We start from the raw sequence: 58546 nt of genomic DNA, 5'->3' as shown, positions 1-58546 counted from the left end.
GTGGAAGCCACCAAGCTGTGCACTGGTGCATGCATGGATAAACACAGTGTAGCATATTCATACAATGGAATATTATTCAGCCCTAAAGAAAGGGCGCTTTGATACATGCTACAGCTTGAGTGAACCTTGAGCACTTTGTGCTCTGTGAAGTAAGCCAGGCACAAAAAAGGCAAATAGCCTGTGCTTCCACTCACAGAGGAATCTCTAATAGCTAAATTCATAGAACCAGAAGTTAGAATGGTTTTATTTTCATAAAAAATAAAAAGGAGCCAGGCATGGTGGCACACATTTGTAATCCCAGCATTTGGGAAGCAGAGACAGGAGGATCGCAGTTTGCGGACAGGCTCAGCTACTTAGTGAGGCCCTCTGAAACTTAGTGAGACCCTATTTCAAAATAAAGAATAAAATATAGGGCTGGAGGTGTAGCTCAGAGGTAAAATGCCCCTGGGCTCAAGCTCCAATATCACACACACACAAAAATAATAATCCAGGAGCCAGGTGTGGTGGCGCACACTTGTAAACCCAGTATTGGAAGCTGAGACAGGAGGACTGCAGGTTCGAGGACAGGCTCAACAGTAGTGAGTCTCATCAATCTAGCAAGACTTTATTTCAAAAATAAAAATAAAGCTGGAGTGTAGCTTAGAAGTAGAATGTTTCTGGGTTCAACCCCATGTACCACAGACAGAACAAAACAAAACAAACTGGGAAGAGGTTTTTTAAAGACTACTCGTGGGTTAGGGGTCAATCCAGAAGCAATCGGTTGCGGTCAAATCAATTCAGAGCACTGAGCCCCCGCTGCTAGAGGGAAGAGACTGAAGTGAAACAAGTAAGATGTTGGAAAATTCTGGGGTCCTGTGGCTGAAAATATCTGTGACAAATTCACAAATGGAGCTGAAGCATCATTGAAATTTTTGCTGAAGAAATAATTCTGTTATTTCTTACAAAGGAAGAATGAAATATTTATTCTTTCTGAGTTATCCAAGTCGGAAAAATAAAACTAAGAAGCCTCAGAAGTTCAGTCTGAGATGACAGGGAGTGTGGGAAAGATGCATTTTAATTTATTTTTCTTTTTGCTGAAGTTCTAGGCTAGATAAAGTGTTCCTGCATGATAAACATTTTCCAACGATGTATGGTCTTCTGAGTTTAACCATGTAAGATCATATGGAACTCAGAGTTATGAGATTTACTGATTTTAAAATAAAAACTTCTGAGCTGGGCGTGGCCGTGCACATTTGTATTCCTAGTACTTGGGAGGCTGAGGCAGGAGGATCCGGGTTCGTGGACAGCCTCAGCTACTTAGTGAGGCCCTTCACAACTCAGTGAGACCCTGTTTTAAAATAAAGAATTAAAAAATAGGGCTAGGGGTAAAATGCCCCTGGGTTCCATCCCCAGTACTACAAAAACAAAAACAAAAACAAAAACAAAAAAAAACAAAAATCTGAGCCAGGCATGGTGGCTCACATTTTTAATTCCAGTACTTGAGAGACTGAGACAGGAGGATGGCAGGTTTGCGGACAGCCTCAGCAAGTAGTGAGATTCTCATTAACTAGTGACACCCTGTTTCAAAATAAAATAGGGATGAGCGTTTAGCTCAGAGGTAGTATGCCCTTGAGCTCAATTCTCAGTAACACACACACACACACTAAACAAACAAACAAACAAATAAATAAATAAATAAATAAAATGAAGACTTCTTGTTTTTGTAACATCACCTCACACTTTTGTTGTTGTTGTTGTTTGGGGTTTTTTTTTGCAGTAGTGGGGATGGAACCCAGGAGTTCCATTCTACCTTTGGGAGGCACTGCCCGCCCTTATTTTTTTATTTTTTTTTATTTTATTTTTTTTTTGCAGGTTTGGGGATGAAACCCAGGGGCATTTGACCTCCGACCTCCAAGCGATACCCCCTGCCCTATTTTCTATTCTTTATTTTATTTATTTATTTTTAATGGTACTAAGGATGGAACCCAGGGGCTTTCTACCTCTGGGCTACACTCCTAGACCTATTTTATATTTTATTTGGAAACAGGGTCTCACTAAGTTGCCGAGAGCCTCACTAAGTAGCTGAGGCTGGCTTCAAACCTGTGCGATCCTCCTGTCTCAGTCTCCCAAGCGCAGGGATTACAAGCGTGCGCCACCACGCCTGGCCTATTCTTTATTTTGAAACAGGGCCTCACTAAGTTGCAGAGAGCCTCACTAAGTAGCTGAGGCTGTTCGCGTACCGCGATCCTCCAGTCTCAGCCTCCTGAATGCTGGGATTACAAGCATGTGCCACCATGCCCGGCTTTCACACTTTGATCTGATGTCATTTTTTGTTTGTTGAAACCTGAATTTCAGGGGGCTGGTAAGTCATTCTAAGAAGTCTCCTTGTGTGCTAATGAGTTGGAACATCTGGGAGACAGTGCCAGTCACAAGACAGGCCTCTGACCGCTGACGAAAATCAAGAAAGGTCCCTTGACGGCGCGTGAAGGAGGAGGGAGGGCAGGGTGGTCACATAGTGTCGCTTCCCCACCCTTGGTCTGAGAACACACCCAACTTGGGCTGAACAAGGTAGAGTGCACCTGGGTTCAATCCTCAGTATTGCAAAAAAATTTTTTTTTATGGTGCTGGGTGTTGCGGGGGATAGGTTGGGGGGAAAGGTGCGTGGTGTGTGTGTGGAAAAGTAATCCCCCCCCCACTATCACACAGACAGACAAACAGAAAAACCGTGGATTCTTGTCCTAAGCTAAGAATAAGTATTCATCGCTTGGACAGCTGCTGAAGATTTAAAGAAGTTTATTAAAAAGATAGAAATATAGAGATAGTTACAGCCCTGTGCCGGAGCGGGGCACAGGGGGGCAATTCAAATGAAAATGCCAAAGAACTCCAGTTTACTGAGTTTTTATCCTGTCTAAGTCCAGCAGGTCCCTCTGATTTTTGGAGATCATGTTACCCCTTATCTCCAACCCCGGCTCTGCTTCTGTTATCTCTCCAGCCGAATTTATGGCCTAAAGGGGGAGACATCTCTGTCTCCAAACACAGGCCCAGATTTATGGCCTGAGAGGGAGGCATCTCTGCCTCCAGACACAAGCTCTTACCTTTCGTCTTCTCCCCCAAAATGTGTTAAATTGTTCTTAGGAATGCAAGGACATGTTAGCTAACCCTGGCTTTCTTAGTAAAGAAGACATATTTCAAGATTGGACATCTTTCCCAGTATTGACCCATTAATAGATTTTAAACCCTCTTCCCAATACCAGTACACTGGGGATTGAACCCAAGGGCCTACTCCTTCCATGCTATACTCCAGTCCTATTTTATTTTATTTCTTTGAAACAGGGTCTCACTAAGTATCTGAGGCTGGCTGTGAACCTGTGATCCTCCTGTCTCAGCCTCTCAAGTACTGGGATTACAAGCGTGCGCCACCACGCCTGGCTCCCCTGTTTTCTCCAGCTTCCACATGAGTGAAAACTTAGAGCCTCTGACTTTCTGAGTCTAGCTTATGTCACTTAACATGGTGTTCTTCAGTTCCATCCATTTTTTGGTAAGTGACATAGTTCCATTATCCTTTATGGTTCAACATTTTTATTGCAAACCAGTAGCTTCTCATCTGAGCCACACCTTTAGGATGGTTAAGTGTTCCCCTATGACTCTCAGCAGCGCAGAAAGATTTAAGACCAGCCAGTGGCAACAACTAACTGATGAGAAACAAAAAAGGGGAGAGGGGATTCATCTTGGGATGAAAAGAGGCCAGAGAGCCACAGAGAAAACTGGAAAATCTTAGTCAAGGCTGTGGAAGACATCGCAGCTCACACCTGATGACGGATGGGAGGGCTTCTCCTGTAACCAGCCCCGGGGACTGACAGCCCTGCCGCCTAGCAAGAAGGCCTGGCGTTCTCCTGGGGTGTGGCAGCAGCCGAGGCCCAGGGCAAGGCAGGGCATGCCGCCTGCTTGTGCAACTCCTTCTTCTAGTCAAGCATCCATCTTCCAGATCTTATCTGACTGTTCAGGTACAGCTTGTGTTTTTCAGAGGAGTCTCCTTTAACATTCAGGGGCAGACCTCTGAGCTACACTCCCTACCCTATTTTTTTTTTTTTTTTTTTTTTTTTTTTGGTGGTACTAGGGGTGGAACCCAGAGGATTTCTGCCTCCGGGCTACACTCCCAGACCTGTTTTATATATTTTTATTTGGAAACAGGGTCTCTTAAGCCAGTGCGGCTGGCTTCAAACCTGCACGATTCTCCTATCTCCGACTCCCAAGTGTAGGGATTACAGGCGTGCGCCACCACACAGGCTCCCTACCCTATTTTTTATTTTTATTTTGAAACAGAATCTCACTAGATTAAGGAGCGTCTCACTACTCACTGAAGCTGGCCTCAAACCTATGATCCTTTTGTCTCAGCCTCCCAAGTACTGGGATTACAAATGTGTACCCCTATGCCCAGGTTGGAAGAATTTTTTTTTTTTTTCAGTACTAGGGATGGAACCCAGGAGCATTTTACCTCTGATCTACATGCCCAGACCTGTTTTTTATTCTTTCTTTTGAAACAGAGTCTCACTGAGTTGCAAAGGGCCTAAGTAGCTGAGGCTGTCTGTGAACTGTGATCCTCCTGTCCCAGACTCCCGAATGCTGGGATTACAAGTGTGAGCCACCAGGCCCAGCTCAGCTTGGGAGAATTTAAATGACTTTAATAACACCTTTGAAAAACAGGGCAGTGGGCATAACACAAAAATAATGTATTCTCTAGAACAGAAACACAGTAGTTTGGTCCTCTCCTTGGTCCAATGACTAGAATTTTCTATTTGGGGCTGGAGATTTAGCTCAGTGGTGGAGTGTTTGCTTACTGAGCAGACATCAGGACCTGGGTCCAATCCACAGAACCAAAATAATAATAAAAATAACAATAATAATTTTAAAAGGCTTCTTTTTCTTCTGTGAAATGAAAAAATTTCTTACTGGTGAGGGACAGGAGATACACCTATCTCCTTGGACCACTTCCAAAAGTAAAGGAATTGTGTGGTTCTGGGGATTGAACTCAGGGCTTTCTACCTCTGAGCTACATCCCCAGCCATTATTATTACTATTATTATTTTTTTTTTTCTTTGAAACAAGGTCTAAGTTGCTAAGAGTCTCACTAAGTTGTTGAGGCCAGACTGGAACTTGTGATCTTCCTGTATTAGCCTCCCACATCTGGGGTTACAGGTATGCACCACCACACCTGGTTGAAATAGTATTCTTTTTAGAATTCTCTCATCCCGTGGGGTGTTGCAGTATGCACGTATGATCCAGTACTTAGGAGGCCGAGACAGAAGGAGCACAAGTTCAAGGCCAGCCTCAGCAATTTAGGGAGGCCTTCTCTTAGGGAGAATCTGCTTCAAAATAAATAAAAAATAGGGCTGAGGGTTAAAAAGTAGAATGCCCCTGGGTTCAATCTTCAGTAGTACCATAGTACCAAAAAATGAAAATTTAGCCGGGTGTGGTGGCGCATGCTTATAATCCCAGCACTTGGGAGGCTGAGACATGAGGATGGCAGTTTGTGGACAGCCTCAGCTACTTAGTGAGGCCCTCCACGCCTTAGTGAGACCTTGTTTAAAAAAAATAAAATAAAATAGGGCAGGGGATTGTAGCTCAGAGATCGAATGCCCCTGAGTTCCATCACCAGACCTGCAAAAAAATAAAATAAATGATTTTTATTCATCAGTTCTGTGAACCTTTTCCCAAATCCCCAACCAGTCATCTGGAAATGGCTTTGTGCTGATTTACAGGGAATGTCATTTTTCCTCTTTGCTGCCTCAGAACAATGCTGGCTGAGTTGGCTGTCAGAATGTGTGTCTAGATGGTTCTAGATGACTTTCCAAGATTGCTTTCAGTTCTATGAGTTTGGGAAACAAACTCATAGAACTGAAACAAAAGTCCACTGCCCTGTCTAACCATCTCTTCCCCCTTCACACAACACAGCCCTGCCACAGTGTGTGGGTTCTGAGTGGTTGTGCAAACCGGAGAAGGGTGACTGGATGCAAGTTAAACAGAAGCAAATTCCTTGGTAACCTCTTACAGGCAGTGAAAACGCCGGCCTGGAATCCCAACAGCAGGCAACACTCAGCACCTGGTGCGGCGCTCAGCCTCTGCGGGAAGGGCAAGGGCCCGCAGCTGCCCGCTCAGAGGCTGTACCTCAGCACCCCAGGGGCTTCAGGGTGTCTTGTGATCTTTACACCTGTCTGCACCCCACTATTAAAATAACTAACTTTTGCCAGGTGTGGTGGTGCACACTTGTAATCCCAGTACCTGGGAGGCTGAGACAGGAGGATTACAGGTTCAAAGCTAGCCTCAGCTACTTAGTGGGGCCCTCGGCAACTTAGTGAGACCCTGTTTCAAAATAAAAAGGGCTATGGGTAGCCGGGCGTGGTGGCACACACTTGTAATCCCAGCATTTGGGAGGCTGAGACCTGGAGGATCGCGGTTCGCGGACAGCCTCGGCTACTTAGTGAGGCCCTCTGCAACTCAGTGAGACCCGGTTTCAAAATAAAGAATAAAAAGTAGGGCAAGGGGTGTATCTCGGAGGTCGAATGTCCCTGGGTTCCAACCCCAAACCCGCAAAAAAAAAAAAAAAAAAAAAGGCTATGGGTGTAACTTGGAGGTAGAGTCAACTCTGGGTTCAATTTCTAAGTACTACCAAAAATGGAAGAAGAAAAAGGAGAAGGAGGAGAAGGAGAAGGAAGAAGAAAAGGAAGAAAGGACATGAAGAAGAAGAAGAAGAAGAAGAAGAAGAAGAAGAAGAAGAAGAAGAAGAAGAAGAAGAAGAAGAAGGAGGAGGAGGAGGAGGAGAAATGTTTAACAAACATTTTTTGTATGTGTGGTACTGGAGATGGAACCATGGGGCTTTTCTACCTCCGAGCTATACTGTGACCTATTTTATATTTTTAATTTGAAACAGGGTCTCACTAAGCTAGCTGAGGCTGGCTTCGAACCCGTGCAATCCTCCTGTCTCAGCCTCCCAAGCGCGGGGATTACAAGCGTGCGCCACCGCGCCCGGCTAGCAAACTTCTAATGTGTTCCTTGCTAAGGATGCAGCTGTGAGGCAGGCAGATGCAGCCTCGGCTTTTCAGAGGACTTAATCCTAGTGAAGGGAGCGGGGTCAATTAGTAAGTGGTACTGTTGTGGACACTGCTAAATTATGGGAGAAATAGTGAAGGGCTGAGCCAAGAGGTGACCAGGAATCTGGTCTTGTGGGTCCCTTAGACACTGGTGTTGAGCCTGGTGTGGTGGCGCATGCTTCTCATGCCAGTACTTGGGAGGCCGACACAGGATTGCAGGTTCGTGGCCAGCCTCAGCTACTTAGTGAAGTCCTCTGCAAATTAGTGAGACCCTGTTTCAAAATATAGAGTATAAAATAGGGGGCCGGGCATGGTGACGCACGCTTGTAATCCCAGCATTCGGGAGGCTGAGACTGGAGGATCGCAGTTTGGGGACAGCCTCAGGTACTTAGTGAGGCCCTCTGCAACTCAGTGAGAATTGGTTTCAAAATAAAAAAAAGAATAAAAAATAGGGCAGGAGGTGTAGCTCGGAGGTTGAATGCCCCTGGGTTCCATCCCCAGACCTGCAAAATAAACAAATAGATAAATAAGTAAATAAATAAATAAATAGGGCTGGGGATGTAGTTCAGAGGTAAAATGCCCCTGAGTTCAATCCCCAGCACCAAAAATAAATAAATAAATAAATAAATAAATTGGTGGTGTTGCTGAGAGTGTTAGTATACTCCCATAATCCCAGCCACTGGAGAGGCTGAAGTTCCTGGCCAGCCAAGCATGGTGGTACAGCCCTATAACCCCAGTATACTTGGGAGGCTGAGACAGGAGGATCTCAGGCTTGAGACCAGCCTTAGCAACTGAATGAGGCCCTTAGCAGCTTAGTGAGACCCTGCTTCAAAATAAAATAAAAAGGGCTGCGGATGTAGCTCAATGGTAGAGTGCTTGTTATTTTAAAATCATTGGGATGCTGGGCGTGGTGGTACACACCTGTAATCTCAGTACTTAGGAAGCTGAGACAGGAGGATCTCAGGTTTAAGGACAGCCTCAGAAACTTGATGAGACTCTCAACAACCACGTGAGACTCTCTCAAAATAAAAAGATAGAAAGGGTGGGGGGTGTGGCTTGAGGGTAGAATGCCCCTGGGTTCCATCCCCAGTACCACCAAATAAAAAATAAAATGAAGCCAAGCATGGTGGCGCATGCTTTTAGTCCCAGCATTCAGGAGGCTGAGATGGGAGGATCACAGTTCGCAGACGGCCTCATGTACTTAGTGAGGCCCTTTGGAACTCAATGAGGCCCTATTTCAAAATAAGGAATAATAAATAGCACTTGGGGTGTAGCTTCTGGGTTCCATCCTCAGCACCGCAGAGGAAAAAAAAATGAAATAAATAAATAAATGGGAAGTCATTAGCGGACATTAAGTTGGGAAGTATCATAGCCTATTTACTTATTTTTTATATTTTGGTGCTGTTGGTGATTGGACCCAGGGGTGCTCTACCTCTGAGCTACACCTCCAACCCATTTTATTATTTTTTATTTGCAAACAGGGTCTCATTAAGTTGCTGAGAGCCTCTCAAAGTTTCTGAGGCTGTTTACCAACCTATGATCCTAGTGTCTCAGCCTCCCAAATACTGGGGCCACAGGTGTGCGCTATCATGCCCAGGTCCAATGGTCTTCTTTATGCGTGTTTTATGTATCATATCTATCTATCTATCTATCTATCTATCTATCTATCTATCATCATCATCTGTCTCTCTGGCAGTACTGGGGACTGAACTCAGGAACATTCTATCTCTGAGCTACACTCCAAGACCTTTTTTTTTTTTTTTTTTTTTTTGTGTGTGTGTGTGTGTGTATGTCTGGGGATGGAACCCAAGGGCATTCGAACTCCAAGCTACACCCCCTGCCCTATTTTTTAATTCTTTATTTTGAAACCAAGTCTCACTGAGTTGCAGAGGGCCTCACTAAGTAGCTAAGGCTGTCCGCAAACCACGACCCTCTGGTCTCAGCCTCCCAAATGCTGGGATTACAAGCATGCGCCACCATGCCCAGCTCCAATACCTATTTTTTATTCTTTATTTCAAAACAGAGCCTCACTAAGTTGCAGAGGACCTCACTAAGTAGCTGAGGCTGTCCTTGAATCTGTGATCCTCCTGTCTCAGCCTCCCAAGTACTGGAATCATGAGCGTGCCCCACCATGCCTGGCCACATGTTTAATACGTTGGTTGTGGCTGAGGGTGTAGCCCAGTGGTAGAGCATTTGCCCATCGTGTGCAAGGTCCTGGCATCCACTCACCAGTTGACTGTGGTTGTTATTTGGAGGAGGGTTTCTAAGGGGGGCAGAATAAATGCAAAGACACGATGCCTGGAAGCCTGAGCGATGAGAACTTGGATTGGGCGAGTAGCACAGAGGGGATAGAATAGACTATGAGAATCAGGACAGATAAGACCTCTGGAAACCTTGCACACTGGGGGTGGGAGATGATTAATTAGTAATGGCAAGAAGGTACCATCTCTAGAGGTAAAGGCTTCAGCCTTGAGACAGCCTGCCATGAGGCAAGGCCGTGCTGGGGCCAGTGAGGCCGGGATCAGAGCCTGCTGAGTTAGGCTGGTGCCGGGGCCAATGGCTGGCATCAGAACCTGCCGTGAGACAAGGCCGGTGCTGGGGCCTCCGAGGCCAGTATCAGAGCCTGCCTTGAGGCTAGGCCGGTGCTGGGTCCAGCGAGGCCAGGATCGGGGCCTCCAATGAGGCAAGGCCGCTGCTTGAGCCAGCGAGGTCTGGATCAGTCCACCGGGTAGCCAGGCCACTACTGGGGCCGTCAAGAGTGGGATCGGTACTTGCAACGCGGCATGCACAGAGAAATATCGCAGAAAATAAAAATCAGATGCTTCCCCTAAGCAGCAAAAACTAGGAGGAAAGGGGCAACAGGAAGTGGTGGAGCTATAGAATGGGCCCTATAGTGAAGCAACTAAGGTGACCAATCAGAGGGTATGGAGCCTCTTTAAAACGTAGGAGGTACATAAACAAATGCATCAAAGTTAATCACCAAATAAGCATGGGATTGAGGGAGGGAATGGGATGGGGGCTGGATGAGGGCTAATTGGATGATGTGTCTTGTATATTCTCTCAAGTCTTGTACTCCAATGTGATATATGATTACAATGTACCAATTAAAAAATAATGAATAATAAATAAATAAATAAAATCACTAAAAATGGATCATTGACTGTTAAATGCAAAACTATAAAATTATAGAAAATGACAAAAAAAAAATTTAATTTGCCGGGCTAGGTGGCGCAGGCTTGTAATCCCAGCATTCTGGAGGCTTAGACCCGGAGGATTGCGGTTTGCAGACAGCCTCAGCTACGTAGTGAGGCTCTTTGCAACTCAGTGAGACCCAGTTTCAAAATAATAGGTCAGGGGGTATAGCTTGGAGGTTGAATGCCCCTGGGTTCCATCCCCCAACCCGTAAAAATAAAAATAATAATTTTACTTATTTATTTATTTATTTATTGTGGTACTGGGGGTTGAAGGAATGCAGGAAGAGGAATCTAAGATATTGACAATATTAGTATATGGAATCTATTAGAAATAAGAAAGTAGGATATTAGAATTAAAGTAGGACCCTTGTAGAAGTAAGAGAGTAACAAAAACATGTAAGAGTGCTGTGAGGAGACATTCCCCTCTCCTTATAAAATTAAAATGTGAAGATATAGAATTAACTTAGAATAAAACTGCAAGTTTCTGCTTCGGTAACCCCACTCGCCAATATAAAGTACAACTTGTAAGTTCCTGCTTATGATAACTGCCTGAGTTCTGGCTTCTGTGAAACTGCTTGCTTATGCCCCAGCTACCTTAATGTCAAAAGTTGTTTTAATTTAAAAACCTAGGTTACTCTTAGAAATTATTTTAAGGATAGACTTGTCTTTCAAAATTCTTGATGCTAAGAGTTGTTTCTTTAAAGTTTGAGATATTTTAAAATAGTATAAAGTAGTTTAGGGAGTGAAGCTATTTTTCTTGGAAGTGAGTCCCAAGCCCGCCACAGCTTTATCTAAAGAAAACACCTGGTACTCATGGGCCAGCTGAAGGTTACCATAGTAACCAAGCATGAAAGAGAAAGTCACTCCTTGGCGGGCGGTGACGTAGAAAGGCTGTCCTTTAAAACTATTTGCTGTGATTCAAGTGTGTGTGTGCTTTCTTTTGAAATCATTGGTTGTACTTGTTTACCTTTTTATTTGATTGGTTGTATCCTACTTTTTGGCGGGCTGTGACGTGTGTAACCACCCCTCCAGGGGCTATAAATATAGAGCCTGAAGTGTGCTCGGGGTCGACTCTGACCACTCGCTCTCTGTTGGTGAGGCTGGACGTTGGCTCGGCCAGGGCACTCCCTGGTAGCCACCCGGACAGTTCCTCAAACCACAGGCGGGCTTGTAAAAGAGCTTCGACCACTGGCTAGCCAGTACAAAGAGCTGCAGCACAATAAAACTCTGCCCGTGTGTTACATCCTTGGTGTGTTCTTTGTTATTTGGGCAAGGGGGCGCATCTCGGACCCTAACAGGGGTGGAACCCAGAGGCTTTCTACTTCCAGGCTATTCTCCCAGACCTATTTTATACTTTATTTGGAGACAGGGTCTCACAAAGTTGCTGAGATCCTCATTAAGTAGCTGAGGCTGGCTTCGAACCTGCGCAGTCCTCCTGTCTTAGCCTCCCAAGTGTGGGGATTACAAGCGTGCACCACCACTCCCGGCTTATTCTTTATTTTGAAACAAGGGTGTCACTAAGTTGCCGAGGACCTCACTAAGAATCACTAAGAAGTGGAGGCTGGCCACAAACCTGCGATCCTCCTGTCTCAGCCTCCCATTATTTTTATTTTATTTTATTTTAAGTACTGGGGATGGAACACAGGGGCATTCTACCTTTAAGCTACACCTCAGCCCTATTTTTTGTTCTTTATTTTGAAACAGGGTCTCAGTGAGTTGCAAAGAACCTCATTAAGCAAGTGGAGGCTGTCTGCAAACTGTGATCCTCTCCTCTCAGCCTCCCGAATGCTGGGATTACAAGTATGCGCCAACACACCCAGTTCTGTTATTTTATTTTGAAATAGGACTTCACTAGGTTTTTGAGAGTCTCACTGCTTGCTGAGTCTGTCCTCAAACCTGTGATCTTTATGTCTCAGCCAGGTATGTGCCACCATACCCTGTTTGCAGACAGATCTTGAGGAAGAAATAAAGAAAAATACACTTTACAGTAAAAGAGTGATTCCTCTGGGCTGGGAGGAAAAGACAGAGGTCAGTGAGTTCTGAGGCAGATGGTGCCTGTCACCAGCTTCCTGGAACTGCGGGACCCCGGGGGAACGTTTGGTTATGGCAAGTCGTAGCAGATGAGAGGCTGACCACCCCGATCCTGCCCCCAATTCCCGAGTGCCTTGAGGGACAAAGTAGCAGAGAGCAAGTAAACTGGAGCAACATGTAAAGCTATACATGGAGACAATGCAGGCATATTTTCTGGGACAGAGGCCCAAATGGATGATGTGTGGTCCCTTCTCCCAGCCTACGCCCTGGGGCTATGTAAATCTTTTTTTTTTTTGTACTGGGGATTGAACCCAAGGGCATTCTATCCCTCTCTCTTAACCCTATTTCCTTCCTTTCTTCCCTCCTTCCTTCCTTCCTTCCCTCCTCTATTGGAATTGAACCAGGGAGCCTTCTACCTCTGAGCTACTCCCCAAGCTGTTTTGTTTTGAAACAGGGTCTCACTAAGTTGTTGCAAGTCTTGCTAAATTGTTGAGGCTAGTCTTGAACCTGTGATCCTCCGGTCTAGTCTTCCAAGTACTGGCATTATAGGCATTTTTTTGTTGTTGTCATTACTGGGGATTGAACCAAGGGGCATTCCACCTTTGAGCTATACACCCATCCATTTTTATTTTTGTTTTGAACAGATCTTGCTAGGTTCATGAGAGCCGTGCTACATTACTGAGGCTATCCTTGAACCTGTTATCATGTCTCAGCCTCTCAAGTACTGAAATTACAGACATGTGCCACCACACCTGACTTGTGTAAATCAGGTTAGGAGTTCCAGAAAAGATGAAAGCTACTTCCTTTACTGAACTAGGAGATTGTCTAAAGCTGAGTTTTAATATAAAAGAATGGATATGTGACAGTACTTATATATCTAATTTATGTGCCGGGACATTATTGACATTATGTGTGTGTGTGTGTGTGTGTGTGTGTGTGTGTGTGTGTGTGTTTCAGTACTAGGGATGGACCCCAGGGGCATTCTACCTCCAAGCTACACCCCAAGCCCTATTTTTTATTCTTTATTTTGAAACAGGGTCTCACTGAGTTGCAAAGGGCCTCACTAAGTAGCTGAGGTTGTCCACGAATCGTGATCCTCCTATCTCAGTCTCCTGAATGCTGGGATCACAAGTGTGCGTCACCACATCTGGTTTATATTATTTAATTAAAAAAATTATTTTTTCTGTACGAAGGATCGAACCCAGGGACACTCTATCTCTGAACTACACCCCCAGCCCTATTTTTTATATTTTATTTTGAAACAGGGTCTCACTAAGTTGCAGAGAGCCTCACTAAGTAGCTGAGACCTACAACCTGGCCGTGAACGTGGAATTCTCCTGTGTTAGCCTCCTAAGTACTGGGATTACAAGCGTGGGCCACCACACCTGGCTTTAGTTTAAAAGTATTCTAAACAAGTTTGGTGTGGTGGTGCACGACTATAATCCCAGTACTTGGGAGGTTGAGATAGGAGGATCACAAGTTCAAGACCTGTCTCAGCAACTTAGTGAGACCCTGTTTCCAAATTAAAAAAAAAAAAAAAATAGAGCCGGGCGTGGTGTCGCACGCTTGTAATCCCCGTTGAGACAGGAGGCTGAGACAGGAGGATCGCACAGGTTTAAAGACAGCCTCAGCTACTTAGTGAGGCTTTCAACAACTTAGTGAGACCCTGTTTCCAAATAAAATATAAAAATGGTCTGGGAGTATTAGCCCGGAGGTAGAAAGCCTCTGGGTTCCACCCCTAATACCAAAAAAAAAAAAAAAAAATAGGGCTGAGGTGTAGCTTAGATGTAGAATGGCCTTGGATACAATCTACACACACACACACACACACACACACACACACACACACACACCCACCCCCTAAATTAATGTGCTGAGGAAGATCAGTGACATTGTTCATTTCAGTTTTTCTAGAAACTTTGTCTTTTGACCCCTCAGACCCAAAGCAGTGTCTCTTCTCTCAACCCACACACCCTATCCCACCCACATACTCACCACAGAAAGCAGGAAGTGCCCAAATCCAAAAAGATGAATTGCAAACCTTCAGAGTGGGCTAGTTGACACTGTTGTTGAGATTACACAATGCCACACAGTAGGATCAGTGCCTATTCCTGGTGCCTTAATGTTACTCAAAGATTTAGAAAAATATTTTCATAGTAAGAGAAACTAGCTGGGTGTGGTGGCCCAGGCCTATAACCCCAAGATTTGGAAGGCGGAGACAGGAGGATTCCGGATTCCGGACAGCCTCAACTACTTAGTGAGGCCCTTTGCAACTCAGTGAGACTCTGTTTCAAAATAAAGAATAAAAAACAGGACTGGGGGTGTAGAATGCTTCTGGGTTCCATCTCCACTACTGCAAATAAAAATAAATAAATAGAGCCAGGCGTGGTGGTGCAGGCTTGTAATTCCCGCACTTGGGAGGCTGAGACAGGAGGATCACACAGGCTCGAAGCCAGCCTCAGCTACTTAGTGAGGCTCTCAGTAACTTAGTGAGACCCTGTTTCCAAAAATAGGTCTGGGAGTATAGCCCGGAGGTAGAAAGCCTCTGGGTTCCACCCCCAGTACCACAAAATAAATAAATAAATAAATAAATAAATAAATACCCCAAAATGAAAAGGGCTGAGAATGTAGCTTAGAGGCAGAATGCCACTGGGTGTAACTCTCAGTACCACACGCACACAATGATGATAATCATAAGATACAAATAAGAAACTAGGTTAAATTATGAACTAGAATGCAAAATTTACATTAAAAATGATGAAATCCCAGACTTCAAAGGGACATCTTTCTTGCAGGGAAGGGGGCCTCTCTGCTGCAGAACTCCACGTGAGTGCGTTTCTGTGGAAAAGTTCAAGCGGCCCTGGCCTGGTGCCTGGCGTGGCTCGGGGCCACCTCCCAGGGCTGGGGCTGCGGCTCCCCAGGGATCGCATTCCCCGGGTGTCTCCTCGCGTTTCGGAACTCACAGCCCCTCGGCGCTGGCGCAACCCGAGAATATAGCTCGATTCCACCTCGTCCTTTCCCCAGAAATGGAGCATCAGCAACTTTAAAGGACCTGCCTGGGCCGGGTGGGGTGAGGGTGAACGTAGGCTCCCAGCCTCCTTGACTGACCAAACACAACTGGGGGTCCAAACACGCGCACGAAGAATCTCCGGCGCTCACCCCCGCCCACTCTTCACCATGCTCGTCGGTTATTGGGTGCTCTCTATTGGCGTTTATGGCGCTCGTGACGGTGCTTGGAAAAGTTTGGTAATTTAATGACTGCTGGTTCTGGAACAAAAGCATCCGAGCCCGGCCCAGGGGCTGCTGGAGGGGAGGTGGGTGGATGGGGGGGCCACAGATTTGTTCGGTATCTCGGTCCCAGGAATCCGCCCGATGGGGGGGAAGGGCTCAGAGGTGCGAACGCAGCGGGGCGCGGGCAGCCCTTCCCGCACGCGCGACCCGCGGGAGGGAGCTGGCCCCGGCGGCGGCTGGTGCAATCTCCCCGGCGCCTTGCAGTGACCAAGGAGGGGGGTGGGAGAGCTAGACGCTAGGAGGAGCAATGGCTCGTAGCCTGGGCTCCGGAGCGCGACCAATGGGGACGCGAGGTTCGGGGTGAGAACCAATCAGCGCGGGCCTGCACGGCGGGCCAATGGGCGCCGGCGGGGCGCTGGAGGAAGGCAGCGGGTTGGCTGGGCGGCGGACTCGCGCCGCGGCTGCTGAGGGACGCGGTGTCCACGCGGTCGGTGCTCTCGCTCTCGCTGCGGGCGCTGCCGCTGCATCATGGACGCCCCCAAGCAAGTGGTCAACTTCGGGCCCGGGCCCGCTAAACTGCCGCGCTCGGTAGGTCCCGCCAAGCCGGTGGGTGCGAGGGTTGGTTTGCATCCCTGCCCTGGGCGCCCGATCCGGCTTTCCGCGCGGAGCCCGCAGCCGCTTTGCACCCTCTTGCACGCCGGGCGCGCGAGCTCCTGCCAGCCGGGGGCGGGAGGAATGCCGCGGGCCGGGAAGCCGCGCACCTGCACGCCCCGGGGCTCGGCCTTCCCCCTGCCCGGCTGGAGCGGGTGGGAAAGGGGGCGGCGGAGAAGAACCGGCTTTGATCTCGGCTCTGCTGCGATCCTCTGAGCGGAGGAGACGCGTGCACGTAACGTGAGTGAATGATAAACGGGAGTGATAGGTGTTAGCGTTGCGTACCGCAGTGGATCTCGCTAATCGAAGGGGATTGCAAACTAAAAGCCCGCTGGTGTCCCCACCCCCACGGTGCTTGATTCAACCTTCGCTTGGGAACCTGCCGGTCAGAAAATAAAATTGAAAGCCCCCGGTGTCGCTTCTCCCTCCCAGCCCTCTGTGGAATGGATCCCACCCTAAATCCTTTCCCCTCGGTGCCTTTTCTAACCACCTGTCCTCTCAAGGCATCCGAGTGTTCTAACTCTAGTGGGCTTCTAACTCTAGTAGTGTTCTAACTCTAGTCGGCGTAGTCCAGTTCTAGCCACTTTGTCCTGGGACCAACGGAAAGACGAGATGCTCGTCCCGGCCGCAGCCCCGCGAGCGAGCGGAGGCTGGAGGACCTCGCTCCCCGCCCTCCCAGCCCCAGCCCCACCAGGTGGGGAGGGCGACTTTCTGGTGAGCCCTGAGCCATTGACGAGCTGTCCGGCGCTGTTATCTGATCGTTGTAGCAGCGTGGGGGCACAGCCAAGTATTTTATCATCCTTTGTTGAGCAGAGTAGAGATCTCTCCGGGACAGAGCCGCCTCTGTGTGGAGGCAGAACAGAGAATCTTACAGTGCGAGAGGGGAAAGGTCATCTTGCTAATTTAGGGGCAGCGCTCGCAGTAGCAGAGAACAGAGCTACTTTTTTTTTTTTACCCCCTCGGTTATTACAGTTCATTTTAGAACTGCTAGAACTGTGGAAACTGTTCCTGTATTCTCCCTCCCTCCTAGCCTGTTTTTGGAGTCTCCCAAGTTCACAGTAATTTTTTTAGGAAATTGATTATAAGGGCCGTTGGCATCTATAATATGCTTATTTGTTCTCCTGTTGTCCTGTAACTGAAAGGCAGCTTTTTTTAGGGGGGGGGGGATTGAACCTAGGGGCATTCTACCTCTGAGCTACACCTCCAGTCCTATTTTTTATTCCTTATTTTGAAACAGAATCTCTGTTGCGGAGGGCCTTATTAAAAGTAGCTGAGGCTGGCCTGGAGCCTGCGATCCTCCTGGCTCAGCCTCCCAGCTGGACTATGAGTTTTTTTTTTTTTTTTTTTTTTTTAGGTATTTGGATGGAGCCCAGGAGCATTCTATTTCCGAGCTACACCCCAGCCCTATTTTTTTTTTTTATTCTTTATTTTTTAAACAGGGTCTCACTGAGTTGCAAAGGGCCTCACTAAGCAGCTGTCTGCAAACTGAAATCCTGTCTCAGCCTCGGAAAGCTGGGATTACAAGCATGCGCCATCACACCCACCCTCTAGGTGTCTTGATTTAGTTGAATTGGAGAGAAATTTCCAACTCTTTGACTTTTTGCCTACAATAACAAATACATTTTATAGTTTAGTTGCACGTACTTTGTATATGTGTTTTAGAAAATAGTAAAATACATGCATATAATTATAATGAAAATAAAGGTCAAGTCGGACGTGGCGGCGCACGCTTGTAATCCCAGCATTTGGGGGGCTGAGACCAGAGGATCCCGGTTCAAGGCCAGCCTCGGCTACTTAGTGAGGCCCTCTGCAACTCAGTGAGACCTGGTTTCAAAATAAAGGGCAGGAGGTGCCGCCTGGAGGTTGAATGCCCCTGGGTTCCATCCCCAGACCCGCAAAAAATAAATAAATAAATAAATAAATAAAAATAAAATAAAGGTCAAATAGTATTTAGCATAATTACTTGTGACATACACTGTTTTTGTATTCTATTTTGTTCTAGTTTATTCTATTTCATTACATTAATGAGTTATGACCCACAAAAGGGATTGTGTTCTGCAATTTGGAGAAGATCCCACTGGATTAAAGGGATGTGCTTTCTGGCTAGAAGTCTTAAAACTATCTGTAATGATAAGAGAAATAAGAGGGTTTTTTTTTTTTTTTTTGGTACTAGAGGTTTAACCTAGTGGCCTTCTTTTTCTGAGCCTTACCCCCAGTCCTTTTTATTGTATTATTTAAAAAAATATTTCGAAATAGGTTTTGCCAAGTTTCTGAGGCTGGCTTTGAATCTTTGATGCTTCTGTCTCAGCCTTTCAAGTATTATGACATTGTACCTGGCAGGAAATGCAGTATAAACACTTAGGTTGAGCTGAGCACGTGGCTCATGCTCGTTTGGATTCTGCAGAAGGTCTGCTGCACTTACTTTCTGTTCTGTCCTTAGATCTTTTCTTTTCCTCTTTATGTTTTACTCTGAAAATCCTCCACTCACAAAAGTAGAGAGAATAATATAAAGACTCCAGCTACCCATCCCTGAGACTCCACAACTATCCACGTTTGCCAGTCTTGTTTTAGCGTCCTATAATGACACCTCCTTCCCCCAGGTAAACCCGGGGCCTTTTCTGAGTACGGCCAGCCCTTGGGATGAACCTTAATTCATAACAGGTCCTTTCTTCTTCCTGCCTACCTTGCCTGCCCTAAAATAGAACCTTACACCAAAAAAGATTGGAAAATTGACTTAGCTGTATAACTTTGGTCTAATAGAAAAAAATTTTTTGGCGGTTGTTTTCGGAACTAAAATCACTATGCCTTCTGTACTTTAGCTTTAAGAGAATGGTGGATGAGATTTGTGGAGAGGACATTTTCTAGGGAATGTCTAGGGAATTCTTTTTCTTTTATGCCTTTGGAGCTGGGATTGGTTGTGCACGCCCGTAATCCTAGTACTAGGGAGGCTAAAACAGGAGGATTGGAGGTTCATGGCCAGCTTCAGCAATTTATTGAGGTTCTCAGCAACTTAGTGAGACCCTGTTTCAAAATAAAAAATAAAAAGGGCTGGAGAGTAGCTTGGAGGTAGAATGCCCCTGGGTTAAATCCCTAGTATCCAAAATAGAAAAAAAGTTTCGATACCTTTGGGAAAAGCTTATTAGTGCCAATCAGGTTGTATAATTTCATTCTGGACTTGTGTGTAAGTTGCACCAGTGAGGCTCCTGTGGGAAGGGAGACTGTCAGGGGTTTGGCTGTGGTGGGGACAGAAACCTGGGACCCTGGCAGCCTGCATGTGGACTCTCCCTTCCCCTCCCCAGCTGTGTGTGTGCACAGAGGGAACACAGCATAGTATATGGAAATCACCTTACTTTCTTTTATTTTTTCTAGGTATTGTTAGAGGTACAGAAAGAATTATTAGACTACAGAGGAGTTGGCATTAGTGTTCTTGGTAAGATTTACTTTTGGGTTTTGTGAATGTCCATGTTTCAAGGGGAACTTAAATGCAGAGAACATAGAATTTCTACAGGGTCTTCCTTAGGCTTCTGTAGATACATTTTATACCTTAGTAACTTGGGTCTCATGTTAGAAACAATTTCAAACAGAGCACAAATGCTAGCGAGAGGTATAGACATCTCAGCTTACCATTTTATAATTGGTTTTTGCTAATCACAGGAACCGTATTGGAAAGATACTATATATTTGCCTAAGAGTGCCACTAAACTTATAATATTGCTTCACATTCAATATGCAGTTTTTATTATTTATCTGTTTATTCATTTTTGTGGCACTGGGGGTTGAACCCAAAGTCATTCTACCTCTGAGCTACACCCCCGGTGCTATTTTATTTTTATTTGGAAACAGGATCTTGCTAGGTTGATGAGAGTCTCACTACTTGCTTAGGCTGTTATCCAACCTGTGATCCTCCTCTCTCAAGCCTATGCCACCACACCTGGCTTGACAGTTTTTATTATACTTAAAAACACAGACCTATTAAAGTTTAGAAGTGTACAAACCTTTTCTGAAGATCTTATGCATTAATAATATCATTGTTTCTCTCCCCTGTATTTTTGGGGAAGGGGACTACTGAGTTCTAAAATTTATTTTTTTTTCCCCATAAACAACCTATATTGGCTTCAGTGATAAGCAGAAAAGATAATGTGATGGCTTTCTTCTCTCGGGGAGAATCCACAGACCTTACTTGGTTTATACCCTCCAAAAGCAAAACTTGCTTTCTTTTATTTAATTTTTTTTTTTTTAAGTTCCAAATGCTGTGTGGTATGCAGAGACCATAGGGTTAAACGAATTGCTTGTTTGTGTTAACTTTTCATTCCTGTAGGTTTAGGACATGTACTTAGGTTTCTGTGAAGTGAGATCTTAGTCAGGAGTTTTGTGCTATCTCCCCAAAGACAGACACTGCACATGTATTCCTGTGTGTTTTGGTTTTTGTTGTTGTTTTGTTTTGTTTTTTGGTGATACTGAGGATTGAACCAGGATTTTTTTTTTTTTAACCTCTGAGCTACACCCCTAGCTTTATTTTATATTATTATTATTATTATTATTATTATTATTATTATTATTTGGTGGTACTGAGGTTCCTGGAAACCCTTCTACCTCCGGGCTACACTCCCAGACCTATTTTTATATTTTTTAAAATTTGGAAACAGGGTCTCTTAAGCCAGCAAGGCTGACTTTGAACCTGCTTGATCCTCCTGTCTCCGCCTCCCAAGTGCGGGGATTACAAGCGTGCGCCACCACGCCCGGCTAACTTTGTTTTATTTTGAAACAGGGTCTTGCTAGGTTGCTCAGAGTCTCACTAAGTGGCTGAGACTGGCTTTGACCCTACGATTCTCCTTTTTCAGCCTCCCAAATACTGAGATTACAGGTATGTGCCACCATGCTTGGCTGGATTCTTGTTTTTTTGGTGTGTATATGTGTGGTACTGGGGATTGAACCCAGGGACATTTGACCCATTGAGCTATACCCCCTTTCTATTTTATTTATTTATTTATTTATTATTTTTGTGGTACTGAGGGTGGAACCCAGGAGTTTTTCTACCTCCGAGCTATACTCCCAGACCTATTTTATACTTTACTTGGAAACAGGGTCTCACTAAGTTGGTGAGAACCTCACTCAGTGGCTGAGGCTGGGTGTAAACTTGTTCAATCCTTCTGTCTCAGCCTCCTGTACGCTGGGTTTACAAGCGTGCGAAATCACGCCTGGCTTTTACTTTTTATTTTGAAACAGGTTCTCTCTAAATTGTTGAGGGCCTCACTAAATTGCTGAGACCGGTCTTGAACCTCCTGTCTCAGCCTTCCAAGTTCCAACCACACCTGGCTCTGAATTCCTGTTTTTGAGAAAGAAATGACATGCAGAGTCTAATGAGAGCCGAATGATGAGTTAATATGTGGCTTGTTCATTGAATGTGATACTTGAAAAATCATTCTGCAGGGACTATGAAGCTAAAATGTTCATAATTTGAAAGTCAGTGGATGTCCCCTACCACTGAGCAAACATGGTCCCAAAATTTGAATGCAGAGAAACTTTGCTGTCCCTTTCTTACCTCTGCGTTCATTTTGTAGACGTTTCTGTTCATTTGCTTTTAAACTGAGACTGTTTTTGTCATGTGTCTTTATTTCTACAGAAATGAGTCACAGGTCATCAGATTTTGCCAAGATTATTAACAACACAGAGAACCTTGTGCGGGAATTGTTGTAAGTTTTAAAAAGACCAAAATATGTTAATTTAATTTGGCACTCCATAAACCTGGCTGTCTGCTGTGTTTTTTCTATTCTGTTGGTTGTCAGAATATTTTATAATTAACACTAATCTTTTTAAGCTCCTCCCAAATTTCACCATTAGCGCATGACGCTTTTGATCTGTCTCCTAACCTGCATTTGTGTGTTTTTATTTTCATTTGATATGGTATTTTCAAAGATGTGAAATCATCAGATCTTGGAAAGGATTTTCAGTACTATCTATGCCAGTGAAATTTGCTTGAAAAGGAACTTAAGTGATAAAGAAGTGGTCACTTGTGCCAGGATAATTAAACTGTAGTCTAGTTCAGTGATTCTTTTTTTTTGGTGGTACTGGGGATGGAACCCTTCTACCTCCGGGCTATACTCCCAGACCTATTTTATATTTTTATTTGGAAACAGGGCCTCCTAAGCCAGTGAGGCTGACTTCGAACCTGCGCCATCCTCCTGTCTCTGTCTCCCAAGTGCAGGGATTACAAGCATGGGCCACCACCCCCAGCTAGTTCAGTGATTTTTAAGGTATGGGTCTCCTACTGCCTGTTAGTTACCTGCCTGGTTGGGGTGGATATTTAAAAAATTCAAGGATCACCGGGGTGTGATGGCAGGCGAGGTGGCCCGCTTGTAATCCTAAACCCAGCTCTAGGTAGGCTGAGACGGGAGGATTGCAGGTTCAAGGTAAGACTTTTATCAGCCTGGTGAGAACTTGTTTCAAAATTTAAAAAAAAAAAAAAAAATAGGGCTGGGAATGTAGCTCAGAGGTAGAATGCACCTGGTTCAACCTACAGTGCCACAGAGGGGGAAAAAAAATTAAAGTTCACCCAGGTTTACTGACTCATAATGTCTACAGAAACTATTTCTAATAGGATTTTGGGAAAATTTAAGAGTTCTTAGCTTAGTTCTTAGACGTGATGGTTCATGCCTTTAATCCCAGGGAGGCTGAGGCAGGAGGCTTGTAAGTTTGAGACCAGCCACAGCACTTTAGTGAGACCCTGTTTCAAAATAAAAAAGGGCTGTATGTAGCTCAGGTAGAATTCCTCTGGGTTCAAACTCTAGTACCAAATATAGTCACATGCATATAAGTATATATGGTAATTCTGAAAACAACTTTTTTTGCTGCTTATGAAAATAAATGCACATTCATGGCAGAAACTAGCTGCACCTTGCACATTAAAGGGGGGTCATTTATAACCTCACTAGTCAGAGATAATCATTAACATTTTAGGTTGATTCTTGCATCACGGCATTAACAAAATTTGCTTTTTCGTTTTTTAATAATAACTGGGGCTGGGTATAGTGGCTCATGATTTTAATCCCAGCATTCAGGAGGCTGAGACTGGAGGATCTTAGTTTGCGGACAGCCTCAGCTACTTAGTGAGACCCTGTTTCAAAATAAAGAATAAAAAATAGGGCAGGGTGTGTAGCTCGGAGGTCGAATATCTCTGGGTTCCATCCCAAGACCCACAAAAAAACAAAAACAAAAACTGTAGATTGAATTCATGGTTATTCTACATCCAAGCGATACCTCCAGCCCTTTCTTAATTTTTATTTTTAAACAAAGTCTCACTAAGACTGAAGGTCTTGCTACTGAGGGCTGGCCTTGAACTTGTGATCCTCCTGTCTCAGGCATGCACCACCATGCCTGCCCGGACTCATTCTCCATCTTTGATTGACCCTGTGTATTTACCTTCCCCTGTGCTTTTGCCCAGATCCGTTCCTGACAACTACAAGGTACTTTTTGTGCAAGGAGGTGGGACTGGCCAGTTCAGTGCTGTCCCCTTAAACCTTATTGGGCTGAAGGCTGGAAGATGTGCTGACTATGTGGTGACTGGAGCTTGGTCAGCTAAGGCTGCAGAGGAAGCCAAGAAATTTGGGACGGTGAATATCGTCCACCCTAAACTTGGGAGTTACACAAGTAAGTTCTGGGGGCTGAGCTGGACAGTGACACGCTGCCTGGGGGTCACCCCTGCCTGTGCAGATCTGCAGTTTTTAACCCTCCTTCCCTATTAGTAGTTAGGTTGATACCTTTTAGACTGGGTGGAGGTAGGAAGGAGTGGTGGTGCAACCTGTACTTGGTACTCTTTGTACTTGGGAAGCTGAGACAAGAGGATGATAGGTTCAAGGCCAGCCAAATAAAAGAATAGAATAGGGCTGAGGGTGTAAGGTAGGATGCCCCTGGGCTCAAAGCCTAGTACCACTTCTAAACAGTGGTGTGTGGGGTGAGGAAATAGCCCTAGGCTTATTTAGCTGAAAAACCTAGGATGGGTATGGTTTTGGGTGTGGCTTGACGGGGTCCCAGCAATGCCTCCAGGTCCTGGTGTCTGCTCCGTTCCCCCTTGGTAGCCCCACGGTCAGGAAGAGCTATCCCCCTTTTTGGGAAGATGGTTGCAGCTGCTGCTGACCTTATATTGCCCCGAGCTTCCGTGCTTTTCCAAAGCATTCCCAGTAACAGCCTCAACCATCAGAGCCCCAAGGGCCGAGAGCCTGAGAACTGAAGTCCCTGAAAAAAGCTCCTGGACTCAGTGGACACAGGATAGGTAGATGCTGGGTGACAAGAGAGAGAATGTCCACTCCCTACCCCCATGGCACTTTGGAGGTTATTTGTGCTCAATATACCGAGAAGGTGCGAACCGTTATCCTTTTGGGGTGTCGGTGGAAACTGGTGATAATGGAAACCGTTCAGGTGCTTTCATTGGTGAATGCTTTAGAGTGTCTTTCCCTGCAGGGGGACTGTACGCTCTGTGTATCTCCTGGTCAACACCCATCTACTTAGGAAGAAAGAAAAAGGAGGGTTAAAGGGTGGAGTCTCACACTTGTCCTCTCCGATAGAGATTCCTGATCCAGCCACCTGGAACCTCAACCCAGACGCCTCCTATGTGTATTTTTGTGCAAATGAGACGGTGCACGGAGTGGAGTTCGATTTTATTCCTGACGTCAAGGGAGCAGTCCTGGTTTGTGACATGTCCTCAAACTTCCTCTCCAAGCCAGTGGATGTTTCCAAGGTAGATTGTGAGAGGCTGGGTGGCTGGGGGGAGCCCCATGCCTCGGTTTCTTCAGGAGTTTTTTTTTTTTTTTTTTTTTTTTTTGCGGGTCTGGGGATGGAACCCAGGGGCATTTGACCTCCAAGCTACACCCCTGCCCATTTTTTATTCTTTATTTTGAAACCGGGTCTCACTGAGTTGCAGAGGGCCTCACTAAGTAGCTGAGGCTGTCCGCGAACCGCGATCCTCCGGTCTCAGCCTCCCGAATGCTGGGATTACAAGTGTGCTCCACCATGCCCGGCTTTCAGGAGTATTTTGGTATATATGAGAACAGGAAGGGCCTTGGGAGTCTTGGGCCGGTGCAGATCCTTTGAGCTGGCCACCTGGTTTATTGCTACCAGCTGTCTGAGTGTTAAGTCCTGACCTTCCCAGACCTGGGGCAGTGATTGCTGTATACGACAGCCCTCGTGTTCGTGAAGAGCTAACCTGCCTTTGAGAGTGGGTGTTGGGGACTTTTGGAAAACTGCTCCTCTCCTTTCTGTCCATCGGCTTGACTATGTAGAGACCTCCCAGAAGCGGAGGCATGCTGTGTTTGTCCTTTGTGACTGGCTTTCTTCACTTAGGAGGAGGTCTTTAGGGTCCACGCATGTCAGAACTGATTAAAGGTAGAACAGTATTTCTTTATATGGATATATCAGAATTGGCTTAGAGTCTGCTGCTTTTTTATACTTTTATTGGGGTGGTGTAGATACATCATTGTCAGATACATCATATTAAGACTCAGAGTGATACAGACACAAGCGCACATGGCCTTTGGTGCATTTCCCTCCATGCCATCTGCTTTATATTATACCAGGCACTAGCAGTCCCAGCATCTCAGCTGTAAATCAGCCCCTCCACACTGGGCTTATAGGTTCCATAGGGTGAGAAGGGAGAGCATTCTAGAGTATTTTCTTTCTTTCTTTTTAAAAATATTTATTTATTTATTTATTTTTTGCGGGTCTGGGGATGGAACCCAGGGGCATTCAACCTTAAAATTTGTTTGTTTGTTTGTTCTTAGCTTATTTTTTTTTTAAGGGGTTCTTTTTTTTTTTTTTTTTTTTTTTGGAACCAGGGATCGAACCCAGAGCGCCACACCTGAAAAGCAGGCGCTTTGCCACTGAGCTACATCCCGGCCCCAAATTTGTTTATTTTTCACTGATATTGTGGATTGAGCCTAAAGGTGCTCTCCCACTTAGCTATGTCCCTAGCCCTTTTTATTCTGAGATAGAGTCTAGCTAAGTTACTGAGGCTGGCTTTGAAATGGAATCCTCCTGCCTTAGCCCCCTGAGTCACTGGGATTACAAACATGTGCCATCATACCTGATTTCTGTATCTTAAATGACAAATTTTTTGAAGTACCTTTATTTTTATTATTTATTTGTTTTTATTATTTATTTGTTTGTTTATTTATGTTTATGGTACTGGGGATTGAACCCAGGGGCATTCAACCTTTGAGTTACACCCCAAACCCTATTTTTTTTTTTTACATTTATTTATTTATTTTCAGTCCTGGGCAGGGTACCCAGGGGCATTCTCCCTCCAAGCTATACCCCCAGCCCTATCTTTATTCTTTATTTTGAGACAGAGTCTCACTGGGTTGCAAAGGGCCTCACTAAGTAGCTGAGGCTGTCTGTGACCCTCGGATCCTCCTGTCTCAGCCTCCCAAATGCTGGGATTATAAGCATGTACGCCCATGCCCAGCTTTTTATTTTTATTTTTTTTTATTTTTTTTATTTTTTGGTGGTACTGGGGTTCCTGGAAGCCCTTCTACCTCCGGGATACACTCCCACGGGCCACACTCCCAGACCTATTTTTTTTACTCCTTATGTGTGGAAACAGGGTCTCTTAAGCCAGCAAGGCTGGTTCCAAACCAGCGCGATCCTCCTGTCTCTGCCTCCCAAGCGCGGGGATTACAAGTGTGCGCCACCACGCCCGGCTTTACTTTGATTTTGAAACAGGATCTTGTTAGATTGCCGAGAGTCTCACTACTTGCTGGGGCTGCCCTTGAATCTGCCATCCTCCCGTCTCAGCCCCCAAGTGCTGGGAGTACAGATGTGTTCCACCACGCCTGACTCCTGAAGTACCTTTCAGCGTGTCTTGTTTCTTCTGCCTCAGCAGCTTGTCCCGTTGTTTCTTTTTGTCACAGCAGTTCCCTTTCACCATCTTTTGCTTATCTCTCTATAAATATAAAAAATTTGTATAAATTCTTTTTTTCTGTGGTTCTGGGCATTTGGCTTGGAGCATTCGACCTCTGAGCTTTACCTCTGAGCTCCTGTTTTTGTTTTGAAACAGGCTCTTTCTAGGTTGCTGAGAGTCATGCTAGGTTGCTAAGGCTTCCTTCAACCACTGATTCTCCTGTCTCAGGCTCCTACATACTGGGAATACAGATATGTGCCACCATGCCCAACTCTACAAATATATGTATATTTATTTTATTTTATTTTATTTTATTTTATTTTATGGATCTGTGGATGGAACCCAGGGGCATTCTACCTCCGAGCTACACCCACGGCCCTATTTTTTATTCTTTATTTTGAAACAGGATCTCACTGAGTTGTGGAGAGCCTCACTTAAGTAGCTGAGGCTGCCTGTGAACAGTGATCCTCCCGTCTCAGCCTCCCAAATGCTGGGATTACAAGCGTATGCCACTACGCCCGGCTTCTACAAGTATTTTTTTGCCATTAAACAGTTATGTGTCACTGGATGTGGTGGCACATGCTTATAATTTTAGTACTTGGGAGGCTAAAACAGGAGGATTGCAGGTTTGAAGCAAGGCTGTGTTTCCAAATAAAAAATAAAATAGGCTGGGGGTGTAGTCCAGAGGTAGAAGGCCCCTGGCTTTCGTCCTCAGTACCAAACACACATACGCACACAAATAAATAAAATTATGTGTCTTCTCTTATTTGCCAAGGATGTTTAGAGGCATATTAGATTGCTTATGTTAGGTTGTCAGTGCTAGAGATGGAACTCACAGTCTTGTGTGTGCTAAGCATACACTCTGAGCTACATCCCCATCACAGATGAGTTTAAAGATTGGTTTGGGTGTGGAGTGGAAGTATGCTGACAGTATGAGGATGCAGTGGCCTTCGCGGGGCTGGGCCTGGGTAGCCCCTTCCAGGTGCGGCCAGGCCTCAGGCCTTGGCACTCCCAGTACGGATTTGCTGTCTGGGTGAAGATTCTTGTTGAGTCCGGCATGCTCCCTAAAATGGAATAGTCGTCACCTCTTAAAAAATCGTGCTTTGGAAAGAGGTTGGGAAGTTGGTAAGTGTTGATGGACAACAACCACAAACGCATCTAAAATAGCGCTTCTTTCTCTTCTAAGTTTGGCCTGATCTTTGCTGGTGCCCAGAAGAACATTGGCTCTGCTGGGGTCACGGTGGTGATTGTCCGAGACGACCTGCTGGGGTTTGCCCTCAGAGAGTGCCCCTCCGTCCTGGAGTACAAAGTGCAGGCCGGAAATAGCTCATTGTACAACACACCTCCATGTTTCAGGTAACTGGGGGTGGGAAACTGGGGACGCTGGAGGGATTCTTACTGCTTCCCATCAAAGTACAGATAACTTTTTTTTTTTTTTTTTTTTTTGGTGGTACTGGGGTTCCTGGAAGCCCTTCTACCTCCGGGCTACACTCCCAGACCTATTTTTTTATACTTTTATTTGGAAACAGGGTCTCTTAAGCCAGCGCGGCTGGCTTCGAACCCGTGCGATCCTCCTGTCTCTGCCTCCCAAGCGCGGGGATTACAAGTGTGTGTCACCACGCCCGGCCAGTTAACTTTTTTAAATCGAGCATACTTCTTTAAGCCGTGACTTAATATCCTCAAATAACACCCTACAGGATTCCCTGCCCAGCCAGTGTCTCCCTCTTGCCCTTTGTTCACACTTCAGTTTTTCTCCTTGTCCTTTTTATTTTTGTGGTGCTGGGGATTTAACTCAGGGGCATTTTTACCTCCCAGCTACACCGCAGCCCTTTTTATTTTTTGTATGGGAACAGCATCTGGCTACATTGCTGAGGCTGTCCTCAAACCTGTGATCCTCCTGTTTCAGCTCCCCTACTTCTGGGATTACAGGCATGTACCACCGCGCCTGCTACTTATCCTTTTTATTTTTTGCAGTGGGAAGGGGGAAGGGCATTTGTTTTTGTTTGATTTTGGGAAGTTCACCATTAACCCACAAACTCTGTAGATGAAGTCCTGTGCCTGTGGCCTGCATCTCAAACAACCCAGTACAGCTTCCAGAGTTCCCGACAACTCCCCACCCCCGCAGCTTGGATTTCATTCCCTGCGGGGCTGCATGAAGCTGGCTGCTTGTCAGCAACACAGTAGCAGAGAGCACTTTTTTTTCTTCTTTTTTTAAAATTTTTTCTAAGCCTACAGCACTCAGTATTCCCAGGCGGTCTCCCATCCAAGTACTAACCAGGCCCGACCCTGCTTAGCTTCCGAGATCAGGCACGTTCAGGGTGGTATGGCCGTAGACTTCTTCTTCTTCTTCTTTTTTTTTTTTAATGGTGGGTCTGGGGGTGGAACCCAGGGACATTTGACCTCTGAGTTACACCCCCTGCCCTATTTTTTATTCTTTATTTTGAAACCGGGTCTCACTGAGTTGCAAAGGGCCTCACTAATTAGTAGCTGAGGCTGTCTTTGAACCGCGATCCTCTGGTCTCAGCCTCCTGAATGCTGGGATTACAAGCCTGTGCCACCACACCCGGCTGAGCACTCTTCTTCTTTTTAACCATTCTTCAGGGGTCCTGGTAATGTGGCTGCCCCTCAGCCAGTGGGAGGTTGCGCTGTAGTGTTTTAGGGAGAGCAAAGGGTTTCAGTCACTGACCACGTACCCAACCAGAACAACTTAAAAGGAGGAATGGTTTATTTGTCTCATGGTTTGGGTAGTCCATAGTTTGCTGGTTCCAAGACAGAAACCAAGACTGCAAGGTGTGGTGGAGGAGTACCACTCAACTCCTGGCCACCCGAATTAGAGAGAGGGAGAGAGGAAGTGGCCAGGGACAGATACAGTCCCCACAGCCATGCCCAGGGCCCACCCCCCTGAGCCATGTCCTCACTTGGAACCTGGCCGCAATGCCCACGCATGAGGTTTTGGGGAGCAATTTAAATCCAAACCATAATAGCAGGGTTGCCCTGCTCTACCCCATCTCCATTTCCAGACTCAGATTCTTGTAAAAATCTTTGTGACACCTAGGATGTAAGTTGCCTGCGAAATTCTTCTGTGGACTAGCCGTGTGACCGTAGTCATGTAGCCTCTCTCTGCACGTCAGATTCCTCCTGGAGTAATATAGTACTGTCCTCTGACAGTTAACTGTAAGGGTTAAATGACTTGAGATCTAGCTGTCTACCTATCTATCTTATCTATTCTTAGTACCTGGTTATTCATTTATTTATTTATTTAAGTTTTTTGTGGTACTGGGAATGGAACACAGGGGCTTTCCACCTCTGAGCTATACCCCCAGCCCTACTTTTTATTCTTTTTATTTTGAAACAGGGTCTCACTGAGTTGCAAAGTGCCTTACTAAAGGCTGTCCTTGAACTGCGAGCCCCCTGTCTCAGCCTCCCAAATGCTGGGATTACAAGCATGTATCACCATGCCCGGCTAAGTACCTGATAACTTATAAATGTAGTTGCTGTATTTTTTATTGTCAGTTCCCAGAGCCTCAGCAGGATGGGGTAACACAAAGGAATAGCTCGAGTTTATAGATTTCTCTTTGCAGGGCAACTATGATATAATAGTTATACTGCGTGTGTCGGACTCTGTTAATCCTCTCAGCTACCCTACATGGTAGACACTATTATTATTGCCATTTGCAAGGAAGTTGCATTGCTGGGATTTGAACCCAAGATGCCTGGCACCCGAGCCTGGGTATGTACCTTAGTGCTTAGCAAGTAAAATGGCCAGTGTGGATTTGCTAGCCTATAAGAAAGTTTCTTTCAAAGAGTTTTTATGGAAATTCCCAGTAGGTCTGCGGGATGCAGAGCGGATCTCTCCTTTTGTGTTGCCCTCTGTTCTCAGGGAATGGCATGTTCTGGTGCCAACTCCCCTACTCTCACCCCCAGGGCATGTTTGCCAGGGTGGGGGCTGGATTCTCTTTCTCTCCCCTGGTTTACCTCTGGGGTTCTAGGCAGTGGAGACGCACCAGCAGTCTGTGGTCACTGGGGAAAGGACTGGGCAGGCTCAGTGGGGACCTCCAGTGCAAGGCTCCTGAGGAGGCCCTGAGTGGCCTGGCCGTGGGGACATAAGGAGGGAGGTGGCCATCCTTACCTGATAGCAGGTGTGGCTACAGTCCCTCGCAGTGAGGTGAGTCTTAGGGAGAAGCCAAGGCCAGCACCCCCTTTAGAAGTGAGGAGGTTGTCGCCGGGCATGGTGGCGCAGGCTTGTAATCCCCGCACTTGGGAGGCGGAGACAGGAGGATGGTGCAAGTTTGAAGCCAGCCTCCCTGGCTTTAAGAGAGCCTGTCTCCAAATTTTAAAAAAATATATAAAAATAGGTCTGGGAGTGTAGCCCGGAGGTAAAAGGGTTTCCAGGAACCCCAGTACCATTAAAAAAAAAAAAAAAAAAAAGTGAGGAGGTTGGAGGAGGCAGGGAACGAGTTCGGTCTCTGAGATTTGCCTGAAGGTCAGAATGTTCTGATCAGGCCATATGAGCAGTCCACCTCTGAACCAAAGTTATCTTGAAATACATTTTGTAAAAATGATGAACATGTGCAAATGCTATTTGTTAAGTTAGGGTGAGCAACCTGAGGGAAGACAGGGAGATGTCTAATAGGAGCTGCAGATATCTGGAAACACAAGAAGGAAATCACCAGCTGGGCGTGGTGGCTCACGTTTGAAATCCCAGATTTGGGTGGCTGAGGCAGGAGGATAGCGTTTGTTTGAGGACAGCCTCAGCTACTACTTAATGAGGCCCTTTGTAACTCAGTGAGACCCTGTTTCAAAATAAAGAATAAAAAATAGGGCTGGGATGTAGCTTGGAGGTAGAATGTCCCTGGGTTCTATCCCCAGTTCCAAAAAAAAAAAAAAAAAAGAAGGAAATCATCCTAGATCAACTCCCCTGCCAGTCCTTGCAGACCTTGACCTGCCCCTTGGCCCTCTAGCTGGTCCATGGGGATCAGAACTTAGGTTAGGGAGAGGCAGGAATTTCTTTCCTAGGGCAAAAAAGGAGCAGAATTTCTTTCCCATACAGATCAGAATAGTGAAAATTGATAATGTGTTAGGGCAAGTAGAACTGGGCATGTAGCTGGGTGTGGCAGCATTTGGGAGGCTGAGACAGGAGAATCTCGGTTTGGGGACAGCCTCAGCTACTTAGTGAGGCCCTTTGCAACTCAGTAAGACTATGTTTCAAAATAAAGAATACAAGCCGGGCGTGGTGGCGGACGCTTGTAATCCCCGCGCTTGGGAGGCGGAGACAGGAGGATCGCGCAGGTTCGAAGCTAGCCGTGCTGGCTTAAGAGACCCTGTTTCCAAATAAAAATATAAAAAATGGGTCTGGGAGTGTAGCCCGGAGGTAGAAGGGCTTCCAGGAACCCGAGTACCACCAAAAAAAGAAAAAAAAAAAATACAAAATAAGGCTGGGGGTATAGCTCAGAAGTAGAATGCCCTTGGGTTCCATCCCCAGGACAGAAAAGAAAAAATAAATAAATAAATAAACCTGCATATATAGATGAAGTCAATGGCCTGAATGAATTTTGATCCCAAGATGCTAGTTGGAGGTGGCTTTGCTTGGGTTTGCCCATAAAGGAGTAAGGTTCTGTGTAATTCTATATGATTAAGAAATAATCATGAGAGCCGGGCATGGTGGCGCACGCTTGTACTCCCAGGACATGGGAGGCTGAGACAGGAGGATCCAGCCAGCCTCAGCTACATAGTGAGGCCCTCCACGACTTAGCGAGACCCTGTTTCAAAATAAAAATTTGGGCTGGGGGCGTAGCTCAGAGATAGAATGCCCCTGGGTTCAATCCCCAGTACCACCTTCACACACACGAAAGAAAGAAAGAAAGAAAGAAAGAAAGAAAGAAAGAAAGAAGTAAGTAAGTATGAATCTGTGGCCTTGAAATACTAAAGTCATTGGCAGCGTTTCAGCGGAACATACCTGGTGAGAATCTTACCACCAGGAGACATAAAGATTTGTGGAGCAATGCACAATAGCTAATTTATAGGACCAACCTAGATGTCCAGGAACAGATGAATAGATTACAAAATTATATAGACACAATGGGATTCTATGCAGTAATAAAGAAGAACGAAACTATGTCATTTGCAGGAAAATGGATAAGACTCGGAGAACATTGTGTTAAGTGAAAATCGCAAGTCACATAGCTGGGCATGGTGGCACACACTTGTAATCTGAGTACTTGGGAGGCTGAGACGGGAGGATCACAGGTTCGTAGCCAGGCTCAGCAACTTAGTGAGACCCTGTTCCAAAATAAAAGAATAAAATAGGGATGGGGTGCAGCTCAGAGGTAGTATGCCCCTGGGTTCTATTCCAGTACCACACACACAAAAGGAAAGAAATTAGCCAGTCACAGAAAGTGAAGGATCATGTTTTCCATTTTACATGGAAACTAGGAAGTAATTGGGATACAAAAGGGACTTCAGATGATGAAGGAGAAACCCCAGTGGATCGAGGGAGGTGGTCTAGGGGAGGGAGGAAGGACATCACCTCCATAGGTGAGGATGCCAGTGCCAGTCCCAGTACCCTGCATGGGGTAGGGGGAGTGGGGAGGGAGCTGGGGAAGCCCACCAAGTGCTGTGTGCGTGTGGCACCGTCACTGAACTATATTATGTGAGACTCATGCATCAACAAAGTCCAGAAAAATAAATGAATTGTGCAGAATACTCTCCAGTCGTTGACATAAGGCTGGGAAGGGCCCTAGAACATTCCCAGCATGGCCATCACATTGGTAGATAAGGTCTCAGCTTTGAAAAGATGCCATGGGTTTGTTTTTATGTCTTGTTTGTTTTGTCTGAGCTGGAAAACTCTGGGCCTTGGAAACTTTGTTCTAACTCTTAGATAAACTGGGCTGCAAATAGCTGCTCTGTAGCCCTGAGCAGTGAACTGGGGTGGAATAAAGGGCCGCAGGGTTTCTCTTTAACCCTTCAGTGGGACACTAAACCCAACTCACTGTAGAGCAAGAGATGCCTAAATGTCCCTTCTAACCCCACAGGACATTTTTACTTGTTATAACTAACTGAATCCCCAAGCATAGTATTTTAGCTGAAGTATGAAGCGAAGTGAATATAACATTTTAATTGAATTGTTTTTGTTTCAGTAGAAATATACCCAGAAACTTACCCAGGCCACCTTTCTCCCTAGAATGGGGGGGACACATTAAGCCCTTGGGCCTGTCCAGAGGGCTGAGCTTGTACTGGGCTGCCCTCCCCTGGATAGGGTGGGAGAAGCCTGGGTCGCAGAATCTGCAAAGGGGGTGGGCATAGTGGGACCAGCTCTGGGAAGAGCGCTCATCCGGGTGGTTGCTATCACCAGTTCCTAAGAAAATGCCAGAACACCAAGCCCAGAAGCTCCTCTTTTTTTTTTTTTTTTTTTCTTTTTCTTTTTTTGGTGGTGGTACTGGGGTTCCTGGAAACCCTTCTACCTCTGGGCTACACTCCCAGACCAATTATATATAATTTTTTTTTTTTTAAATTTTGGAAACAGGGTCTCTTAAGCCAGCAAGGCTGGCTTCAAACCAGCATGATCCTCCTGTCTCCTACTCCCAAGCAAGGAGCTCCTCTTTAGAGTCAAAATGTTCTGAACAGCTGGGGAAAATTTCCCACAGGGTGTGCTGTTTTAAGCCCTGAAACAGGGGATAGTTTGTATTGCTTTAAAGAATTTGTGAAAATAGCACATACTCCTAGCAAAGCTTTCCATGTGAGCAGAGTCACCAAGGCAACCACTATCCCTGCCTGCTGTGTATCCTAATGGACCTATGCATATGCAGGTCCTCGGTATTTGTCAGGCTTGATTGTTTCCAGGACCCCTGTGAATACCAAAATTCTTAACCGCCCAAGTCTTTATACAAAGTGTAACAGTATTTGCAGAGAGCTTATGCACATCCTTCCTCAAAATTTATTTATTTTGGTATTGGGGATTGAACCCCAGGGGCATTTTACCTCTGAGTGAGGCCCTTCGCAACTCAGCGAGACCCTGTTTCCAAAATAAAAAGACTAGCCTGACTTGGTGGCTTTATAATCCCAGCATTTGGGAGGGTGAGACAGGAGAATCTGGGTTTACAGCTAGCCTTAGCTATTGAATGAGGCCCTTTCAACACAGTGAGATCCTGTTTCAAAATAAAAGAATAAAAACTAGGGTTGTGGGTATAGCTTGGAGGTAGAATGACCCTGAGTTCCATCCCCAGTATCACAAAATAGAGATATATGTACCTAGTCCCTTTTTTTTTTTTGTGGTACTGGGGATGGAACCCAGGGGCGTTCTACCTCTGAGCTACACCCCCAGTCTTATTTTTTATTCTTTATTTGGAAACGGGGTCTCACTGAGTTTCAAAGGGCCTCACTAAGTAGCTGAGGCTGGCCTGGAACCAAGATCCTCCTGTCTCAGCCTCCCAAATGCTGGGATTACAAGCTTGTACCACCATGCCCAGCTTCCTGTTTTTTATTCTTTATTTTTTATTCTTTTTTTTGAAACAGGATCTTACTAAGTTGTGGAGTTCTTCACTAAGTAGCTGAGGCTGGCTTTGAACTTTTGATCCTCCTGTCTTAGCCTCTCAGGTACTGGGATTACAGTGTGTGCCATTACACCCGGCTTAGAATCATATATTTAACTGTATAAATGAAACTTGAACTGTACCATTTGGATTTGCAGGATTCTTTTTTCCTCCCACCCAGCAATATACCAGGGGCATTCTGCCCAGTTAACTCAAATGCCTCCCTTTTTTTTCTTTTAATTGTGGTATGGTATCCTGAAGAACTAATGGGCCCTGATTTACCGATCTAACAGGCAGGCCTAGATGGCCAGCCGGTCCTTGTGTTTGCGGGAGGTGGTTCAGACGTGGAGGCATAAGCCCCGTCACCCTGGGAGTGAGGGGAGCTGAGACCAAGGTGGGGATCCACGCAAGCACGCTGGGCCCTGTAGTTTTAAGAGCTTAAACTGCAGGGGCAGAAGCACGAGTTAATGATAAATTGGACTCCAGATTGCAGTTGTAAGCAGAGTCTCAGGGCCCTGGCATCTCTGCTGTGCAGAGGGCTGGTGGGTGGGGAGGGGGTGGGACTATAAGTCTGCCTGCTCAGCTCCCATGAACTAAACCAGAAAGCGTGGGTCCCGAGAGAGAGCAGAGCAGCCCCGAGGGACTCTGGGAAGTGGGCCGGCCTGCGCCCTTGCTGCAGCTTTGGGTTTGTTTGGAGAACTAACACCTTGCAGAGCCTGGGATAGGCAGAGCACAAGGAGAAGCGAAGCTTGGTGTCCTACGAGCGGCGCTCATGGCTCTGCTTGGGGCACAGCGTGGCAGCGCGTGTTGTGGGGGCTCACGGGGGTGGGCGAGCAGGCTGCAGATGTGAGGGGAGCAGTTTGGGGTGAGATGGAATTCTAGAGCATTTTACAGAGCAGAAAGCGGGCGGCGTTGTGTCTGGAACGGGCACACGTCTGCACAGGTGCATGTGTATTCGAAGGGGCTGGGTGTGGCAGCTGTTACTGATGCTTGGTGACAGCCCAGCTGCCCCATTAGCAGGTGGGCCAGTGGCCGAGGGCCTGCAGCCTCTGGCAAACCAGGTGGCCCTGGGACTCATGGGAAGAGTGTGGAGTCAGGTACCTTTTGACAAGCATTCAGAAAATTACTGAAGAAATCATACACTCTTCTTTCATTCTGTGTGTCTTCACCTTAATCCCAGCTACCACTTGTCTGGCCTACAAGTCAGGCCCTTGGCCCTGCATTAAACATGAGGTCTTCTAGGAGTCAAAAGTGCTTGGCTCAGAAAGAGCGAGCGCGAGCAAGGCGTGGTGGCGCACGTGTGTCATCCCAGTACTTGGGAGGCTGAGACCGGAGGATCGCAGGTTCATGGCCAGCCTCAGCTACTTAGTGAGGCCCTCCGTAACTTGGTGAGAAACTGTTTCAAAATAATAAAAATAGGGCTGAGGGTTTAGCTCAGAGGTGAATGCCTCTGGCTTCAATAATACAGTTCTGTAAAAAACAAACCAAAAAAAGAAAGGGATGGTGCAGTTGGGCCTCCTGGAACCTGGAATCCAGGTCCTACCCCGTATGCATGCTGTGCTGTGCTGTCCCTTTCTCCTTCTCTTCCATCCTTTTTTTTTTTTTTTTTTTTTTTTTTTTGGTGGTACTGGGGTTCCTGAAAGGCCTTCTACCTCCGGGCTACACTCCCAGACCTATTTTTACATTTTTTTAATTTGGAAACAGGGTCTCCTAAGCCAGCACGCGTGGCTGGCTTCGAACCTGCGCGATCCTCCTGTCTCCGCCTCCCAAGCGCGGGGATTACAAGCGTGCGCCACCACGCCCAGCCCATCCTTCTTTTGAACCCAGAGGCATTTTGATATCCAAGCTACACTCCAGTCCTGTTTTATTCTTTATTTTTTTTATTATTTTATTTTATTTTATTTTGGTACTGGCGATGGAACCCAAGGGCTTTCTACCTCTGGGCTACACTCCCAGACCTACTTTATATTTTATTTGGAAACAGAGTCTCACTAAGTTGCTGAGAGCTGCACTAAGTAGCTTTGAACCTGTGTGATCCTCCTGTCTCAGCCTCCCAAGCGCTGGGATTACAAGCGTGCGCCACCACGCCCGGCTTTATTTTTTATTTTGAAACAGGGTCTCACTAAGTTGTGGAGGGCCTCCTGAGGCTGCTGAGGCTGGCTGCAAACCTGCGATGCTCCTGTCTCAGCCTCTCAAGTACACGGATTACAGGCATGCGCCACCGTGCCCAGTAATGTGCCCTCCATTTCTGATCTGTTTTCTCAGCTGGAATGTTGGCTTAGTTTTTTGGATGAACCGCCTTCAAATGTTTCCTTAGAAATGAGACCCTCCGAAAACTCTTACCTCCTAACATAACAGTTACACCAACACATATTTCTTTCTCTCCTCCCTCTCAGTTGAGAAAATCCCAGGGAAGTTTACGATTGGTCCAGATAGTTCCTGCGCCCAGTTCTGAGACTGGGGCGCAAGGCTTGCTGGATCTGCCTGTGGGGGTGGAGTTGAGGAGGACAGGTAAGATGCCAGGTGTCCTCTGTAGGTCGTGGGTCCCCTTGTTCCTAACAGGAAAGCCAACCCTTAGATTGTCTGGGTGACTAACACCATGTAGTGTATTCATAAGTGGCGATGGGGGGCGCTGGAGTGTGGACTGACAGGCAGCCCGTGGTCTTGACCGAGGTGGGAGGCACTGAGCTCCGGCTGCGGGGCAGAGGGGGTGCACAGCGTGGCTTCCAGCCATCCCAGACTAGAGGCCAAGACACAGGTGCAGGGAGTGTAAAATCAAGGAGTAACAAGCCATAGAGGTAGTGTGGGCAAGGGGCTCTGGGACCAGCACTCAGGAAGTAAAGTAGCTCTGGGCGGAGCTGAGCTCTGCTGCTCCTTTGGGGACAGGGAAGTGTGTCCAGGTGTGATGGGGAGTTTGCCGTGGGCTGGGGCTAGACAGAGGGAGTAAGTGACTTCATGGAGGTGTCGTGTTACCTTGCTTCAGGCCTGCTCCTGTTTACGTACGGCCTCCTTTCTTGTGTGGGGAATGAGGCCTTTCATCCTGTCCTCATCAACTGACACCTTCTGCTTGGATGTCTTTCTACTTGCTCCAAGGTGAATTAAGTGGACTTTTGTTTTAATCCTCGTTTTAGCATCTATGTCGTGGGCATGGTCCTGGAGTGGATTAAGAACAACGGCGGGGCAGCAGCCATGGAGAAGCTCAGCTCGATCAAGTCTCAAATGATCTATGAGATTATTGATAACTCTCAAGGATTCTACGTGTAAGTCAGTGGATTTTTGTGTGTGAACGTTTTGCCTTCTTTGTGAATTGAAAATATGGACATTTTCACCTCTGTCTAAGATGCTGACCTGCTGAGTAGTGTGTGTGGTGGGTCTTGTGCCCATGAGTGAAGGGGAACTCCTCCCTCCTGCACCCCACCCTGGGACCCCAGGCTTTGGGACCCTTGGCCCAGTGAGCAGTGTCATTTCTCACCCCAGAAGCAGGCCCCTCACCACAGTGCAGGGGTGCAGCACCCCGGGCTGCGGTGCCTTCGACGCAGAGTCCAGACATCACCTCCACCTGCTTCTCCCTCTTACCGTGTGGTGTGTACGTGCACAGATGTGCATTTATACACTTAATCACACACATACACACACACTGACACTCAGTTACTAAGCCAGGATCCTCGCAGTTTTTGGTACTGGGATTGAACCTAAGGGGCATTCTACCTCTGAGCTATACCCCAGCCCTGCTTTATTTTTTATTTTGAAACAGGGTCACATTACGTTGCTGACAGTTTCTAAGTTGCTGAGGCTGGTTTCGAACCTGTGGTCCTCCTGGGATTACAGGCGTGTGCCACCAAGCCTGAAGACTTTTCTTTCTATATGGCATCTTACTATGTTGCTCAGGTGCTTTTGAACTCCTCGGCTCAGGGGCTCTTTCTCTGTAAGCATCCCATGTAGCTGGGACCATGGGTATCTGCCTCTGGACCTGACTCAGGACCCTCAGTTCTGGTGTCGTTATTCTTTGAGGTTCCGTCTGTTGTAAGAACACAGTACAGTAATGGGGGAATTTAAACTTTGATTGTGTATCCATGGACCACATGGAATAGAAACAGAATGTCTCATTCCTAACTTGGAATTGTCCTTTTTTTTTTTTTTTTGGTGGCACTGAGGTTCCTGGAAGCCCTTCTACCTACGGGATACACTCCCAGACCCATTTTTTTTTTTTTTTTTTTTTACTTTTTATGTGGAAGCAGGGTCTCTTAAGCCAGCAAGGCTGGCTCCGAACCAGCGCGATCCTCCTATCTCCGCCTCCCAAACGTGGGGATTACAAGCGTGCGCCACCACGCCTGGCAGAAATGTGCTTTTTAACCAAGATTTGCTAACGCTTCTCCGTAACCGCCCATGGCTAAGGGGTGGGTGTCCCCATGGGACAGCTAAGAGGAAGTGGCCTGCTGCCGCCGCCTTTCCCACCGTGCTGCTGCCCGCGCCCGAGTGCTCTTGGCACGTGGTGGCTCCGCAGCCATAGATCCTCGGGGAGTCGGGCTTGGCGAGGCCCTGGCTTCTGCCATCACCGTGTGCCATCTGGGGAACGTGCCTGCCCCTCCGCGGCGGGCCCTGGTGAGTGTGGAGGCCGGATCCCCCTCCGATCCTTCCAGGAGCCATTGTGATGTGCACGATCAGCATGGGGTGGCCAAGGAGTTCATAGCCAAGCCTGAAGACCGTGGCACGAGCTTGGACCAGGGCAACACTGTCTAGTTGTTTTGAAACAGGGTCTCACTGAGTTGCCGAGAGGCTCGTTAAATTGCTGAGGCTAGTCTCGAACTCACAGTCTTCCTGTCTCAGCCTCCCACGTGCTGGGATTGCAGGTGTGCACCACCGTGTCCAGCTTACTTCTTTTTCTTAGTGTGATTTTTGTTGTGTCACCTCTGTGACTGGACTCTCCTATTGGGAATCCGAGGCAGGAGAATACGAGGAGAGAAGGGCAGCCACGGAATGTTGTGTTTCTCTCCTCTCCTCTGCCTGCGGGTATGCACGTGGCTCCCATTAATTGTAACAGGGATTGTGGACGTGCCCTTGGGGCTTTTCAAACTGCTTTTATTTGCTGTTTAATTTTAATGAATCCCGTGTGTAGAAGCCAAAGAGTAAAATAGGAAGTACGTGAGGAAGGGAAGGAGGTTATTACCTGTCATATTTTTATTCCAGAACCACAGCTCAGCTCTTTCCGTGTCTCTTGGCTGTCAGTGGAGATTAATTTGGGCTGCTTATTTTCCAAATCAGACGCTGAAGTCAAAGACTAACCTTCTGCAGACAGAAATTTACTCCTTCATATTTGAGCATCCCTGTGTGCCTTAGGCAAGGTGCTGGGAATAAAAAAGACACATTTATTGTATTTAACAGATATTATATCACATTTGATATGCTCTAGACACTGTTTCAAATTGAATCAGTTATGTCAGTTGATCTATCTCTGTGCCACAGAACACCCCAGAACTAAATGGCTTATTGGTGTGTGTGTGTGTGTGTGTGTGTGTGTGTGTGTGTGTTTGGTACTAGGGATGGGACCCAGGGGCATTCTACCTCTGAGCTATATCCCCAGCCCTAATTTTAATTCTTTATTTTGAAACAGGGTCTCACTGAGTTGCAAAGGGCCTCACTAAGTAGCTGAGTCTGGCCTCGAACCAATATCCTCTTGTCTCAGCCTCCCAAATGCTGGGATTGCAAACATGCACTACCACGCCCGGCTGGCTTGATTCTCTTTGCTCTTAACTTTTTTGGGGGATGGGGGCGGTACTGGGTATGGAAGACGGGGCATTCTTCCTCCAAGCTGTACCCACCTCTATTTTATTTTATTTTTTTGGTGGTACTGGGGTTCCTGGAAACCATTCTACCTTCGGGCTACACTCCCAGACCTATTTTTATATTTTTATTTGGAAACAGGGTCTCTTAAGTCAGCGAGGCTGGCTTCGAACCTGCGCGATTCTCCTGTCTCTGCCTCCCAAGCGCGGGGATTACAAGTGCACCACCACGCCCGGCGGCTTATTTTCTTATTTTGAAATAGGGTCTAAGTTGCTGAGGGCCTTGCTGAATTGCTGAGGCTGATCTCAAACTTGCCACGCTCCTGTCTCAGCCTCCCTAGTACTGGGCTTACAGGTGCGCACCCTGCAGCCGGCTGCTCATGAGTCTTTGGGTCAACAGGTTGGGCAGGTGTCAGCTGGGCGCTGCTTCTGCTGGTCCCGGGTTTCCATATAAAACTGAAGGCATTTGGTGGTGGGGCCGCAGCCGGATGGTGTCGAGTGTTACAGGTCTGTCGGTTGGTGGGTGAGGCTGCTGGCTGGCGCCTTACCTCTATCATGCCGGCTCAGGCTTCTGCAAGTGGCAGCGCTGTTTGCACAGGGCCTGCAGGGAAGCTCAGCTGGGGCACTTCTTAAGGTTTGGGAGTGGAAGTTGCACAGAATCGCTTCTTTTGCAATCACTTGGCCAAAGCAACTTGCAAGGCCCTTCCAGATTCAGCAGGTGGAGAACTAGTCTCTACCTCTTTTAAATTTGTAAGTGCCACCCCCCACGAATTCTCCATAAATTCTGAGTAAAATTGCAGTTTGTGCTGTAGGTTCTGTTAGCATTGAGTTAACAGGTTGAGTTACTTGTTCAAAGGCACACAGCTTGGAATAATACAAGGTAATAAATCCTTGGGAAACCACTGCTCATTGTCCTTAGTCTTCAGCTGCTGCAGTACTGGCTTACCTCCAACCTCACATGTGCTCGTGGCCGCTGGGTACTGGGCACGTCGTACATGTACCATCAAACTGGCACACCTAGCCTGCAACGGGGGCGGTATTATTATTATTATTATTATTCCCAATATTCAGCTGTGGAGACGGAGGCTTAGAGAAATTAAATACAGGTGATCCAAGAGAATGCCAACCCACTTGTCCCATATACAAGGGTCTGGTTCCCCTAGGTAAATGATAAATGTCCTGGGAATTTTTTTTGGTTTTAATCTCCTGCTTGCATCTAGAAAACGATTTTTCTTTTTCATTATATACTTTTGTTGGTACACTGTAGTCTCATCATAATGCAGTTCACAGTGGTGGTGACACGTGCACACAGCACTGGGTGGGCTTCCCCGGCTCCCTCCCCACGCCCCATGCAGAGGATTTGGGTCGGCATTGGTACTCTCACGTATGTACATAATGTCCACGGAGGCGGTTCCTTTACTGACCCCCGCCACTTCCCCTAGACACTTCACTACCTCCATAAGAGATTCTCCTCCATTTTCTGAAGCCCCTGTGGTCTCCCGATTACTCCCTAGCCTCCACGTAGGGGGAACACAATGACCCCTCCTCACTTTGTTTAGCAAGGACTGCAGGCTGTGCAGTAGGCGGGGAGAAGAGACTGGCGATCTCACAAAACAGTGTTCCCCGGTCCATCCATTTTCCTGCAAATGACATTTTGTTCTTGATCGCCAAGTAGAATTCCATTGTGTGATATCCCACAATTTTGTGGGATTCATCTGTTGATGGGCAGCTAGGCTGGTTCCATAACTTGGCTTTTGTGGACTGTGCTGCTACGAACATGGGTATGCATCTATTACTGTAATCCTCTGATTTCAGTCCCTTTGGAAAGATACTCAGGAATGGTATAGCCCAGAGAAAACATTTCTTAAGAATGTTTTCTTCAGGTATATCGTGAAGATTTGTGAATGGCAGTTTGTGCATTTCAAAAAAAAAAGTAACTGGAATACTAACCATGTCTTTCAGGTGTCCAGTGGAACCCCAGAGTAGAAGCAAGATGAATATTCCATTCCGCATCGGCAATGCCAAAGGAGACGAAGCTTTGGAGAAAAGATTTCTCGATAAAGCAGTTGAACTCAACATGATTTCCTTGAAAGGACATAGGTGAGCACATCTCCCACCCGGAAGCACATCAGATAGGATTTTGTTTTTCAAATGCAGAATAAAGCAAATCTGGGAACCAGCTCCACTTGGTGCCCCTTGGGTAATGGGGAAAGCATTTGCTGCAGGGGCGGCCATGCCTCCTGTCTCTAGAACATGAGTACCAGCCAAGGGCGCAGCGCCACCGCACCTTCATGGGGCTTTTCGAATTACCTTGAAAATCTCCTACCCTGCTCTTGGGCACAGCCCGCCATCCTTGCTGAAGAAGTGTTAGAACATCACTGTGACTCCGGTGGACACTGAGAGTATTAATTTTGCATGCTCTATAAAAAGTAAATGTCCTCACACATGAGACCAGTGGCCCCGTTTGGCTGGCACTGTTGCGCAGGCCATGACCAGGGCGGGCAAGTCCCCAGTCACTTGATTTGACTTAGCTCTCCTTTCCCTCATCTAGTTACTGTTTTAGTATTAGGGATTGAATTCAGGAGCATTTTACCTCCAACTAACTCTAACACACCTAACTCTATCTAATTTTTTATTTTGAAATAGGGTTTCATAGCCCAGTGTGAATACAGGCACATGCCTATAATCTCAGTACTTGGGAAGCTGAGACAAGAGGATCACAGGTTCGAAGTTAGCCTCAGCTTAGTGAGCCTCTCAACAACTTGGCGGGACCCTGTTCTAAGTAAAAAATAAATTGGGGATGTAGCCCATAGGTAGTTGGCCCCTGGGTTCCACACCCAGTACCGCACAAAAAATAGAAACAGGGTCTTGCTAAGTTGTTGAGGCCGGCCTCAGCCTGTGATCCTACTGTCTCAACTTCTCACCTCATTTAGTTTTTTATTGTTTTAATCGAGTGAATATTTCAAGCCAGGCATGGTGATGGTGGTATACACCTGTAATCCCAGTACTGGGAGGCTGAGATAGGAGGATTGAAGGTTAGATGTCAGCATGCTACAGTAACCTAGCAAGACTTTTAATAATTTAGTGAGACCCTGTTTCAAAATAGAAAATAAAATGGGCTAGCAGTGTAGCTCAGAGGTAGGACCCCCTAACCCTCAGGTTCAATCCTCGGTACCACAGGGGAGGGAAAGTAAAGAAGGAATAGTTGAGTTAATTCAAGTGGTGAAAGTCCGTGGTGGACTCACTGCAGAAGGGAGCATGTTGTGTGTGTGTTACTAGTGATTGACCACAGAGGCGTTCTTCCTCTGAGCTATAACCCTAGCCCTATTTTACTTTATTGCAGTACCGGGGATGGAACCCAGGGGCATTTTACCACAGAGTATACTCCCAGCCCTAATTTTTATTCATTATTTTGAAACAAGGTCTCATTAAGTCATAGTTGAGGCTGGCTGAGAATCTGCAATCCTCCTGTTTCAGCCTTCCAAGTACTGGAATTACTAGTATACACCACCACACCAGCTTTTCTCCTTCTTTTACCAGGGTCATTCTACCTCCAAGCTATACCCACAGTCATAGTTTTTATTTTTTTATTTTGAAACAGTGTCTCGCGCCGGGCGTGGTGGCGCACGCTTGTAATCCCCGCGCTTGGGAGGCAGAGACAGGAGGATCGCGCAGGTTCGAAGCCAGCCGTGCTGGCGTAAGAGACCCTGTTTCAAAAATATAAAATAGGTCTGGGAGTGTAGCCCGGAGGAAGAAGGGCTTCCAGGAACCCCAGTACCACCAAAAAAAAAAAAAATAAATAAAAATAAAAATGAAACAGTGTCTCACTGAGTTGTTTGCTGGCTGCAAACCCAGATCCTCCTGTCTCAGCCTCCCAAATGCTGGGATTACAAGCGTGCACTACTATGCCTGGAAACTACTATGCCTGGTTTTATTCCTTTTTTTTTTTTTTTTTGCAGTCTACCTTCAGCTGTACCCCGGCCCTATTTTATTTTTTATTTTTGAAATAGGGTTTCACCAAGTTGCAGAGGGCCTCACAAGTTGCTGAGGCGGGCCATGAACCTGCAATTGTCCTGTCTCATCCTTCCAAATACTGGAATTATAAGCATGTGACACCACACCCAGCTTTATTCTTTATATTGAAACAGGGTCTCGCTAAGTTGCTGAGGCTAACCATGAACCTGCGATCCTCCTGTCTTGGCCTCCCAAGTACAGGGATTATCTGTGTGTACTACCATGCCTGATTTAAGGAAGACTTTTCTTAATTTTCTTTTCTTTCTCTTCTTCTTCTTCTTTTTTTTTTTTTTTTTTTTTTTTTTTCTGGTACTAGGGATGGAACCTCTGGGCTATACTCCTAGATCTATTTTATAGTTTATTTGGAAACAGAGTCTCACTAAGTTGCTGAGAGCCTCACTAAATAGCTGAGGCTGGCTTCGAACCTGTGCAGTCCTCCTCTTTCAGCCTCCCAAAGTACTGGGATTACAAGCGTGTGCCCCCACCTCTGGCTAAGGAAGACTTTTCTAAAGACTTGAGACCTAGACCTCTGCTGCCTGTGAGGGTTTGGAGGCAGGAGTGTAGGCACCGTGGTCTTGTGCCCCACCTCTTAGGAGGGTGCCTAGGCAGGGAGTTATGCTGATACTAAATCACATTCTCTCGTTCTTTTTTCCTGGTGCTGGGTGAAACCCAGGGCCTTGTCCATGCCGGGCCAGCGCTCGAGCCCAGCGCCTTTGTTCTTAATACGTGGCTCTTTGGTTGTTTTAGGTCGGTGGGAGGCATCCGGGCCTCGCTGTACAACGCTGTAACAGTCGAGGATGTCGAAAAGCTGGCCGCCTTCATGAAAAACTTTTTGGACATGCATCAGCTATGAACAGGTCCTAACCAGCGTGTGCTCTACCCTTGAACGACATCTACAAAATGTAAAGGAACTTGGGAACGGCTACAGAACCTTAACAGACACGGTTTCTTTTTCTAATACACATGCTCATTATAGATCCTGCTTTTTTCAAAGAAAACAGTAAACCATCCTAAGTTCTGCAGAACTGAAGAGACCGCCAGCTGACGGCCACCTTCATTCTGGCTTGGACCAGAAGTGATTTTTCAACTCCAGCAACTTTTCTAATGAATTCCAGCCTGTTTTGTCTTCATTGCTACTTTTTCTAGCTAGATCAGTATTTGAACTTGCTTGGACTTACCTCTGCCCATTGTGGTTAGTTGTGGGGATGTGGGGGCTTCCAGGTGTTAGTCTGGGAGCATGGGGTCTCCTGGGTTTCCACAGCTGTCGATTAAGGTCAACATTGATCAGTAAGGTCAACGTTGGTCATTTGGCAAGCGTGTGGGGCCCCAGGCAAAAGGGCAAACTGTAGAGCTTTCTCTATACTGTTATTCTCATAAAGAGATGAAAGTGACTTACTGTATAAATGTTTATATAGTAAGGTCTGTTTTTAATACCATACCGTTTATATCTCTATGCATTTATATTTCTAATAAAACGGTTCTCGGTGACATACGTAGAGACGTGGTTTGTTACACCGCTGACCTTGTGTTACAGCTGTGCATTAGCCACAGTCGTGCCCCCTTTTGAAGCTGCTTCATGGAGAGACTCCAGAAGTTCTATAATTCACTTTTATTCTCCTTTCAGTAGGCGGGAGAAATGGTTCTTTACTGGTGTTTTTGTTTTGTTATGCTAGTAAACTAAAAATCTCTTAGATTCCCTATCCTGTGTTCTTTCCCCACTTGTTGATCTGTTGTCAGTATTTTATGTCAATTATGTGAAGAACATTAAAGTCCAAAGATATAAACCTTGTTGGTGAATTCTGCCTCCTTTCAAGTTTCTATTTTAAAAAAACTTCATGATAAGCCAAGCGTGGTGGCGCACGCTTGTAATCCCCACACTTGGGAGACGGAGACAGGAGGATCGCGCAGGTTCAAAGCCAGCTGCGCTGGCTTAAGGGACCCTGTTTCCAAATAAAAAAGTATAAAAATAGGTCTGGGAGTGTAGCGTAGAAGGGTTTCCAGGAACCCCAGTACCACCAAAACAAAAAACAAACAAAAAAACTTCATGATGGGAAAAAAGAGTCTAAAATTAGCATGTGACAAAGGTAGTTTAGTTCAGTTGGATGTAAGAGATGAGAGCCTTGTGCAACTGTGTTGTAAAAATATGCAACTACCCATTGCTTTTGGAATGGATGTTGTCAACAAACCACCGTCCAATGGAGCTCCTGGTGTAAAGTTCTCTGAACTCTGACCCCATACCCCAGAAGTGTGCCAGTAGGCCGGTCTGAGCTGTCTTCTTGTTCTGTTTGCTTTTGTAATGAGGACTCCACTGGTTTTTTTGGCTCAACTCCGCACTGCTTAGGGAGGTCCCCTGGTCAGGTCTCAATCTCCCAGGCTTGGTTCTCTGACCTGTAAACACAGCCACCTAGCAAGATCTTGTTTGAACATAAAATTAAAATAGGTCTGGGGGTATAGGCCAGAGATAGCATATGCGCTCCTGGGTACTATCTCCAGTACCACAGGGAAAAATAAAAAAAGGAAGGTTGAAATAATTTGGCCACTTATTCAAGGATTTTTTTATTTTTTATTTTTTTTTTAGGTGGTACTAGGGATGGAACCATTCTACCTCCAGGTTACACTCCCAGACCTATTTTATATTTTTTATTTGGAAACGGGGTCTCTTAAGCCAGTGAGGCTGGCTTTGAACCTGAATGATTCTCCTGTCTCCGCCTCCAAAGTGCAGGGATTACAAGTGTGCGCCACCACACCCGGCCAGTTACTCAAGGATATTTAAGAGGGTTTTTTTGGAGGGGAGGGGGGAGTACTGGGGATTGAACCCAGGGGCATTCTACCTCCGAGCTATACCCCCAGCCCTATTTTTTTTTTTTTTATTCTTTATTTTGAAACAGGGTCTCACTAGTTGTGGAGGGCCTCACTAAGTAGCTGAGGCCAGCCTTGAACCTATAATCCTCCTGTTTTAGCCTCCCGAGTGCTGGGATTATAAGCATGTACCACTACTCCTGGCTATTTAAGAGCTTAAAACAAGGGCTTGGCCGGGTGTGGTGGCGCATGCTTGTAATCCCTCCGCTTGGGAAGCAAAGACAGGAGGATTGCCTAGGTTTGAAGCCAACCTTGCTTGTTTAAGAGACCTGTTTCCAAATAAAAATATAAAATAGGTCTGGGAATGTAGCCCAGAGGTAGAAGGGTTCCATCCCCAAGTACCACCAAAACACACACACATGGGCTTGAACTGGTTGTGGGAGTGCAGGCTTGTAATCCCAATATTTGGGAGGTTAAGACAGGGTTGCAGGTTCAAGGATGGCCTCAGCAAGTAGTGAGACTCACCAATGAGACCTTGTCTCAAAATAAAAAATAGGGCTGGGGGTGTAGTTGGAGGTAGAATGTTCTTGGGTTCCATCTCCAGCACCACAAAATAAATAGATAAAGAAAACAAGGGCTTGATGCAGAACGTGACTAAAGTCACAATAAACCCTCAAGTAGCAAAAGTTGGCCTCCAGCTAAGTGTCCACCTGCAGTAGTGAGTTCCTCTCCTGTGGTTAAGCCTGTGTTCACTGCCCTAGTGCAGTGTTTCTTGAAGCTCCACTTCTGGTCCCTGCCCTGTGGGGCAGCCTGGTGGAGCCCTCCCTGTGGCCGAGGAGACTGGCTGCCCTTACTGCCTCTTGGCCTGGCTTCTCTTCAGGGTTCTGGGGATGTGTTTGCCTATGCAGTGATACCTGGCGGAGGCCTGGGGCTCCAGCCCTCGCTCAGTAAGACTGCTTGTCTGCCAGCCCCATAACCTTGTGTGTTTCTGTTGAAAATGTTTAACTGCTCTCACCACGGTGACCCTTTTACCCCACAAGTTCTGTTCTTCACCAGCCTGAGAGGCGGCTGCTCATCTCCCCGTATAGCAGAGGGAAGTGCCGGAGCCAGTCGGCAAAAGTACGGGTTCTGAAGAGAGGCGGGAGGATGGAATGGGAGGGTTGCCAGCACACTCCTGAGCCGATATCTCTACTGGCCAACAATCGGGTTTATTTCTCTTCTGGTATTTATACAATTTCCAGCTTTGGGTTGTACAGGAATGCAATAATGACAAATCCAAAGTACATATATCACTTTGCAAGTCAAACGGTACCCTGGTACAACATAAACCTAATCTTAACTAGCAGACAGAACAATTAGCATCAGTCATTCCGAGAGGGTCTTATTTACTTAGACTCCATGACTCCAAACCTTGACTCTGGGCAAAGGACAGTCAGAAGTGCACTTTTGAGTAAGGGTGAGACAAGGTAAGGTAAAAACCTTAATGGCTCCCCACAGGGAAGGAACTTGACTTTCGTGTCCCTACAGCCTGCCTGGCACTTAGGCTCCTGAAGAGTCCTAGCTGAGGGCATCCCAAGTACTGCGAACCAAGCCTGGAGTGGTGAAGGCAGAGACGGTCTCAGATACATGGACTTTTTTCCCCCTCAAGTTTAGTGTACAATTTCATTTTCTGTTATTTAAAATTGTTAAATATGTTTCCATGGTTGAATGTGGAAATTTGTGGGACTGGGAATTGAACCCAGGTTTCCTGAGCTCCGCACCCAGTGTAACAATTTGAGATGTTGACGTGGGTTCTTAGCTAGTTTAGAAAAAAATAGCCAGAAGTGTTACTTGGTTAACAAGGTCAGGGGTTACATGGTCTATGGCCTCTTTAGAGAAGGTCTGTAATGTCCATCCGTGTCCTTGGGGAGTTTTTAGCCTTTTCTGTCTCTATCTGCTAGAAGTTATTATGTTGAAAACTTCTTTCTTTCTTTCTTTCTTTCTTTCTTTCTTTCTTTCTTTCTTTCTTTCGTGGTACTGGGGGTAGAACCCAGGGGCTTTCTACCTCTGGGTCACACTCCCAGACCTATTTTCTATTTTATTTGGAAACAGGGTCTCACTAAGTTGCTGAGAGCCTCACTAAGTAGCTGAGGCTGGCTTCGAACCTGTGCGATCCTCCTGTCTCAGCCTCCGAAGCGCGGGGGTTACAAGCGTGCGCCACCACGCCTGGCAAAAACTTGTCCTTAAAGTATGGAGGCTTTGGGCTATAACTCTTTTGTGTACTTGTTAATTAATGGAGGGTTTCCTTAACTTTAATCTATACTACTGTGAGAATTTAGTGTTTGTTTTAACACTCCATGTTTAGCTGGGCTTCCAGCTAACTTTTAGCTGACCGAGGTCAGTACTGGCTGCAGTTCTTGGCTGTCAGCTTAGAGGCAGAGAAAAGGATTTTATTGTTTTGCCTGAGTATGAAAGCTTATTCTTATTAGCAATTAATACAGCTCTTATTAACAACCAATACAGACTCAATCCCTACCACCCAGCCTCTTTTATTTAGTTTAAATGTGTGTGTGTGTGTGTGTGTGTGTGTGTGTGTGTGTGGTACTGGGGGTGGAACCCAGGGGCTTTTCTACCTCTGGGCTATACTCCCAAACCTATTTTATACTTTTTTGGAAACAGGGGCTCACTAATTGCTGAGAGCCTCACTAAGTAGCTGAGGCTGGTTTCGAACCCGTGCGATCCTCCTGTCTCAGCTGGGATTGCAAGCGTGCACCACCACGCCCGGCTTTGGATATGGACATTTAAAGTCAAAGAGGTTCCCTAGAGCTCTCTTAATCTGAAAGCTTTTGGAAAATAGTCAACCATCTCCCATAGACATAGGGTAACTATAGAGGTAAATTCTGGAGCACAGATTAGGAAAATAGTCATCAGAGTGGAAAGCTTGACCTTTTTCTTGGGATAAACTGAAGCTAGTGTGCTGGCCATGGGGAGAGACCTAGGGGGAGACTGCCGGTGAGCAGGCTGAGGCACTAGAACCGTTGGCCTGCCACTCATTAAAAGCCAGGTGGAAGCTGGGCATGGTGGCACATGCTTGTAATCCCAGCGTTTGGGAGGCTGAGACAGGTAGATCGTGGTTTGAGGACGGCCTCAGCTATTTAGTGAGGCCCTTTGCAACTCAGCAAGATCCTGTTTCAAAGAAAAGAATAAAAAATAGGGCTCGGGGTGTAGCTCGGAGGTAGAATGCCCCTGGGTTCCATCCCCAGTACTACCAAAAAAAAAAAAAAAAAAGCTGGATGTGGTGGCACACGCTTGTAATCCCTGCACTTGGGAGGCTGAGACAGGAGGCTTGCGGGTTCAGTGTCAGCTTCCTGTGTTCCCTGTTCCTGTGTTCTTTATGTTTATCGCCACACACTGCTTTATCTCTGATACCGTATTGTCCGCACAAGGAGCAAGATTGGGCTCTGCCTTTCCATCCTCAGTCCCCTGCCAGACTTTTTCTTTTTGGTGCTGGGATTGAACCCCAGGGTACTCCCGAACGACACCCCCAGCCCTATTTTAGTTTTTGCTTAAAGAGGATCTCACCAGGTTGCAGAGGGCTTCACTCCGTTGCTGAAGCTGGATCCCCCGTTTCAGCCTCCCAAGTACTGAGATGATAGATACGCACCGCTGTGCCCAGCTCCGAGACTGTTTTATTGAAATACCTAATGCTATTTTGTCATGATATAGTAGTTAATACTGAGTTTGACATGCTCTTGAGCGTACGATATGAGGTGAAAAATAATTATTGCTCTTCCCCTGTTACAAACGAAGCAGCTACTAAGACCCATAAAACTGGACAAGACCCACTGATAGATTATATGTTCATTCTGTCAATATCATTCTGTGGCACTTCGTCTGGCCCTATATATATATATCACTTGGTGATTAATGTTTGTTGTATCGTGTTCTTTTGGAGGAAAATAAAATGAAGAAGAATTTTCTCACATTTGATTGGAAGGAACATAATTAAAAAGTGAAATGTTACTAGGTCTGCTAAGAAATCAATCACTTTAATTGGAAAGAGGATTCCTTGCCTCTGTGGGTAATTGGGCTCCTGGTAATTTAAAATTGGAGTCTCTGACAGTTTGTGATAAATTGGCTTCTTTTGGGCTAAAGCAGGTGAGAAGTTCTAATTACCTCTGGATTATTCTAGAGTAGATGGAAAATCTTGATGAAAGAGATATTGGGAGAGAGAGAGAAAGGCTAGTAGTGAGAAAAGATCTATTGAAAAATTTTAAGACACTAAAGAATAAAATAGTTCATTTGATGTGACAGAAACAAGAACGTGGGTATTTGGAATCCTAGAGATGCAAATTGGATTTTCTAAGAAAATAGAGAGGGAGGCATATTAGAAAAAGTTTACATGTGCAGAAGTTCTCTAGCTTATGCAGAAATTAGCTCTGCTTACTGGTTAATGAACCAGAATATTGATAGCCCTAGATCTCACTCGGAGAAGACTACGGAATTTGTACTTTGAGTTTTTAAGCAAATAAGCAAACTGCACTGAGTCTAAGGAAGCCTGAAATGTATTGTTGAAGTGAAAAATAAGTTACTAGAAGTATAGACACGTTAATGAATCCACTGGCCCCTGCTGTTGGTGGTCTAGCCAAGACTATCTGAGGAACAGGTTGTTCACTGGGGTGTACATTTACTTTATAATTGTTTTTGTTTTGGGGGGACTGAAAAGAGGGTCTTCACTCCCACCCATTTTAATTATATTTTTGCAGTGCTGGGGACTGAACCCAAGGGGATTCTACCTCTGAGCTATACCCTCAGTCCTATTTTTTATTCTTTATTTTTGAAACAGTCTTACTAAGTTGCAGAGGGCCTCACTAAGTAGCTGAGGCTGTCCTTGAACCGTGATCCTCCTGTATCAACCTCCCAAATGCTGGAATTACAAGCTTGGTACTGGAGATTTAACCCAAGGGTTTTTAACCTCTGAGCTACACCCCTGGCCCTTCTTATTTTGACTTGGAAACAGGGTCTTTCTAAGTTGCTAAAGATCAAGATAAGTTGCTGAGGCTGGCCTCAAACCTGTGATCCTTCTGTCTCAGCCTCCCAAGTACTGGGATCGCAGGTGTGTGCCACCGTGCCTGGCTATGGAGAACTCTTGTTCGCGCTTTATCTAGGTTCATTAGTTGGTAACATTTACCATCATCGGCTTAGGCATTGAATCATCCCATATGTACATTTTTTCCCCTGAAGTGTTTAAGGAAGAGTTGGAGTCATCATGCCTCTTTATCCCTAGTGTGTATTTCCTAAGCACAAGGAAATTCTCTTAAAAACTGCAGCAGAAAATTAACACTGATACATTTAACTTGCAGTTCATATTCCAATTTGGTAATTATCCCAGGAATGTCTTTTACGGCTCTTTTTCTCTTCAGGCCGGTATTCAGATGACAACCATCTCTGCCCCGAGTTTTCCTGTGTCTTCTAAATGTGAACTAACTCTGTGTCCTCTCTACAGTCCATGCTGTTTGCAGTTTGTGGAGGGTGAGGGCCAGCTGTGTCAAATGTCTCTCACCGTGGACATGTCGGCTTCGGTTTCTAGTGATGGCTTCAGCGTATGCACTTTAGGCTGGGACCCCACAGAGGCCCTGGTACTGATTTGTCTTCTTGCTAATAAGGTAATTAATTTGTCTTGGTTAAGGAGGTTTCTTCACTCTCATTACGGGTGTGTGTGTGTGTGTGTTTTGCTGGGGATTGAACCCAGAGTGAGCTATATTCGCAGCCCTTTTTATTCTGTTTTGAGAGTCTCAATAAGTTGTTGAGGCTGGCCTCGAACCAGCTTTGAACCTGACATCCTCCTCCTCCTGTCTCTCCTCCCAAGTACTGGGAAGATTCTATAAAGATTCTGTTCTTTTTTTTTTTTTTTTTTTTTTTTGCGGGTCTGGAGATGGAACCCAGAGGCATTCGACCTCCGAGCTACAGCCCCTGCCCTATTTTTTATTCTTTATTTTGAAACCGGGTCTCACTGAGTTGCAAAGGGCCTCACTAAGTAGCTGAGGCTGTCCGCGAACCGTGATCCTCCTGTCTCAGCCTCCCGAATGCTGGGATTACAAGCGTGTGCCCCCACGCCCGGCTCTAAAGATTCTGTTCTTTACCAAACAAGGGTTGCATATAAGTTCTGTGAAAAGGCTAATACAAATGGAATTATTTTATGGAGAAGGTGAAATGGTTTATTGCTTATTTTTATAATTCATCTCCCATAAAATGTAAAACTAGAAGAAAAGGTGGGCAAAAAGTACATTTTGGAAGTCTAAAACCAGTAGTGAGGATATATTTTCCAGAAGCCCCAAGAATAACAGATTTTGATAATATGAATAGTCTGGGCAAGTGTGCTTTGGTGAATCAGCAAAAGAGGAAAATTAGGTTTTGGTCAGGATGTAGAGAATTCAGCCTGAGGAGTTTTCCTTCCCTGTTCAGTCAAGTTTGTTTATGTACAGCCATTTGGCAACACATACCTTTAATCCAACAGCCAGATCACGGAGCACACAGGCCAATTATATTTTGAGAGAGGTCATAGAGCAGCCTGAAGTTCAAGTCGCCTCGGATGACTCTAGCTCAGCAGAATCGTTTCCCAGAGAAAAGAAAAAACTTGGCTTCCATCTAGACAGGTAAGAAGCTGAAGGCATCACAAATGTCTGAGAAATGAAACTCGAAGTGTGAAAATGTAAGAAGTCACGGTATTTCTATTTTTTCGTGGGGAGCGTTATCTCATCCAGGACACTAAAGTGCGCCTGGAGGCTTCTGCTTCCTTCCCCTCTAAAAACCGTGCTTTCTTGAGGTTGAAAGTCCAAGTCTGAAGCAGGAATGTTGAATAGCTCTTGGTGAGTGACAGCTGAGCAGTTAAAAACCTCAGGCAGCAAAACCCTTCTGCTGTAAAATACGCTGGGGAAACACCTCTGGATTTTGGGTGTACTTAAATCTAGGGCAACATTCCATATTTCCTAAGAAATCGATTCAAATTCAGACTCGAGCTGACCGTCACCTCCTCCATTAAGCCATTCCCAATTCATTATTCAACAAATTGTTACTTAGTGTCTTTTATGAGGAGGGTTCTATGGCGACAATAATGAGCAAAATAACCAAGGCTTTTGGTCAGGATTTTGTTGGTCACAGTAGATAGAAATCATGGTCCAAGCTGGCTAAAGAAAAGAAAGAAAAAAAAAAAAAAAGAGGAGGGGAAACAACAACAGCAGCGATTTATTGGTGGCTAAAACTGGAAAGTCCAACCCTCCAGCCTGTTTGCTGCAGTCTGCTTTCTGCCTCCAGGACTTTGCTTTCCTCTTGTCTCAGGATTACCGGGTGAAACTGAGGCTGCCCAGGTTAGTGCCTCAGCCTTTCCCAAGGAAGTGCCAGGTGTACTCTGATTGGGCTGCCATAGCTCAGCGAGAACTCCAGAGCCAATGAGAAAGGGATAGGCTAATTAGCTGGAATAAATCAAGCTCACCCTTGGAGATGGGGTGGGGCAGCCCCATCTAAATCATATGGGAGCCCAGGTAATTTGCCAAAAATTTCTGCTTTTTTGTTACTCTCATGGATCAGCCTAGTCTGGGAGGCAGACAGTAAACAAACAAATGGCTGCAAAGTATGAAATAAAGGAACACAGAACTTTGACATATGTCAAAAGGGACCAGTCCAGACTGGAGGTGGGCGATGACTTTTTTGCAGTGCTGGGACATGCTAGGCAAGTGCTCTACTGAGCCACAAACTTGGCCTGGGAGGTGACATTTGAGTTGAGATCCGAATGATAGTGTAGGAGTGAAAAAACAAATCCCCCAAGAAGAGGGACTTGTGGAGAGAGAAGAAATCCGAGCATTATTGGGGAATTTTTATCATTTGGCTTTTTCTTAGGAGAGTCAGTGTATGATACTCAAAATACTGTGCCAGGAGTGGCAGCGCACGCTTGTAATCCCCGCGCTGTAATCCCCGCGCTTGGGAGGCAGAGACAAGAGGATCGCGTAGGTTCGAAGCCAGCCACGCGTGCTAGTTTAGGAGACCCTGTTTCCAAATAAAAATGTAAAAATAGGTCTAGGAGTGTAGCCCGGAGCTAGAAGGGCTTCCAGGAACCCCAGTACCACCAAATAATAATAATAATAATAATAATAATAATAATAATAATAATAATAATAAATAAAACACTGAACCTTGAGTACACTACAGACACTGCAGTTTCTGCAAGTGGCCACAGGAGGGCGCCCGAGGAAGCCAGGCGAGCCCTTGGCATTTGCTCACTGTAGTGCTTGGGACACTTTTCTTTGTGGGATGAGGTCAGCATAGCTAAGCTTGGACAGTCATGACAAGCCAAGGAGATTCATATGCAAACCAGTGTACACATAAAGGTATGTACCTGCTGGGTTTCAGCCCAGACTGGACCATGTTCTTGGCATCTTCCCTCTGCCTACCAATCTCCAACTTTCTTTCTGTAAGTGATATTCAGTAAGTGTTGACTAAATCTATGGATAACAATATTAATGGACACGGGAAGGTGGTCTACATTGGTACCTGGTTGATAAGATTTCCTCCCAGAGCAAATTAGCATTTCCCTAAATCCTCCAGGGCACTTGGGTGTTGATTCTCTACAAGATGCTTCTGGGAGTTGAATTAGCATCTCCTTGAGGTTTCAAGGGTGAGGAGGGGATCGCAGCCTGGAGGTCCACGATGACTCTGGAGAATGAAGTCATGGTTGTGTCGGATCTATCTAATATTTGTTATTAGCATTAAATTAATGGCCATATTAAAAAAATCACTCGAGGAGCCAGTCGTTGTGGTGTGCACTTCTAATCCCAGTACTAGGGAGGCTGAGCCAGGAGATTGCAGGTTCGAGACCAGCCTCAGCACTTGCCAAGACCCTTGGCAATTTCATGGGAACCTGTTTCAAGATAAAAAGTAAAAAGAACCGTGGGTGTAGCTTGGAGTACAAAAATACAAAAATAAACACAACACCAGAGAACACCACCACTACCACCACCAACAAAAACAACCTAAAAGATCATGGGAGAATGTTTCTTCATCTGGGTTCCCATCTTTTCTTGAGGGGGGAGGAAATCCGACCCACATTCTGGAGTGGTGACCCTGTCTAGAAGTGCAGAGGCTGCTCTGACAGGGGGGCTCTGATTCACTTTCCTTCACCTTGCCAAGTGTTTGCACATTTTTTACACGGCCTTTGCATACTGGGTCTGCAAACAGATCCAAGCTTTCTATTAGAAAACCATTTTGATATAAAGAGAGGGGTGTTTGATTATCCTCAGTACCACCCTTCTAGCCTGTCTCAACCTCTGCAGCAGGAGTGCAAACAAACTTTACAGCGGAGACTCAGCTGGGAGCCAGTGAGCGAGCGCACGCCCTGGTTCCTATCACTGTTAGCTTTGTGCATTAAGAGCCACTTCCGGTTGCACGCAGTCAGTTCCCTCTAGTGTGGAGCGTTCCCAGTAAGCCCCCCTCTTAGATTAGTGGAAGTGAAAACTCCACCGACCATTACTCATCCATCCATCCGAGTTGCTGGCACACTTACTTATTCCTGTAGCAAAACGGGAAACAATATTGACAAGATCATTATTCTCAAGGGATTTGAAACCTAACAGGAAACTAAGATGTAAACTTAGTAAACCTAATGTAAACCCCACCCCAGAGCCGCCTCAGGAGAAGGCTGCAGAGGAAAGTTGGGCTACGAAAGGTTAAGGAGAGTATCAGGACATTGCAGTAAACGGGAGGCTGAAATAGGAGGATCACAGGTTCAAGGCCAGCCCCTACAACTCAGACTCTATTTCAAAATAAAAAAATAAGAAGGGCTGGGGTGCAGCTGTATGATAGAGGTCCTAGCTCTATAATAATCTGTCTTTCTTCTACCGTCTCCAACTCTTGGAGAGCCAGTGAAGGCTTGCTGTGGAATCTGGCCTTGCCGGAAGCCGCTGTGGAGTCATCTTAGATTGTAAGCAGCAGGGTGAGGGAGGACGAAAAGTCCAGAAAAGCCCTGGTCTAAGTGTAGTGACCCCCGGGGAGAAGGAAAAGGGTGTAGGGAGCCCAGGGACTACGGAGCAAGGGGCCTGCGCCGCGATGAGGAAGCGTGGTAGAAAAGAAAGGGATGAGCGGCTTCGCAGGTGAGCGAGGGACGAGATGCTGAAGTGACAGAGGAGGGAGAGGGCAGGGCTGGCTGCCCGAGGAGGCCGGGCCGCTGCACAGGACCAGCGCGCCGCGCCCTTTCTGCCCTCCACGCTGCTCTGCTCAGCTACTGGGCCGCCTGGCTGCCCCCGCCCTCCTCCCAGGACCCTACCCTAACCTGGCCACTTCTCCAGGGAGGGTCAGCCAATGGAAGGCGTCGCCAGGGAGGGTCAACCAA

General features: G+C 46.2%; 1 protein-coding gene across 2 annotated transcripts; it reads left to right on the top strand.

Annotated features, from left to right (window-relative positions):
* Nucleotides 1-16051: 16051 nt before the first annotated feature.
* Nucleotides 16052-46240, top strand: PSAT1 (phosphoserine aminotransferase 1; the record flags this gene model as incomplete). Of its 2 annotated transcripts, XM_080709339.1 has the most annotated exons (9): nucleotides 16052-16111; nucleotides 19544-19604; nucleotides 21798-21867; nucleotides 23616-23821; nucleotides 24736-24908; nucleotides 28252-28421; nucleotides 38725-38853; nucleotides 43336-43473; nucleotides 46135-46240. In XM_080709339.1, the coding sequence occupies 9 exons, from the start codon at nucleotides 16052-16054 to the stop codon at nucleotides 46238-46240; spliced, it is 1113 nt and encodes a 370-aa protein (XP_080565465.1). The 2 variants fall into 2 exon arrangements, with proteins under 2 accessions (XP_080565465.1, XP_080565466.1); XM_080709340.1 differs by lacking the exon at nucleotides 43336-43473.
* Nucleotides 46241-58546: the final 12306 nt, after the last annotated feature.

The sequence above is a fragment of the Muscardinus avellanarius genome (assembly GCF_963383645.1).
Source record: "Muscardinus avellanarius genome assembly, chromosome: 13".
Lineage (NCBI taxonomy): Eukaryota > Metazoa > Chordata > Mammalia > Rodentia > Gliridae > Muscardinus > Muscardinus avellanarius.
The sequence above is the reverse complement of the archived record's forward strand: the minus strand, read 5'-3'. Positions and strand labels throughout refer to the sequence as shown.